This window comes from Anoplopoma fimbria, chromosome 11 (genome assembly GCF_027596085.1).
Source record: "Anoplopoma fimbria isolate UVic2021 breed Golden Eagle Sablefish chromosome 11, Afim_UVic_2022, whole genome shotgun sequence".
Lineage (NCBI taxonomy): Eukaryota > Metazoa > Chordata > Actinopteri > Perciformes > Anoplopomatidae > Anoplopoma > Anoplopoma fimbria.
Window position 1 is genome coordinate 12,415,861 of NC_072459.1, and position 71,443 is coordinate 12,487,303.

At 41.1% G+C, this 71,443-nt stretch overlaps 5 protein-coding genes across 5 annotated transcripts; 2 read left to right on the plus strand and 3 right to left on the minus strand.

Annotated features, from left to right (window-relative positions):
* The first annotated feature begins 7,433 nt into the window (after positions 1–7,433).
* On the plus strand, positions 7,434–21,092 carry arhgap44a (Rho GTPase activating protein 44a). Its single transcript, XM_054606904.1, is given in 21 exon segments — positions 7,434–7,545; positions 7,726–7,802; positions 7,933–8,047; positions 8,225–8,293; positions 8,490–8,571; positions 9,063–9,190; positions 9,605–9,716; positions 10,187–10,268; positions 10,437–10,517; positions 11,108–11,221; positions 11,302–11,393; positions 12,722–12,905; positions 13,855–13,872; positions 13,972–14,160; positions 15,316–15,384; positions 15,386–15,489; positions 15,492–15,825; positions 17,470–17,615; positions 17,710–18,111; positions 18,958–18,960; positions 19,879–21,092. Coding segments are annotated over 21 exon segments (2,664 nt in total). The 5' UTR covers positions 7,434–7,437; the 3' UTR covers positions 20,034–21,092.
* A 4,298-nt stretch (positions 21,093–25,390) lies between these two features.
* On the minus strand, positions 25,391–26,026 carry LOC129099168 (RING finger protein 222). Its single transcript, XM_054608349.1, has one exon. It carries the CDS (start codon positions 26,024–26,026, stop codon positions 25,391–25,393), a length of 636 nt encoding a protein of 211 aa, XP_054464324.1.
* A 1,426-nt stretch (positions 26,027–27,452) lies between these two features.
* ndel1b (nudE neurodevelopment protein 1-like 1b) lies at positions 27,453–35,622 on the plus strand. The gene is made up of 9 exons (XM_054607522.1): positions 27,453–27,589; positions 29,859–29,955; positions 31,776–31,929; positions 32,634–32,782; positions 32,924–33,060; positions 33,156–33,323; positions 33,415–33,506; positions 33,647–33,792; positions 33,927–35,622. Exons 2-9 carry the CDS (start codon positions 29,870–29,872, stop codon positions 34,015–34,017), a joined length of 1,023 nt encoding a protein of 340 aa, XP_054463497.1. The 5' UTR covers positions 27,453–27,589; positions 29,859–29,869; the 3' UTR covers positions 34,018–35,622.
* A 1,393-nt stretch (positions 35,623–37,015) lies between these two features.
* On the minus strand, positions 37,016–45,486 carry LOC129098469 (medium-chain acyl-CoA ligase ACSF2, mitochondrial-like). Its single transcript, XM_054607481.1, has 16 exons — positions 45,259–45,486; positions 42,384–42,579; positions 41,801–41,929; positions 41,540–41,593; positions 40,805–40,923; positions 40,502–40,664; positions 40,300–40,395; positions 40,068–40,219; positions 39,893–39,984; positions 39,706–39,782; positions 39,501–39,608; positions 39,267–39,418; positions 39,022–39,163; positions 38,087–38,197; positions 37,934–38,002; positions 37,016–37,847 (listed from the first exon to the last, which is right to left on the minus strand). The coding sequence occupies exons 1-16, from the start codon at positions 45,363–45,365 to the stop codon at positions 37,797–37,799; spliced, it is 1,818 nt and encodes a 605-aa protein (XP_054463456.1). The 5' UTR covers positions 45,366–45,486; the 3' UTR covers positions 37,016–37,796.
* Positions 45,487–57,309: 11,823 nt separating this feature from the next.
* Positions 57,310–64,084, minus strand: metrnla (meteorin like, glial cell differentiation regulator a). Its single transcript, XM_054607867.1, has 4 exons — positions 63,711–64,084; positions 61,597–61,985; positions 58,354–58,413; positions 57,310–58,202 (listed from the first exon to the last, which is right to left on the minus strand). Exons 1-4 carry the CDS (start codon positions 63,806–63,808, stop codon positions 57,889–57,891), a joined length of 861 nt encoding a protein of 286 aa, XP_054463842.1. The 5' UTR covers positions 63,809–64,084; the 3' UTR covers positions 57,310–57,888.
* Positions 64,085–71,443: the final 7,359 nt, after the last annotated feature.

The window sequence follows — 71,443 nt, forward strand, 5'->3', positions numbered from 1 at the left end:
TGGTATTGTTGTAATTAATAACTAAGATCTGCAGAGAAGAGCAACTCCCTATCATTCCCTTCAGAAATGCCAATAGACTCAAAACAGAAAGCACTAATCCACTAATAACAATATCCTGTATTGTTTACCTGTCATTCTCAGAGTTTATTATTTTTCATTCAAAATGTTGCTCTTTAATTAGAGAAGACGATTCTTCATCTTTCTTTTCAGTACAATGAATTTTAAATCCTTCATTAGCCTTGGTTGCCTAGAAACGCTCATTTGGTTTTAGCTGTTTCATCACATTGGCTTTGCCAACCCACATGTGACGTACAAAAATGGCGGAGAATATTTAATTTTTGGAACTAACAAAGAATGATGGCTTGTGAAATTATTTCATTTATGGTTCAACATTGATTTTTGTTTGCTCAATCTATTGATATTCGATGCTCTCTGCTGGACATTTGACATCATTTAGGTGCAGTTTGTGTGTGTATGTATGTATGTATGTATGTATGTATGTATGTGTGTGTGTGTGTGTGTGTGTGCATGCTCGGGCAGATGCCAAGTGTAAAAACACAGTTAAGTCATAGAGTGCTTCTTGTGGAGATTATTCACCATGAATAAAGTTATTAGAGATAACTCACTGCTTGTGTTTCCAGTGAAACGTTGCTGAATGCTGCAGGCTCTCTCTCTCTCTCTCTCTTTCTCTCATTCTCTCTCTCGTTCACTCCCTCTCTGGACATGTGTGTGCTTTGTGTGTGTGTATGTCTGTGCACGCTTGTGTGTGCACCCTACTCTCACAGTTATTCTTGCATACTTAACAGAACTGTGACCTAGTTTGCTGGACAACTACAATAAGTGGGTTTTTCTGTTTTGGTAACCTTGTGTCCCATCAGCCCTCCGCCTTGTCATTTGGGAGGAAACCGAGTGGGCCTCTAGAAGCGGTTGCTCGGCAAAAGTCTGGGAAAAGCAGTAAATGGAGAAATATTCAGAGAGCAGCATGAAAACTGCAGTGTTTGTGGCTGACTGTGGATCTCATGCCATGTCTCCAGGCTGTGTGGTGCCCTGCTGAGGCCCAGGGCCACCATTCTGCTCGACTACCCTCCCCACGCAGCACAGGACCTAGCATCTAGCACGGCTCCTGCAGGACCCAGAGTTAGCGCTTTTGTTAGCCATGCTAGCAGTGTGAGCAAACCAGAGAATGACCACTTTCTCTTTGTTCGGTCGAATCAGATGGACCCGTGGACGGAAAGGGTCATAGCCAACAGTTGGCTAGCTGCCAAGGCAACACGTTCAAGACTGGATGATATATTATTCACATTTTGATTATGTCAACATGGATTATTCATGCTTTAATAAACCATGCACAGTGCTGGGGGGCTGAGCATGAGGGGTTCCAACATTAAAATATCTCCAGATAGAAGTATTATTTATATAACATGTGTTTGTATGGAATGTGCAGCTGATGTTTGAACGGACAACTGGGTATTTGGTGCACACATTTTACTTCCAACTTTATGGAATTACAATAACTTGGAATGTCGAAGGTCCCTGGGAAAATATGCACAGTAAAATTACATTTGTCTTTGGCCAGCTGTGAATACAGAACCCCAGATGTTTCAAACCCTTCTACTTCTTATCAGCACTTTGTTAATGTCACCAAAGGTGAAGAAAGAGTTATTCAAATTCTGGCCCATAATCTGTCTGTGTGAATATTATCTCAACTAATTAATCTTCCTCCAGTTGTCCATGTTTTGCATTGCAGAGATTAACAGTTCCTCTTTTTTGCTGTTTCAAAGAAAGCACGATTTTGTCAGCTTTTGAAATAATTATCTACGTGTTGGTATGAAAAATTATTATAAATTTAAACATTTGACTTGAGCTAATTATTCTGTATATTTATAGACTCGTTGTGCGTGTGTGTGCACGTGTGTGTGTGCATGTGTGCATGTTTTTATTGAGTCATCAGCAGCTCCAGGTAAAGGAATGCCTGCAAAGTGGCAGATGGTTGGCATAACCCTGGCAAAGTCTTCCTCTCCCTCCATGTGCACACCGCCCACATGGCTGCCAACTCTCCCACGTGTTTACTTTCCTCCCAGGGCTCATTCTGCACATTATTTGCTGAGAGGAATTTCACTCCTCACCTCCAAAATCTTTACATCTGGTTGTAGAGCAACTCCAGTACCCCTTGTTCTGTATTCCAACCAATGCATTGTTATTTTGTCTCTGTGCCTTCACAGGCCCGTTATGTACGATACTGCTTTCCTAAGAAACCAGCTCAAAGAACAAGACGGTCTGCTTTCTTTGAAGACAGGCTCAAATAAAAGTCTGGGTCATAATGGTGACATTGTGGTCAGTGAGAACACGATGCCTACGTATAAACTTTCAATGTCTTGTTCTAAAGAGCAATTGCAATTGACTAGTTGTGTATTTTACCCACCCTTTCGGTGTACACTGTAAACATGAGTCAAGTCTTCAAGAAAAACACTCCCACTCTCACACAAACACTCACAGGAGACAAGCTGAAAGAGGGATAGGAGTAGCAAGCCCCCCCTTTTATGAAACATTAATATGCAGCTGTCAAATTGTTAGGAAGTTTGATTAGTTTTTTCAGAAGAGCTCCAGACAGCCAGGCCACAGAGTCGCACAGGTTGTCCACAGATCTCCGTCAAACATCGCTAACAGAGTAGCTTCTCCATATTCCTGTCTCTGCTGAAGCTCCTGCCCTATTCGTGCTGATGACCCTTATTTGGGTCCTTCAGCCTTCAGAGTCTCCCAAGGGACACCTCAACCAGCAAATGTGAGGACAAATAGACATTGACAACTCACAGCTGCATTGCAGACATCCAGGGTACACACTCAGCGTAGTATCCATGTGACAGGCTTGCCCGCAAGGTCTTTTATGGAACATGGAGTATTCAGAGATCTTTATAGGTTGTCGGAATGTCGCAGCAAAACTGAGCCAAATTTTGGTGCAATGCTCGGGTTATTTTGGTCCCCCTTTGTCATGTAATCAGCAATCTGCGATCACACTTATCCTTACAAATCATGCCAGAAACGTCTCCCTCCACAACATTCTCTATTTCACTCCAAGGCATGCACACACACACACACACACACACACACACACACACACACACACACACACACACACACACACACACACACACACACACACACACACACACACATTTCCTGTATTTTCCTTCCTACCTCAGTGAGCAGAGCAGTTTTCCAACAGCCTGATTGTGATCAGATCCATTGGTACATGGTTTGACCCAGTTCCCATGGTTCCATGCTCACAAGAGCTATGATTCTGATAACTGACATCATTAAAGCTCAGATTTCTGTTGCTGGCAACTACGTGTGGAATATGTATACACAACTACATTTCAACATTAAACAGACGCCATTTTTAGACTGATTTCCTTTTTTTCCCTTCAACACGATTGCACTGGGTTTGACAGAGTGATAAGGCATCGCACATGAAAAGAGCATTTTAGCTTTGTGCTACTGACGTGTATTTGTCTGGCTGATGAATCATAGAGCACAAACCAAGGCCTTTTCCATTGTTTTGGGCAACATTGAGATGAATTCAGATTTCATTTTTAAACAAATGAGACAAAAAAAGCTATTATCCACTGTTGGCATTAACATGTTTGGGGCACAATAGCAGGAAGGGGTCAGGCAGGCAGGAAGGGGAAGGGTTGAGAGAAAGTGTGCACCACTGGGTGGCTGCTGGGGGTCGGCAGGTCTGATTTTGACCAATTTTCAGGAGGTTGGCTCCCTTGTTAGTCTACAGCCCTTTTGAGCAGGAAGTACATGTTATCCTCCACTCTGATAAGGTAGTCCTGATAGGTCCTGAATTGTTGCTTTAGATATGCGCTTTGTTGGTGTCCAAGTGTGTTTAAAGGAATTCTGGAAAACAACCAAAATGTATGTAGGTATACTGACAATTTGCCTATTTCATGTTTTCTTGAAGGATTATAAAAGGAATATTGAGCACTGTTGGGAATCCTTGCACGAAAAGGACTAACGTCTTAAAATATAAGCTGTCTGAACTGAGCTGACACCATGTATTTATGATATCCAGTGGTCTGCTCTTTTCTGAGCTTATGGCTCATTCAGTACACCGGATGAGTAGTTTTATCTGCTGCAGCGGCAGTGCAGCTCTGCCCTTTCCTTCAGTCTTTGGCTAAGTCCCCAGTCTTCTGGATTCACAGTGGGACGTGATACTCCTCAGTGGGAACTGGCAAATCTGAATCAGTAGCCTTGTCAGGGGCTGTCCTGCTTATTTTGCTCACACTGGTGTAAAACGCTTCAGCAGGTTTACAGTATGAATAGTTTCCCTGATAATTAACGTGTTTTTCTAAAGGATATTTTTAAGATCATGATTGAAAGAGACAGCCACTCAAAACGCATGTACTCACGTGTACACTTACACATGCTCCAAAGGGACAGGTGCATGTGGCCCACCCAGTGGTGCTTTTTGGTGCACTGCCACATTGACATTTTTTGGCAACAGCACACCAATATTTGGATAGAGTGCCTCAAATGGGCTTATAAATAGCTTAATAAAGAGTTTTATAATGTAAGATGTCACATTTTCACATGTTATCCAGTTAGAGTTTCCTCCCATCTCTGTCACAGAGGAGGCCGGTCCATAGTGGCAGAGGAGGTTGCTCCACCTCTATTTTTAACAGGAAAGCGGGAGATCAAAATATAAGCAAGAATAATTGTTTTTTCAATAAACCAAATCTTAGTATCAATTAAAGTATTTTTTCTCACCTCTTTGGAAAATAAATCACTATTTAAATTCCGATTAAAATGCTTCAACAGCGACATCTGCAGGGCAGGCAAGAAAGTGGTGGTAGTTGGCAGAGGAGGACGGGCTCTTGCTGTCCTCCATTAGGGCGGGACCTCTTCAATACATTAAATATCAATTTAATGTATTTTACTTTTTTTCATGTTAATTAGTTATTGGCCAAAACGCCTAAGGAAGGACGTCCTTCCTGGGTAAGAACCAATCAACAGCCAGAATATAATATTGACATCGCGTTGGTCCAATAATAATTTCCCAATTTGATCGTTAACTGTTGCCACGAAACGGCTTTCAACTGAATATAAGTGAGTGTAATTAACTGGCAGTACAGCGACTGGATTCATACAGAATGTTAGGAAATAACATTTAAACGTTTCAAACACTAAGGAATTTAATTCTCCTACTTTTTCCAATTTACATTTCCTTTTTTAATCGAGCAGTCGCTAGCTAATGTTACCGTTCTAGCTACTCGTGTTAGCCAACGCAACAGTTAGCTTGTAGCGGCCGTCAAAAGACTGTTAGCTAGCTGTTAGAGGAGACCCACAACGGCAAGGGCACATTTCTCACATCAAAACATTCTGGCAAGACCTTTGCAGATCTGTCATTGATAATATCTTTAAAGACCTCACATTATTATGGGAAACTGTTATGTTTGCTTTGTTCAAAATGCCGAGGAAAGAAGACTTTTTATCATAAATTTGATAACAATTTGGCAAAATCTATTAATCATAAATTTAACAATTAAAAACTTGTTTTTGTTGTTTTCCTGATGTATGTTGAGCAAACTTCTTTCTCATTCAACTAACAAAAAGGCACTTAATATTTGTATGTTTTATGGTTTATTTGTGCTGTGTGATAAACCCCTGGCTCTGTTGTTATCATAGTGTTGTCTCTTTTCTTGTGTTTAATAACAAAAAATGATGAAAAAAATAGACATAAGTAGGCAACTAGTGTAAAATAGCATGACACTGCGGGTCGGTTTTCCTCCTGTCCTGACTTTGAGTCAAAAGGCGCAACTGGTTTGTCATATAACACTTCCTTTAACAGGCCTATGACGATATTAGGATAAGGATACTTCAGGATCCTGAGGAGCATGTTTTCTGCTCTCACGTTAAGAGTATGAAATCAATCTGTAATAGTCTCCATCACAGGCTGTTTGTTGCGTGATATATGTACAAGTTCCACCACTGTGACTTAAAATAAACATTTTGTTTCCTGACTTTAAAGTACACAGTGGATCAACTAGCAGAAACAGGCTGTTTAAAAATGCTAAGATGTATCCTTCCCTGGATACCCTTACCCTATACACTTTTATCTTTTCAGGGCAGAGAAAACAGAGGTGTTAAGCGATGACCTTCTACAGGTGAGTCCTGGTGTAAAAGTGTGTGTGTGTGTGTGTGTGTGTTGAAACAGGGAGGGCGATCACAACACCTGCGAACAGCTGCTTGATGAAATGATGGTATCTTAGCAGTTAGTGCTGTCACTGTTCATGTTGTGTTAAATTAACAGGTATAAATAATGTGTTTATGATGGCTGTGTTTGAGCATGATGGAGATCAGTGGCTGAAACGTTTTTATCTTGTGGCCCCTTAAAGCGAAGCAAGGTCTCATCTCAGGTTGCAATTGTCTGTATGTTTACAATTGTTTTTTAAATTGTAATTTTTAAGTACAATTGCCTTGAGGAGTAAAACTTTTACATACTGCCAATCTGTACCACAAAGACAGTAGCAGGTGCTGATTGATAATGCTGGATAAGAGATGGACGATGTGTTGTTATGTTCATGTTCACACTACAAACGACAAAAGCAACAAAATGGCCAAACGTGACGTGCTACATTGACAGCGAGTTGCTGCTGAATTGTTGCACTAGCGCTCTTTAAGGTAGTCATGGTGCCAAACTGGCTAGAGGCATGTTTTCAGATGTAACAGAATTAGGTGAAACAAAACCATATGATTGGTTGAGTCTTTAAAACGCTGAAAAAGTGTCAGGCGTCAGTTTGTAGCTTCACGTCCCCAGCTACCATTCAAAATGACACAGACACAACGCAGCATCAGGTTGCTGCGTTGTGCCTGTGGTATAACATGGGTGCATGTGTTGGCATGCCAAGAGGTTTCTGATATGTGTGTGTGTTCAGGTGGAGAAGCGTCTGGATCTGGTCAAGCAGGTGACACACAGCACTCACAAGAAGCTGACTGCCTGCCTGCAGGGTCAGCAGGGGGCTGATGTGGAGAAGAGATCTGTCAAGTCACCTTCTGTGAGTACCTGCATCCATCATTCTCTCAGACACTGAATACTGATGCAAACTGACAGGATCTGTGATGATGCAACATTACTCTTGGTCTTGTATGATTCTTGCAGAAGCTCTAGTAATGTTATTTCTCTCTACTATCAGAAAAAACTACCGCTCACAATCCTGGCACAATGTATGGTAGAAGGGGCGGCAGTGTTGGGGGATGACTCTCTCCTGGGGTAAGTCACTGAAGTCCACAGGGCTTTTCTCACACACTTTCCTGGAGTCAACTTTAATTATTCATTCAGCTATTGAATTATTCTCTGTCCTCATTATCCTTGTCTGCATTTTAATTGTATTTGATTGCTTCTGACTTTGTGTTTGTCTGTCAACAAACAGGAAGATGCTGAAGATGTGCGGGGAGACAGAAGAGAAGTTGGCCCAGGAGCTCATCCAGTTTGAGTTCCAGATAGAGAGAGATGTGGTGGAACCTCTCTATGTGCTCGCTGAGGTGAGCACCAATTAAGACAAAACAACTCTCATACATGACAGAATTACAGAGACACCCTCTCTCAATTTTATTTCCGATATTAAAAAACTACAAGGAGAATATGGTCCTCATTTACCTAAAATGCGCCGCAGTTCTATTCCCTGAGCTGACTTTAATCATGCACATCATTTTCTTTTGTAGGTGGACATTCCCAACATCCAAAAACAGAGGAAGCACTTAGCTAAACTTGTATTGGACATGGACTCCGCTAGAACAAGGTGACATCAACATTTAAAAGCCAGGCTGCAACCTTCTCTGGTTCATTTATTTTTTAAAGGTTTTAAATGTTTGTACAGGAAGTACGACATATCCAATGCAGTGGCCATTTGTTTTACCTCACACCCATAGATTTCATCAGTCATCAAAATCATCCAGTCACCCGAGCACGCTGCAGCCCGGCGCCAAGTCCGAGTCCCTCAGAGAAGAGATGGAGGAGGCAGCCAATCGGATGGAGATTTGTAGGGTGAGTCAACAATCGGAGCCACTCAGATATACTTCCCTCCTCCAGATCCTTTGCTCTCCATTTGATTTAAAGCCCTCCTGCATGTATCAAATATAAATTGACCAAATTGCCAGGATGATATTACAGTAGGACTGGATCATTTCTTATGGGAATGTTGCTCTCTACTTTCTGTTTCAGGATCAATTGTCAGCAGATATGTACAGTTTTGTGGCCAAAGAAATAGACTATGCAAATTACTTTCAGACAGTAAGTATATTTCTTTATCAAAGTTGCAATCCCAGTGGAAGCAATGATCTTTCTTTTTAATAAAGCAAATAAAATGTTTTTTTTCCATATTAGCACAGTTTACAATAAACATTGTAGATTATCTAATAACATGAACAGCATTACATGATACACACTCGTCTGGGATTGTTTGTTTTAATCTGTTCTCCTTCTATAGTTGATAGAAACGCAGGCAGAATATCACAGGAAGTCATTAGAGATTCTTCACAGTATCCTGCCCCAGATTAAAGCTCACCAAGGTCAGTCATGTGTGTGTGTGTGTGTGTGTGTGTGTGTGTGTGTGTGTGTGTGTGTGTGTGTGTGTGTGTGTGTGTGTGTGTGTGTGTGTGTGTGGAGAGATCTGCTCCAATTCTGCATCTGAAGCAATTTCAAGACGAGAAGGAAAGGAGTTAATAGCCCTGACATGTCACATAACGATCTCATTAGGCTATAATTATCCACCTCCATTTTTGTGTAACCAGCTAGTTAACAGGTGCTAAACCAAACAGTGGGCTTAAGGTCATGTGTTCCTATTAAAATACTAGAAATAGAGATGTGACATCGGGAAAACACTGAACATTTGTCTAATCTTGAAAGTGACATTAAATTGCAGTTTGGATTTAATTGATCAATGTTGCCTCCAAACTTAGTATTCAGTCATTTGGTGAAAGTGGTTCAGGAGAAGATGCTGTTTAGGTGCGTAGGTTTGTTTGTGTCTGAGTGCGACTCAAGCTGCTGTCTTGTGTTGCAGAGGCGTGGGTGGAGAAGCCGTCGTTTGGCAAAGCTCTGGAGGAACACCTGAATATTAGTGGGAGAGAGATTGCCTTCCCCATCGAAGCATGTGTCACAATGCTGTTAGAGTGTGGCATGCAGGAAGAGGTAGAGGGCACACACACACACACACAGACACATCACTTAGGAATTTTAGGTGTGAGATAATATGCTTATTTTTGTCATCTTCACTCACACTTGAGTCTATGCCGTGAAAGACACTCCTGGTGCTAAAACTTAATCCACTGATCCTTGTATTTAAAATAGAATATTAAAACCAATTACATATTTGTTTACCTAAACACACAAATATGCCATAAAATCATTTGTTTTTATTGTAATTAGATCAATTTAAATCTCACTGCATGTGAAAAAATGGTTGATAGTAATGTAATGATACATTAATGGACAAAAACATGTAAAGCCACCAGTTTCTCCTTTGTTAAAATCATCCACCAGTGTGAAGTGCACAATGATAGAGGCTATACATATATTAAGTGTTTACTGTATGCTGGGCTGCAGGGCCTCTTCAGAGTGGCTCCGTCAGCCTCCAAGCTGAAGAAGCTGAAAGCATCCCTGGACTGTGGAGTTTTGGATGTGCAGGAGTACTCCTCCGACCCGCACGCCATCGCAGGTGAACAACACCCACACGAATGCCTTGTTCAAAGCAATTTCCATAACAACAAGCCCTACACTGTCATTGTAAGTCAGTAAAAACTGTAAAATACATCTATGTCAAAGGGAATTATTTTAACTCAAGATCTACCAGTGTTTTATGATGTTAAAAGGCCATTTGATTTTGGACCTAGTAAGCGGAAAATGTTGTTCTTCATCAGGCGAGCATACTGCAGTCTTCATCAGCTCTGCTCTCAGTGCTCGTTTCCCCGAAGGCTTTCTCTTCTGATATTGCTGTGCATTTCACACATTAGCATAAAATCTGTGTTGGGCAATATGAATCTGGCAGCTGCAGCTAGCTGCAAGGGCCTGCTGGAGGGGAGTGGAAATATGGGGCATGGCCTCGCCAGTACTCTGAAGAGAGAAAACAACCCTCCTCTTCTTAAAGCAAACCATTTTTCACTCTGTCCCTGTTTTTCTCACCCAAAGGGGCTCTAAAATCATACCTCCGTGAGCTCCCCGAGCCACTGATGTCCACTGAACTTTATGATGAATGGATCCAGGCCTCAAAGTGAGTTGCTGATTTCTTCTTAAATGCATTTTCTTCAATTATGCCATTGGAAAAACAGAAAATAGTCCAGTCTTTATAAAGGGGGTCTTAACTGCCAAAATGAGTAATGGTGACATTTATCAAGAAATGAAGCAACAGTAAATCATGTTTTTTGTTTTACTTCTCCAGCGTTCAAGATATGGACAAGAGACTACAAGCATTAATGGCAGTGTGTGAAAAACTCCCTACAGACAACTTGAACAATTTCAGGTCAGTCGCTTTCTTCCATTTTCTGTCCTATCGTTTGTACATACCATGTTCTAATATGGCTCCACTGCTATAAAAACAAGAGGGGCACTCCACATTTCTTTATAATACGTGTGTCCCTCCAGTGATGTGGATCCACTTCAAAATTGAATCGGTTCCACCTTGGCCCATGCTTAATCTTTCCACCATGAAAACAGGGCCATTGTTTTGGGACAATCCTGCTGACAAACAAACCAAACCAAAAACATAACTTCTAAAAAGAACCTGCACCACCTACAGGCAAGAGAAATAACCGCAGCAGAGTTTGAAATGCTGATGCTTCTGAGATGTTGACCCCTGTCGGCAATAACTTTTTTTGATGTAATCAAGTGGAAAATATTAAAATTGAAGATGATATCAACAACTACTGCTGCTATTAGTTTACTTACTGCAGGTGGCACAGGTTGGAATGTGTACAGCTATAATGATAATGTAGGAACATTATGATAATTATTATGAATTAAGTAGAAGCCTTAATTCATAATAAGTCTAACATGTCTGACTAAAAGTAATAATCTAGGTATGAAATGTCCTCTTCTATTTAAATCCCACAGATATCTAATCAAATTCTTAGCCAAGCTAAGCGACTACCAAGACGAAAACAAGATGACACCTGGTAACATGGCGATTGTTCTCGGCCCTAACTTGCTTTGGACCCACACTGAACCGTATGTATTTTTATAACAAAACTACCTTACCTAAACCTTTAAGAATCCTATTGTAGTTCAATTCTTTCTTTTCTCTCCAGAAACATGACAGAGATGATGACCACCCTGTCCCTGCAGATTGTTGGCATCATTGAGCCGATTATTCAGCATGCTGACTGGTTCTTCCCTGGAGGTGGGGATCACATACTATCTATGTAATATTGTAGTCAGGCTGGGCGCCATATATATATATATATATATATATATATATATATATATATTCATTCATTCATTCATTCATTTTCCGTAACCTGCTTATCCAGTTAAGGGTCTCAGGGGTGCTGGAGCCGATCTCAGCTGTCAATGGGTGAAGGCAGGGTACACCCTGGACAGGTCGCCAGTCTGTCGCAGGGCTGACATATAGAGACAGACAACCATTCACACTCACATCCACACCTCCACCTACGGGCAATTTAGAGTCTTCAATGAACCTTAGCTGCATGTCTTTGGACTGTGGGAGGAAGCCGGAGAACCCGGAGAGAACGCACGCTGAGGCGACAGTACTAACCACTACACCACCGTGCAGCCCTATATATATATATATATATCTATATATATATATATATATATATATATATATATATATATATATATATATATATATATATATATATATATATATATATATATATATATTATATATATAGGGTATGACCCACGATTTTGCCAGTTCTGACCAAATCAATCCACCAAAGCAGTCTGGAAGTTAGACTCCTTTTCAGAACAATTAATGATAGTTATAGTGTACAGCAGTGTAGTTTAGTGTTATTTATATATACTTATACTAATATTCCTTCATGAAATATAAATATACTTACATATTTACTTTTGCTCAGCCTTATGTGCATACGATGATACCTTGTGAGCGTTCTCCTTCATGGTTGTCAGTTAATATAAACGTTAAAAGAAAAACAAACACATCAACCACACCAACACTTAAATACACCATAAAGCATAATACACACTATCTGTAACACAACAAAAACATACATGAAGCATAATAAACTGTTGTTGCTGTACACATCATGGTATCTGAGCACGATGTGTTTGAAGCTGCAGCATCATGCAACACCTACAGTAAGTTGGGGCAGCAGTTCATGCTGTGTTTGCTCTTTGCTCGCTGTAATGGACCACTTCCTGTCAGCACGTCTCAAGTACAGTGTGGAGTTAGTATAAGATGTAGACACGCAATTTTCTAGTTATATTCCTGTTCATATATTGTTCCTTTGTGGAGTAAAATGCAGTTAAGCTAGTTACTTTCTTCAATAAGCGTGAAATAATAAACCATTAAAATACTGTATTTGATACAAAGGAAAACTGATTTTACTGTAATTCCAGTATCTTTACAGAGGTAGATTCCAAACAGAGCAACACATACACACACAAACTCCCCTGTAACCATCAGCATGCAGTAAACCTTCATTAAACTGTATGATGATGGCGTGTCCGCTCCTCCCTCAGAGATTGAATTCAACTTGACAGGCAGCTACGGCAGCCCGATCCACACCAACCACAACTCCAACTACAGCTCCATGCCCTCACCCGACATGGACCAATCTGATCGCAAGCAGCCACACGACCAGAGCCGACGCCCACTGAGCGTCGCCACTGACAACATGATGCTGGAGTTTTACAAGAAGGATGGGTATGATGCCAAGTGCATCCTTCTGCTGCCCACATCTCACTCTCTCACTCTCTTATGTCTCTCTCGTACCACCCACGCCTCCTCTCAGTCATCTGATATTTAAGAATTATATTTGAGAGCATGCTCATTAAAACTCTGTTACCGTGGTGGAGTATTTACAAGTCCTGCAACCTAAAGTTTTGCTCTAGACCCTTCATAGACAACAGAGAGGTGAGCATTGTAACTTATATCTCACCTGTCAATAAGTCCAGCATATACAAGTCCTATTATCAGGATTCATCAGAAGAGAAGCCTCTCATTTGAATTCATGTGACTGAAATGCCTTGAGTGGCATCGTCTCTATGGCAACGGGTCTCTGATGAAAGGCTGTTGGTAACCTTTTTTTTTTCGGAGGAAATATTTCTCCAGTATTATCTTCCCATCCTCCCACATCCAGCTCCTCCTTCACAGTCTGGCTAGCACGTCACCTGGCCTGAGTCATTCATCCAGCTGGTGGAAAATCACCGGCAGAATTAGAACCGATGCCTTCACTAAAATACCCCTAATCAGACTAAGGAAGGGGCTGCCATATTATAAACATTGATCTAAATCTTCTGCATCCCATAATCAGCAACTATCAATATGGGGAGATAGAAAATAGCTTTTATCTGTTTAGAGTAATTAGCAGCTTACGATAAAGCGCCTGCTCTGTCAGCGTGTTTGTGCGTTTCCTCAGACCAAACAGGTTTAATTAGAAAAAAACACGTCTTTAATTAGCGCTCAGTAGATATGTGCAGGCTGATTATGTAACCTGACATCTTCTCACCTCTGGAATGCCACTTCTGCTCCCCACTGTTGATCACATCACCCCATCATATACAGTGTACTGAGTGGTTAAGTTTGGTGTTGTGAACCAAGTCTGCATCCTGACCTCATATCCCTTTTTCCTCTCTTCCCCCTACTAACGCAGCATTAGGAAGATACAAAGGTACCGTTTCATGCCCTTTTCCCCACTTCTTTCCTTACCACCCCCACTCACCTCTTTCTTTATCAACATAAATGATCCTGGATGTGTGTTTGTCTCCAGTATGGGCGTCCGGGTCATGGATACCTCCTGGGTGTCTCGTAAGGGTTCAGCCACACTGACGCGTAAGACCTCCTCCACGCCTCCAGGCATGCAGGGCCCCGGCTCTCCCGCAGACACTCTCATCCCAGAGCAACCCGGAGAATTCTCCACCTCCCCGTCCACGACACCGCCACCTGCAGAAAGGGTCTGGTAAGTCACAGTGGAGATGCTGTCCCCCTCTTCCTCACGCATCCTCTCCTGTTCAGTTTTGTTGTCATCACCATCATCATCATCATCATCATCAACTTTCTCAGCTCTGTGTGATCAAGATCTGTGGCTGTTTTAATCATACTTTAATTTCTGCAACTCCTCCGTGTTCTTTTTAGTGCATCTCCGTCAACACCTTCATGTCTTATTCTGTTATTACTGTGATTTCTCACATTCCACATTTCTTCAGTTTTCCCCGTTGATTGTCAGATTCATGTCATTATGGGAAACATTTTTAATTCTTAAACTTAATTTTAATTCTGAAAGGGATTTAGTCCAAGTACTGTTTGGAAGTTTTCTTTCTTTACATGGCAATAAGCTTCAATCTGCAAATCCTTTGCGAGCATGCTAATATTTCCAATATCCCATTGTTGTGGCTTGGCTTTCTTAGCTTTGGTCGTGAATTATTTCCTTTGCTTTTGACAAAACATTTTTTGGTATGATTATCAAAGTTAAACACATGAATAATCGCCTCATGGTCGCTGCCTCTGCCTGTGTGGCAGACAGCAGATAATATGGCTTCTGGCTTGGCTGCCTTTCCCCTCCTTTCCTGTGGCTCTTTCCGCCGATGAAAGGGTTTTGTGTCTGTTTCACACTGCCCTGGGCTGACTGCAGGACCTGCAATGCAAATAAGTCATAAACTGTAGGATACGGGCAGATAGGGTTACCATATGCAGCAGAGAGGAGATATTCAGTCATCAGCTCGGCTTGATAATATTGTAGACTGCAGACCGTCCCTTTGGCTCCAGAGACAGATCCTCACAGCTCCATGCAGTGTGCAGACACAAGGTGATCACAGAGGGAGTCCTACACACTGTATTCTTTTCCTTTGGCGACCGAACTTTCTTTTCCTTTGCTGTTTCTTTGTGCTTGTCTTTGTATTTGCACTAAGCTGACTGTGTGCTAAGCTTGGTGCCCACCGCCCACCCTAAAATGCAATTTTTTTTATATAATTTTTTTCTGCTTTTGGCTACGGACCAACTAACACACTAACACCCTAATCATCAAAACAGCTTATCCTATATCGCTCCAATGCGTCTCCCTGTTCAGTCACTAGAGCTGTTTTTTTTGTGCTGTCTATTCTCTTAATATCTACAGCTCTGACAACGTGTCGCCCAATCGGCCGGACACCTCTCATGCCCACGCACCCCCAGGGGAGGACCGGCCACCCCCCTTACCCCATCTCCTCGTGCCACACTGCCCCCCACCTCTTCTATCCCAAGCCCCCGCCCTGCGCTCGCCCTGTGGCTCCGGGTCCAGAGTCCCAGCCCCCGCCTCTCCCCCGCCCCCACTGCGCTGGTCTGGCTTTACTCCCCCAGCCCCACCCCCTTCCTCCTCTTCTTCCTCCTCCTCCTCGTCACTCGACATCAATTCGAACCCCAAACCCAGCTGTCTGCATTTCCCCAAGCACAGCCCGCCTGGCGACATGTCGCATGCTCCCCCACCAGACACTAATGCTTCCCCACTCTACATGAAAACCTCCTTGGTACTAGCCCGCCATGACCAGTCCCTTGGCAACCCCCCTAGCCTCCCTTCGTCCGCGCCCCCACCCCCGCCGTGGGCTGCCTGTCCATGTGCCCGAGAGAGAGGACCCCCCAGGCTGACTAGGTAAATACAACACACCCATGGCCACTATGGATGCATCACAGAGTGGCATCTGTATCTCTCCTCTCCTCTAGCTCGCTGGCTCATATTTTCTTTTTGCTTTCTTTTTTTTTTTACTCCCCCTTCAAATTACATACCTCAGATTCTGTAACATTCAGGTTGTCCAGGGATGCCTCTCATGGGGGTTGCCTAGCAACAAAGGATGTTACTGGCTTATATAGCACTCGGTTTCATGCTGGTAGTGAATAGATGATAAATACATGGACAATGCTGCATATGGCTATCAAAAAGCATATGAATGTATTTATTCTACAGCAGCAATTTTTTTTACTAACCGGCAGAAGGAAATCATTTTTAAGGAAGTAAAGATTTTAAGGTTAGTAATGTAGAATCGTGTTTGCAATTATGTCATGTTGAGCTACCATATAAAATATCTTCATACAGTTTACGCATCTTTCAGCTTGACCCAAAGTGCTGAGTTTGTATGGCGTGACTGTGACAGTTTCCTGACTAATATGTCTGTAGTGTTACAACCACGCTGGACAGTGTGAATCATTACAGCAAATGTTTGTCAGCGATTAGAACAAGCTCACTTGATAATGCTCCCTCTTGTGATTTGGTAGCTCCATGACTTCCCATTCAGTTGGATTTTTTTAGGGGAAAGACTTCTCAAAGGGACAGTTAATAAGATGTCATGTAATCAAAAATGTGAACACTGTACTGCAGTTTCGGGGCTCTTCGTGGGTGTTGGATCATAAGAGTTTTGCAACCATACTTTATATTTGCCGACATTAAATACAGATAAACTTACATCTTACAGTGAGAAGAAGCTTTCATGCTACTTGTTTAGATTTTGTTGTTGGATATGGATATGTACACCTTGTTTAGCTCAGTGGCCTTTTTGTCAGAAATCAAGTGTGAAAGGAGTCCAGTTGAGATCCCAGCTGGAATGTATTTGAGTCTCTCAACATTATTATTTTTTTCTAGATCATTATACACCCCTGTATCTATGAAGAAGAAAGGAATGAAAAGTTTAGATTTTTTTTTTTTTTATATATATATATATTTCTTTTTTCTTTTTTTCAGGATATAAATCAATTGATCTTTTGAGCTTTTTTTTTTAAAATTATTATATCTATATGGTTATAGCAGTTATGGTGAAAAACTGATCTGGTTTGTCAGGCAGTCTGATTGACATGCCGATGCCATCTAGCTTCGTTTTTGAGTAAAAAAAAAAAAAGAATCCCTGATACGTTGATTACATTTTCATCTACGAAAAAATATAAAATCTTTGCAAATGCAACACTTAATGCTCATCTTTTCATCTTCGTTGTAGATGTATGTACTTATGTGCTGATGTGCACCATTTGTGTCTAAAACTGTTAATTAGCAGGTGTTTTAAAAGATGTGAAACAATTTCCTCGCTAAACACTTACCTTGATGTAGCCCTACTGTGTTTTAGGAAACTTGGTAATATTGGTAACATTGTACGGATATATAGTGAAACTCTCATAAGTGATGATGATGATGATGATGATGATGGTGATGGTGGTGTTGGTTGTTTTTGGCATGGAGGTAATGTACATGAGATGCAAACCTATTGTGTCTGCTGCTGTTCACACACTAATGTCTTGCTGTCTTTTTCAGTTCATTGAAGAGTAAAGAGCTCTCTCCTGTAATTGGACACAAAGGCATCCAGGTGGCAGGTCCAACTGTCCCCCCCAGCTGTAGTCCTCAGAGCAGTACCCACTCCCTCCACTCCACAGAGCACAGTCCACACACCCTGCGCAAAGGTCAGCACATCTCTCAATCAGAGCTGGTTTTCTTCAATTTAAGTGAATGAATTTTCATTTTTAACACTAATGTAACTGTGTTGTATGTTTACAGGTTCCAAGAAGTTGGCCCCTGTGCCTCCCAAGGTCCCTTACAGCCAGTCCTGCGGGATGTCCGACCAGTCCACAGGTCAGCCGTCACCGGTCAGCCTGTCCCCCACACCTCCTAGCACCCCCTCCCCTTATGGACTGACCTGCCCTCCGGGTCAAGTGCCCCCATCCTCCCCTGGGCAGACCCCATTAGGGGCGCCCCACTCCATTTCGTCCCCACCCTCCCTGACCGGAACGCTCACCAAGTCGCGGCCCGCCCCTAAACCCAGGCAGAGACCCAGTCTGCCCCCTCCTCAGCCGCCCACAGCCCCCCTGGGGTTCACTGGCCCGCCCATGGCCCCAGTGCCCCAGCCCCTGGAGCAGGGCCTCCTGGATGGACTGTCTCCCGGGGAGAGCATGTCTACAGGTAAACATCAGCCCTTGGCAACAACCCCCCCTCCGCCACCACAGGTGGGGCTGCAGCGGCCCTCTCTCAGACTCGCTGTGGCTCTGTCCAATGGAGACGGTGGACGAGTGTAGGACTCTGTAGGACTTGTCACTGTAGATATAAAAGATACCGTCCCCCTTTATTGACTGTTTTCCCAAACGAATGTCTGAATGAATAAAAGTTGCCTTTTAGACACAGATGCCTGAGAATAATGTAAAAAGTAGCATTTTTGTGCTACCGTAGTGAGCAAAATCTCCTTGACCTATGTATTCATTGCTTGTGTTATGTGATGATGTTTCTGGGTAATGTGTGGAAACATCAGAGAAGCATAGCTCGTCCTGCTTGTATGGAAGTTGCCATTAGATTCATCATGTGCTCTCTGTTTATCTGTGTTACCCAGACCCCCACTCGGCAGAGGTAGGTCAGAGGCTTACACAGCAGTCCAGTCTCTCTCTCTCTCTCTCGCTGCGTAGCAGGCATGGAGACCTAGCCAGACAAACCCCACATTATAGCTACAGTATGATGTTCTGATGATGAGGTGTTCTGTCATTATATACCAATTATAATGTCACTTTGCAATATTTATCATGCTCTTGTCCCCCCCTTGCTACTATTGTGTACCTTGCAGCTGTGTGAGGCCAGGGATTCAGTGTGGGCTAAGTGTGAGGGGGACTTTTAGGGTAAGCCAGACCGTCCCCGCCCCCCCATGCGCTCCATCTCACCGCCTGGCCTCGTGCTGTGGCTGCCTCTGGGGTCTCCTGCAGCCTGCCTCAAACATACCTACCTGTAGCTCTCAATCAGAAAACGTTCCCTATTTCCTCTTAGCAGGTCGGCATTATTGATTCTCTGTATGGTGTTGCAGTTCAACCGATAATGCATGGCTTAAGGACTTCCCAGAGTGCACCACACTGCGCTTACATTGCAGACGCCGTCGCTTACAAAGGTCCATCTTAAAGCCCCCCTTCCTTTTCGTTCCCCGTTTCCCCGCCCAATGCCAGCAGACACCCCCCCCCTCTAACGCGCCTGCCACCGGTATCGGGGTGGGGGGGCGACAGGTAACCCTCCTCTCCCCCTTTGGCAGGTTCATCGCTTTTTATAACCTCTGCTCCCTTTTTACTACACTGCCACGCTCCATCTCATTCCTACACAGGAGTAGTCATCAGTCTCTGCTTTCAGTAAATGTAGCAGCACATTAGAGTATATTTAGAGCAAATACTGTATCCGGTCCTCATGAGATTTCCATCGTTACTTCAAGCCCACTTGGTGTCTTGGTGCCATTTTTCCACAGAGTTCCCCACACATCATGTTGCCTCTGTGTTGGTTTACCTGGCCATTGTTGTAAACGTGTACAGTAACGTGTCCTTGTGCAGTCATTTTGACCTGTTTTTTGTATTTTATCCGATAAAATATCTGTTGTTGTTGTCTCAAAAGACACAAAAAGCTGTGATATACCACACTAATCACTTGTTTAGGTGTAACTAGCAACACACTTTAAACATCCCTGTGTAGAATGTGAAGCACATATAATCTACTGATTACTTCAACCAGGACTGACGTCATATGCCACTTCCCTTGAGTTCAGACGATTAATATTATTTCTGCTCTCTTCCGTTTTTTACACCTCATTATCATCATCATATGCCCTCTTCTCCCCCTCCTCTTCCTCCTCCTCCTCCTCTTGCTCATCATCACCATTTCCACCATTCTGCTCACCATACTCACCTCTCCCACCATGCTCACCATTAGATATCTTCAATTATGAAATCCCCTCCATCAATGTCAATCTGGACAGCCTCATCGATGAGTTCAGCGGGGCCCCTTGCAGGAGGTCCGTGGCAGTGACAGACTCTCCAGAGGGGGACGCTGTGCCTGAGGAGGAGCCACAGAGCACCACTCTATGACCTATGACCCTAAGGCATCACAGCTTACCAGCACCCCTGTGGCTGTACATACTCTTAACTGTCGCCACCAAGGCCTGATGGAAACACCATTTGGCCTCACCAATGCCCACCTGAAACCAGAACTCGAACACATCTGCTACAGGCTGCAAAGAAACTAATCTCTTACAATTGCTCGCTAGTACATAAATGTGACTACAAAAAAAACACCAAAATGCCATAGTTGAGGAACAGTTGCCTTTGGGAGGAAAGACTGGAATATAGATGAGTATACCATTAAGATTTTTTTATTTATTTGTTGTTTTTTTGCTTTGCTTTGTTCATCTGTTTGATTGATGCAGTGGTCTGTATTTCTGTGAGTTTTCCTATTTATTTTTTTGCCTTATTAGAAAATGCAATCAAATTGCAATATGATATTCACAAGTTGTGCAACTTTTGCTAAGGGAAACTCAGAGCCTGACATAGTTAGGAGCAAAGCCCATCCTCAGGGTGAAACAGAGAGACTGAGAGTAGTCTTGCTATATTGCTCACAGGGTATTCAAGCTTTGTGCACTATAGGAAAATGCTGAGTCGTACAGACAGGTTTTGCATGCAGGGTGAAACATTTAATGCAGTTTACTTCTTATTGTCACTCCCAGTCTTTACTTCAGCGCTTCTATCACATATTACAACTGTAGTTCTTTATCTGACGTTTACCTTCACACAGGTAAGCTCACTTTAACTCACTTTAACTCACATACCAGCACAGTATGAGAAGAATGTTACTGTAAATTCAATTTTTTTGACAAAAGCACCACGATGTGTTTGCATGACAAGCCAATATGAACGGACTGGTTCAGATCAAGGGCCTCAGAATGGCAGTGTTTTATTTTGTGTGAGTGTTTCTGTTGTTGTTGTTATTGTTGTTGTCCTTGGAGTACATTAAGACCACCCATGTGCTGTTACTGCTTGATGAGAATGGATGGATGACTACACTGCCTTTAGGTTCGTATGATTCTCTCTCCTAACTTTGTTTCAAGTGCTTCAGGTTCAGTGACCTTTGACCCCCTAGTGTAAATACAAAGACTGTACAGAAATTGATGTATATAAATCTGAGAGGAAAAAGTATATGTAAAATGCATATCTTGAATATATATGATAATAATAATATATGTGCTGATATTTATCATGTGTAGAAAAATGTAATGATTAAAAATGTTCTGTTATTTTTGTCCCTGCACACAATGAACAGGTTTACTGTAGATTCATAGTGTTTTACTTTAACACCAAGTAACAATGGTGCTGCAGCAGAAATGCAGAAGGTTATTTCTGCTAGAAATCAATTGTGTTTTTTCTAATTCTGACTCCCGAGCTTTGACTTCAAACATGCTCGAGCACTAATGAGTTGCACACCACTGCCCTATCTTTCTTTTCTTCCTTTTTAATCAGTTATTTAATGGATTCCTGTGTAAATAATTTAATTGCTTTTAGCACACTCTGATCGTTAGATTAATTCATAATGAGGATAAATGTAGTCCTAAACCTATACTGTTGGACTTACTAAAAATATAAGCTCATTCAATTAGAAACATTAATGCGTAGTTCAATTTGGCACACCAACTGTATTACCTCCGAAATTTAAATGATTGTGTCCTTTGTTGTTATTCTCTCCGCAGACAATTAATCAGAGCTAGTTCAAGTTCATCAGATACCAGATGCTGCAGTGTCACTTTTTTTAATTCCATGAAAAATGTTTTAGGACTATAATTTTGTCAATTAAAGTGCAATTACAGTGTTAACTGATCCACCTCAATCCAAAAAGTGGTCAAAGTCACCCTTCCCAAACCTACAGAAAAGAAAGCCATTCTTTTTATTGCAAAGCAATTAATTTATTCTGTTTGTTTTATGTGTGAGTTTCTTCTGACAAAATGAATTCTAGATGAACCTTTCTCCAAAAGTGATCAATGGTATGCCTCTGTGTGTGTTCTCTATGAAGATTTTGGTGACGTTGATAATTATATTGATAGTCGTGGTGATTATATGACAACAATTGCAAGTGCCCTCACTCTGGTCGTTATTTTGGAACTATAGGCATAATTAATGTGTACTAGAGGTTTTATTTTCTGTGCTGGATCCATACATTTATAAGAGGAGGCAGGAGTATCTCTCTCTGTGTGCAGACTGAATGTGATTCACTCTTTTGAAACTATCTGATTTTGTAATAACTAACAGGCAAATGAGAGCTTGTGTTTGGATGAAGGTTTATTAGGGCCTGTTGGCATGTATTGTTATAAGTGCAGTGCAGTATTACTGTAATGCTTTTGTGCATCATAACTGGAAATTACAGCCTCCTAAAAGCATGCATTCATATTCATTCTAGGTTTGATTGTTATGCTTCTGTAAAGAATAAAACACCTGTACCCTCCCCCAAAACACAAGTCATAATTTCATCACATATCTAATTTCTGCCAGTAACTTTACAGCGATTTTCAAGAGCATGACCGAAGCCACCTTTTTCACCAAATGTTACACCACTCTTACATAGTTTTATCAAGCATTTTAGCTACTGTAGAACTCCATTTCCTAACTCACCTCACCACCAAGTTGGTCTAAAGTAAAGCTCAATTTGTTTACATTTTGTGGGGGGGTTTAAATGCAACAAAAAAAAAAAGAAAATCTGAAAAAGTGTCATGCATGCGCTTAGATAGTCTTTTGATAATCCACGTTTTGTGTCAATCACTGTCTTTTTAGGGATTGTAAGAAGGGTGAAGTGTGGAGATGGATTCTGGAAAATGTGGATCACAATAAATGGTCCTTTGTGGGGTTTTGAGCAATACGGTAGAGGAGTGGATGTTGCCTGTGGATGTACTGCCTCCTTCTGCTTTCACTACAAGTGCACAAAATAAACCTGCCGCTTGTCAAGCCCACCATGCCCACCCCTTCCTCCTCTGCTTAGCATATCAAGTGGAACACAGTGTGTACTGTGAAGCCTACCTGCAATCCTTATCAGAATGTCAGAAATAAATAAATATATATATATTAAACTCTACATTTTTAATAATCTTACCTGGTTCATGTGGGTTTTATTTCAGTGTTTTCTTCTGTAAAAATGTCTGTTTTCAATTGGACGGATGATGATGACAGAAGTAATAGTCAAGACGTACGGTGCAATTCTGAGGCGTGTGTACTTCTTCTGTACTGTCTTCTGTCACTTTTAATCTGCTAAACATAAGGATGAAGTGCTCCTTTATGGGTTGAGAAAATTATCCTACTTCTTAAACTCGAAAAAACGTGGAAGATGCATTGTCACAAAGCTGATAACAGGGCTGTTTATCTGAGCTCATGAACAGTTGACGTTTTAGAGACTTTAGAGTTCTCGCAGGACAGTGACACTATACATGAACATGAAGGATGATCTTATAGAATATGATGCATTGCTGTAGATAAAACCGCCCAACATTATATAAAGGAGCTCAAATTAGCACAAACTGAAACATCTACAGAAGTAAAATGCTAAATACACAATTCATTCGCGTATTAATCCAAAAAACATCCTTTGACTGCCCGATGAGTACTTATATTACTATTTTTCTGATAATACTTTTACTCTTTTGAATGCAGAACTTTAACTTATAATGGAGTATTTTCACAGTACTTTAATTTAAGTATAGGATCTGAATACTTCCACCATGTATTTCTCTAACAGCTAAAGTTACCAATTACTTTTCAGATTTAGATTTTATCTTAAAACAAACATATGATAAGTATATTTGAAACACAACATTAGTGATAAAAATACTTTTACTTTGATGCTAAATCCATTTTGATTATTAAGCTTACAGGATTGTTTTAATGCAGGACTTTTACTCATAATTGAGTACTTAAAGGATCGGAGTACTCCTTCCACCACCACCTGGTGATTAATCCTTCCATAGGAATGTATTCAACAGCATTAGCAGAAACCTAACAGCTGGTTCTTATAGAAATTTATTTTTGCCTTGAAATTGTAGTTTTTTTCCCCCATTTACAACTTTTACAGTTAATTTGGATCCATCCGCTGACATGCACGCCAATATAATCTAAAAATGTCTGATTAATCAAAATAAATAAATAATTATTGTCCTCCTCTCACTCACTGAGAAACTTGGTAAGACTGTAAAACAGAGGCCTCTTCAGGTGTGTAACCTGTAGGACTGGCCCAGCAGGATGGTTGACTGGGGTGCTACATAGGAGGAAACTGGGAGTGTACTAGTTTTTCAGGATGGTGACGATACTGACAACTCATGGATTGTGAACTATTTGGTCATGAACATTTAACATTAGACTTTTTCCAAGAAATTTAGTTTAATTAGTTTAACATGCGGTAATCTAATGCCACAGTCCAGCAGTGTATCTCCTTACAGCCAGGCGCAGATCATCCCTGCCTGCTCGTCTAACGCCTTCAGACTGCCATGGGCGCATCAATTATTTCTTACTGAAAGTTTTAAAGGTGGCTCTGTTTACACTGTCTTTATACACACTACAAGGAGAGCCACTCGAATGCTGCATAGGACCAGGGGTGACATTGTTCCCTCAAATGTAAGGAGTAGAGGAAGTCTGTCAACATGATACTCTGACTGTTGTCAAAGGTCTTTATTATAACACTTTGCTCCCTCAATAAACCAAGTTTGCTGCAAAAAATGTAACCCCCTTTTTTTTTATTTTGAGGACATATGCAGAAACTCAAAAATAATCATGGAGGTGGGATAGATGTTAGCTCTGAAGTATACATTTGTTTCTGCTGCTTGGAAACAGTGTGTCCAACAACAGGGTAACACAACAATGACTTGAGCTGCTTCAACAAGCAGGGTTATATGTTTTTTATAGCATTTATTTCAGCCAACCCCTATTTTGTCGAAATTATTATTTCAAAATGTCCACTCTTCATGGATTTAAAAAACGTTTGGATGTGCTTTGAAATTGTTACTATTTCCACCTTTAAGGCTTCTCATAAAACAGGTAGAACATGTCACAGACAGGAATGCAAGACAAAAGACTTAGCTGTCAAGGCTTTACCCTTTACTTTACTTCAGACGGTTGCTTGGCAATGCATATAAAGGACATGCATGCCTATAAACTCCTTGACTTTTCCTTAAAAATCAGAAAAAGGAAATGACCTTGATCCTGGAAATGATCTTAAAACCTTGTTGCAAACCAAAGTATTAACATATTAACAAAATTGTACATTTTCAGTGTATTGATAAATTACTGAAATGCATCGGATTACATTTTCAGTAAGACAACTTCATTGCATCGAGGGAAGATAACCGACATTACATTGTCTATAAAAGTTCATCTTTCCCTAATGGCACCTCATAATCCACACACCCAAAACCACTGGGCTATGCCAACAAAATCCAGGGTAAAGTTGCAGTCACTAGTGCCAGTATAGTAAATGCTGACAGTAAAATGAACAGGCATCGTGCAGTTGTGCAAATCCTGCGCCTTCGCCTGCGCCGAGGTTGAACCACAGTCATCACAACACCGATGGTATCGTCTTCGGCCATGGGTCGCCCCTGAGCGCTGATGATGAATATCTGAGATGCGTTATGGCTGGGGCTTATCAACCTCTGTCGACGGATTCGACCAGACATTCCCCTGAAGCAGCGAGCGATCCAGCGATCCTCCCCCGGTAAGTGATCCTCCCCCGGTAGAGAGTCTCCGGAGTCGCTCTGGAGCTGCCTCTGCGTTGGAGGGAGAGGTACCTCCAGGGTCTGCGCTTCACCTGGATCCTTGTCCGACGTGACGACCACGAGCGCTTCTTGTTGTTTCTTGATGAATGTAAGATGTCGGCAGATGGGGCAAACAATAGTGTCTCTGATGTTTCCATTGTTGTTGATGCTGACCAGCGTTTTGACCAGACAGTCGTGACAGAATACATGTCCGCAGCTCAGGGTCCTCTCTGTGCCCGACAGACACTCATAGCACACTGGACACTCTGGTGCGTCCTCCTGGCTATCTTCACTATGCAATGCCATTGAAGGGAAAACGAACCACTGCAGCAGTAGTGTTGGGAAATGATTGAGTTTTTTAAAAAGTGGATCACTGTGTAAATGTAGCGCATGACTTTCTTTATCTTTGGATGAGGGTGGAGGCGAGAGCTGCGCCTTGTCAAACAGGGCCAGCCACCTCTGACTGTCGGTGGCTGTCGGTGACTGTCGGTCACACTGATTGGGTCCCATGCGGCATTGTTGTCAGTTCATGTGGCCAAGCTGGTTCATGTTGTGTGTTCTGCACTATATGCTATACTGACATTCCTGAAATATTCGCAAAACTATAGCACATCTGACCTAAAGCCATCACTGTTCAACCTACATTTACAATTTAGTTATTAGCCTATACCCTAGATTTGCTCAAATAAATTGTTATCTTTTATCTTTATCCCATTACAATAACGACTTAATATAAGTTCTTAAAGATAAATGATATCAAAGTTGACTCAATTTAATTGTAACGTTTTATGTAATTCATTAACTGACTTCAATATAGTTGGTTGAACGTTTTTTTTTTATACAGTACCAGTCAAAAGTTTGGACACACCTTCACATTCAACTACTTTGAAGAATCTAAAATATAAAAGATATTCAGTTTGTTGAAAATGTGTTTGTTTACCACATAATTCCATATGTGTTCCTTCATAGTTTGGATGTCTTCAATATTAATCTACAATGTAGAAAAAAATAAATAAAAATAAAATAAAGAAAAACCATTGAATGAGAAGGTGTGTCCAAACTTTTGACTGGTACTGTATTTATATATATTTTTGCCTTTTCAAGTAGTCTATGGCCAGTCTAATGAGGTTAATGGATTATATTGTAAGCTTATGGATAGTATGCAGTTGTAACAGAAAGAAAATAGACAAAAAGGATAAAAATGTCTAATAATAATTACATTAATAATAAAAAAATAATTAAATTAAAAAAAATTAAAGAATTAAATTAAAAAAGAAAAAAAAATATATAAATAATAATAATATTATTATTATTATTTTAAATTTCAATTAAAATTTCAATTAAAATTTCAATTAAAAAAAAAAAAAGAATAATAATAATAGTAATAATAATAATTACACCAATGACCGTGATTACGCTGTCAGACTAACCATGCAGTTGTGCAAAGCAATTGGGAATTCAAGGGCACATATCACAGCTAATTATGTCCATAAACAATAGAAAGGGAAAATAATATGGAAGCCTGATTTGTCCGGTTCTTCCCTGTCCCTGTGTGCTGGTTTCTGGAAACCATACGCCACCTTGTGGTCATTGTCTACAGTCAACAACAACAAAAAAAAAGAGGCGCTGCTGATTCTAGTAGACGTATTTCTATAGCAGCCCTGCCCAGTTCTGACGTAGACGTGAACTACGTCAGAACGTACGTCTCTGTCGGGATGATACGTCGGTTCCGGGAGACGCGTTGGCAATTTCCTAAACATCATTCGAGGCGAGAGAGAGGTGTGTGTGTGTGTGTGTTGGATGTGACACCGGTCTGGAAGGCGACTCCCCGAAACAGAAGATAGCTGGACGCCGATTTGACATGAGCAGGTAACGAATCTCTCCTTCACAATAACCCGGTTTAATGTGTGTCATGTCTGAACTGTGTGTGTGTAATCTATCTGTCGTGATCAGCTGCTGCTGCTGTCTAATCAACAGCTCGGGCTCAGCTTTAATGCCCAGAGGTCTGATTATTGCTTCATATATTCAGTTTAACCTTTTGTGTATGTTTTTTAATTGTATGTTTTCTTTGATGAGCATGAAGCATAGCACACTGTTTGGCATTGTCTCTTTAACCACGCAGTAACAGCTGATGGGAGCGTTTATAAGCTCAAATGACAACCTTCTACTGGTCAGATACATTTGGACTGATGCATGTCCGTCTGTTCATTTTGAAGGATGCTTCTTTTTTCTTTTTTTTCTGAATATTATAGTTATTTGGGATACGTGACACTTGTGATTTTTGTAGTAAAGCCTCCTTTTCTTGTTTTTTGTTGATGATCAATACTATGACACACCCTGTAAAGCTGTAGCTCTGATTATTATTATTCACATTATAGCAAACCAACAGGACTACAAAGAGGTATTTGACTCACCCCTCTCATAGGCCCCATTATAAAAATGTGACTACATCAGTGTCAGCAGTTTAACTCTTAGTGAGCACCTGGTAATCTGCAACCAAAGAAGATGTGGAGACAAAAAGAAACTTTCTGTTCTCTACATACAACTGTCTGTAGTTTCCAGATGGCTCCACAGTGAACGGGGTGTCACCATCTCCACCAGCTGGCTATGAAGTCCTGCTGCCTGACATGGTATTGTTACGACGAGCAAATAAATCCAGGGGTCAAACTGACACTGATCCAGAGGATGCTGAAAGGAGAGATAACGGGAACTGTCATTTGTTCTGGCAGAGTCTCGGCTCTTGACCCGTTACGTGTTGTAACTGAACCCTTTTCGTCTCGTTTGAAGTGATGTATTGTGTTACCAGTAGTGCAACACTCTGTCCACATATTTTCTAAATATGTGAAATAGCTCTGGTAGCCCCTGTCATTTTTTTCAGTGGGTTATTGAATAGCCTTTTGATCTGATCACCATGGAAACAGTTTAATGTCCCTCATGCCTTTTTGAAGACCTGCAGTTTTCAACAGAAAGCAGCCAGATTCCATTCAGCATCATAACAAATAGAGATCTGCCATGTTTACTAGATTAGCTGGTCATTCTGTTTTCTGTACGTAAACAGAAGATATATTTTTGGTTTGTTACTCGGGGCCTTTCCCTCTCTATACCCTCACGGTGTTTCGGTCTCCAGTTTCCTTCGTGATTTCAAAAGTAGTGTACTTACACGTGAGCTGCCTGTAGCGGAGTAATTTGTCGATGACGCCATCTCCGAGGAATTTTTAAAGAAAAAGAACAGGCGGCCCTTCCTCTGGGTCTCCGTTCTTGTGAGTCTAGACCGTCTTGGCAAGGAAAACGACACACCCTCTTCCTAAACCCAAGACAGGCTAGTCCGGTCAAAAATAATAACCGCCATGAACTGTTGAGAGTTGTAAGCTTGACCTTCAGTCCAGCGGAGGGGTTTCCTGTCCTCTTGTTGTCTGACCCATCTGCAGGAAATCCTCATAATCTCTGTTTGTTGTATGAATATTCCTGAAGCCACAGCAATGGGGGCCGTATTTAACCCACGCAGAACATGCATCAAGGGTCTTTCCAGATGTGTTCCATCATTTCCTGAAACGTGCCTCGTTGGTCCACATAAATCACAGAGCTGGGCTACCACAGACAGCTTTGATCTATTCAGCCACACTTAATTCACATGGAATGCCTTCAATGAATTAGTAATGTTGGGTTGAGCTGCAATGTTAGAAATGTAATGACATTTAATAAAGGGGGCACACTTCTACTAAGCTTGTCACGATGGCCGTTCAGTCAGTTTATCAAAACCCAGCTTCTCATTAATCAGAGGATATAGTCAGTGATTCATGAGTAACTGAGGATGACATGACTCAGGAACGGCAGGATGACATGACATGGCCGACCTTGGCTTTGTTTGTCACTTTTGAGTAAAGAGAGATCTGTTATCTTCTCCATTGAGGAATGAGGGGAATGTTCTAATCTTGATTTTTGCCCGGTTGCACTGTGCATAACTCTACATGCCAAAGGAAACAAATGGCGAAAGTGTTGTACCATGTTATGGTCACCTACTCGTTTATTTTTTCACTACTCAATGCTTGTTCTTCTAGCCCTGCATCGATTTCATGTGTACTTTCACGGTAATTGAAACTGCTGTGAGGGTAATAAATATGTCTTTTTAACCCTTTAGGTTGCCCTGACATGGAAAAAGAGATGATTCCCAAATTTACGTCAAAGGATGAGGAAGTTGATTACTGGAAGTCCCAAGCCCTCAAATATAAGAAAAGGTAGGTAGTAGGATTTACTTCTAATATGAAAAGTGCTCATTCTTGTAAATGTGGTTATGTGAACATGTTTCATAATTGATTTTGGGTTCTGTCTTGCAATAAACGTTGAACCAAATAACAGATGGCAGCAATACCCTATAATGATATAAACAAACCCAGAAATCACTCAAAACTCCAAACAGCAGGAGGCCAACTCTGTTTAGAAAGTTGAAGTTGCTGACTTATACATAAAAGGCAGATGCGAATATGCTGAATATGTAGTTATTGCACACTTCTCTGTTTAAAGTTGCACAGAAATCCATGTTTAGCCATATAAGGCAAATGACCATCTGTGGTTTGCTTAGGAGGAAATTACAACATCATTCTTAAACGGAGATCACAGTCTACGTTCGCGTGGGCATTAGTGGTGCTTGTGAGTGTTTTGTAATCTTTGTGGAACTCAGTCTGTCTGTCTTTTCTACTTGTGGAGTCGGGGCCCCATTATTCCCACAAAGGAAGTGTAAACCTGCACAGAGGGGGTTAAAGTCCTCGTGGTTTTCTTAGAAATTCCTGACGTGGGTACACAGAGTGAAAACTTCAACCCATGGAAAAAATAACTCGGAGTATGTAGTGGCTTGTCTCACACATGTTTTTGTGTATATGTTTTTCTCAGGATCCTGTTTTCAGTAAACCCTTCACAGTGGGAGCATGTGGTATTTATTAGTTACCTATTTAAAAAGTTATCTCCCTGAGGTGGTATTTTTAAACTTTTCCATTTGGTTGTGACAAGGCTACTTTGGCCTCATACAGTTGACGATTCTAACTACAAGATTTAATAGTGTGAAATGCACGTGTATTTCCTGCATCCAAGCAGGAAATGCAATTTATTTATGTTGTAGCTCACACATACAGAATGCTGTTGCTCGTTTGAAAAGTGTGAGAGCCTGACTGTCAATCAGGAAAGTTATAGGGAGCCAGCGTGCTGATGAAGCAGCAACTGAGGCGTTGGTATGTGTGGAACGACCTCGGCACAACAACTGATTCATGGATTCCAGTGCTCTGTAGAGCCACTGGGAGGCCTTTATCCCAGCAAATGTCAGCTGATCTCAGAACAGTGTCAACCACGGTGTCATCATCAGTTTGCACACCCTTGATAGGCAGAAAAACTAGTGTTCATGTATATTACATTAATCCAGAGATTACCACCACGTTAATTTTCCCTTCCTATTCCACGCTGCAATGTTTACTTAAACGATCTACGCATTCAGACCTAGCCTACCTTATCTGTTATAGGGTGTGTTTTAGATACTCCACATGGGATCAGTCCTTACCAGCATGCACACACATCCTGGTTCTTAGTACATGTCCTCATCCTGTTTACGTGCTCTCGTTTTACTTTTCACCTCTGACCTTTGACCTGTCCCACAGCTGAGGACTCAAAACACCGTTCCTGTTTTTCTGAGCTACTTCTGAACCACCTACTGTCACAGTACAGCTGTCTCTTTAGAGCTGTATATTTAGAATGCTTAACCCCACAGCGCTGAGCCGTGCACCGTTTCCTGTTTTGCCGAGGCAGGGTGAAGGTTGAAAATCTACAGATATCTGACTGTGCTTTTCATGAAGGTTTATTTCTGGCCGTCGCAGATAAAGCTACTAGAACATGCCTGAGCCTGGCTCATCTTACGGGACAAAAGCCAGTCAGCTTTCTAGAGCTCCTGCGTACAGTGATTCAGCCAGTCAGCTATACAGAATTGAATGGTGGATAGTGGACAGAGTAGCTGGTGGATGACAATGATTGTTTATGCTTCCCTTCTCTCTGTCTGTGTGTCTGTGCCATCCAGTTGCTATGATGCCCAGGAGGAGCTGCAGGAGTTCCAGGAAGGGAGCCGGGAGCTGGAAGCTGAGTTGGAGGCCCAGCTCAGCCAGGCTGAACACCGCCTGCGAGATCTCCAAATTGAAAACGAGAGACTGAAGAACGAGGTGTCCAACCTCAAGGTGAATGGGCCTGGTGAATTAACTTGTAGTTTATTTGAGGACTTGGCTTGCTTTAACCGTGGGTCAGGACACGAATAACGTAATTTGGTGTCACTAAAGAGGTTATTTGAATTCTGCAGGATCCTGAGGACAACGTCTGATGTCTTATTTTTATGTTTACAGTTTATAAGACACGCTCTTAGGTAATCCTCCAGCACTACTTAATTGGATTGGAAGAAAATAGAAAACTGCAAGGACAAGTCTGGTTCTTAATCACTGCAGGCCTGAACAGGAGTCAGATTTATTCAGTGTGCTCCCGTCTGGTGAACATGCCCCGTCAAATGACTGTGTGTACTGTACATTCAGGAAATCACTGTAGCCACTGTTCACCAGACACTTATTGTGATTTTTCACATAGACAAACTAATGCTGAAAACAAACATGGTGAATGAACCAGAGAGAGACTGAATCAAGCTCTCCTTTCTCTATGGCTTTGGGACCATGATACAGACATGCTAACTGGAGCGTAAACAGGCTCTTTTTAAAAGTAAAGATAATGTGTTGAAGATCATTTTTACTAACGGTCTTATGATTATGTTGCTGATTGTAAAGTATATAAAAGGTACTTTTGTCTGGAGCAATAGGTCTGTTTGATGTCCTTGTTTCTCAGCACACACTCACTCCCAAAGCTCTTTTCTCTTCTCCACTCTATCCATCTCTATCAGGACAAGCTGGAGCATCAGTATGCCCAGAGTTATAAACAGATTTCCATGCTAGAGGATGACTTGGGCCAGACACGCAGCATCAAGGAGCAGCTCAACAAATACGTCCGAGAGCTTGAGCAGGCCAACGATGACCTGGAGAGAGCCAAAAGGTCAGACTGCCACAGTGCAATTTTGTCAATATGTGAATTGTTTAGGGTAGCGCTGAGGAGATGAGAATTCTAGCTGTACTTAGATTTTCTTGTTCATTCAGGTTTTAACAATTGTGCCCTTCAACCTCTACTTGTGTGCAGGGCAACAATTGTGTCTCTTGAGGACTTTGAGGGCCGTTTAAACCAGGCCATTGAGAGAAATGCCTTCCTGGAAAGTGAGCTGGACGAGAAGGAGTCTCTTCTAGTGTCTGTGCAGCGGCTGAAAGATGAAGCACGAGGTAGAGACAAGAATCCATTGTGCCCATTCAGGATATGTCATCTGTGAAATGGTCAATGGAGGAGTATTTCACAAGTTTGACTCTTTCTTCTGCAGACCTGAGACAGGAGCTGGCAGTACGGGAGCGGACTACAGACAGGATGTCAGCACCGAGCTCACCCACTTTAGACATCGACAAGATAGATTCTGCAGTACAGCCCTCTTTATCCCTCCCAGCCACACCCGTAGGAAAGAGCATAGAGCACCCCTTCATCAGCCCAAAAGGTCAGGAATAATTCAACTCCCTCTTTATTGCACATGTGAAATGGGAAATCCGCAGATATGTATTCTAATATCAGCTTGTGTCCTTTTGCAGCATTGACCAATGGCTGTGGCAACTCATCCCTCACTCCTTCTGCTAGAATATCGGCTCTTAATATTGTTGGTGATCTCCTGAGGAAAGTTGGGGTAGGAATTATTCCCTTTTATTTAAGACATAAGTACGTTCATTATCTGAATAGGTTGCAGAGCACAGAGGAACAGTGTTTCCTCCACCACAAGAGATGATGAAGCTAAATACAGATCGAACCTTTCTTTTTTCTGACTAGGCTTTGGAGTCCAAAATCGCCGCCTGTAGGAACTTTGCCAAAGACCAGGCAGCAAGAAAAAATTACTCTACAGAAAACGGCAAACTCATCAACAGCAATGCCACAAAGTTCTCTCATTCTCTACATACCACTTACTTTGACAAAACGTGAGTCTTTTTTTTTAGCAAGTTTTGTTCTTCTCCTAGCAGCTCAGTGTTTTATACCTGGTTTATGCACATTTGTTCTGCCCTGTATGCGTGTCTGTTTGCTAATATTTCAAATGTCCATGTGGCAACTGCAGGACTGTTAATGGATTGGACCCCAGCTCCCTGACCTCCATGGCGACATCCAGAGTTGTGTCTCCACCAGGCATGCTGCCTCTGAGTGTGTGAGGCGGTCCCACACCACATAAGCCTCTACTGAACCTCCTATTCACCCCACACAATGTGGGAACCGAGAGGACACTTGAAAGACCATTGCATTGTGTGCTAGGTGTATGTGTGTGTGTGTGTGCGCGTGCGTGTGTGTGTGCGCGTGTGTGTGTGTGTGTGTGTGTGTGCGCCCCTGTTTGGGATTGTGCTTTTCTGAATGTGATGTGTGGAGATGGAGGCTTGACGATACAATGGACTTGCCACCAGTTTGCAGCGCGAAATGCATCTGTGAGTAGGTGCACAGTCATGTGTGCATATGTTCCTACCACATACATGCATGTGCCTATAGCTGTACTGTACTGTACTTGTATGAATGCAAATGCGTTGCTCTTTAGATGTCAACTCCGAAGTGGCACCTTTATACCCTTGGTTCCATTGTTCACCTGAAGGCTACCATCCCTGACAAAAGGTCCTCAACAGGCCACAGCTTCATTTTTACCTTCTTTTCCTCCTGTATTTTCACTTATATTGCACAGTTAAACTCTTATCAATTTAGAATGTATTATATTTAAAAAGGGATGTGTTCATTTTAATTAATTTATCTCAGTATGCTTTAAAATGCAATATTTCCTATTTGCTCGCATGTGTGCATATGTAGTGTGGGGTTGGGGAGGTATAGTTGCACCCCATATCCATGACTGAAGTGAATGTTGATCGTTCAAAGCCATGTAGCCATAGCGCAGTCGTTCCTCTTGTTACTGGCTACTTGCTGTATTTGGAAGTAGTCTCCGTGTTAAAGGTTGGAAAAATCAGCTGGTTCTGTCCTCTGGGTTAAACCTGCACTTAAACAAAAAGCTCCTCACAGGTTTTGCTGCAGTCGTATGTTTTCCTCTTTGGACATCCATTGAAATTTCGAGGAAACAGTTTTGCCTTTTTTTAAATGTTTAATATATAGATTTTATAAACTATTGTGACAGGCTCATTTACCTCATTCTGATATGTAAATTATACACAATTGATTTGCAATATAGGTAGCTAAATTTGGCTTTATAAAACTCTCTCAAAAGGATACTCAAAACGAAGATGACTGAAGGATTATTTTTAAGACTGTATGTTAACTTTGGCTGGTGTTTGAATCTATGGTCCATTGTGGAATTTGTGTCATGCAACATATTTGCTGATTATTTGTTATTGTGTAAACTTCATGTTAATTTGACTTGATTCTTTGATTTTAACTGATATTGGCCATGCATTCACTTGTTTACATGCCAAAATTTTGTCTGAATCCATTTTGCCTACATATTTCTCAATTTCATAGATCTTTGTGTCACCATCTCAAAGCATAATTTGAAGCCTTTAGTATTATTTTTCTTTGATAATATGAGATGTCATTTTGGGTGCTCTATGAGCCTGTTACTAAAGTGCGTTCTACAGTCAGTGTATATAGCTTGTAATGATGGTAATTTTGCCTACCATATTTGTACATACTGACATTCGGCATTAAGGTCCTATTTATTTCAGATTCTGTATGGCATGTTCAGATAATGAATGGTTAAAGCCATTGTGTTATGATATCAAATTGTTCATCAAAATTGTTTAAGCAAATAAAGATTGAGATGACAACTATATATATATTGTGTAGTTTGTAATTAAGGTGATACAGCACAAGGTCCACTTATTGGATATTTTCCAAAGCTTTCACTCCCATGTTGTGGCTTTCAACAGAGGATGGAGTTTGCTCAGTCACTCAATGCAAAGGCAAAAAGTACTTGGTTGGTTGTGTTGGACTGGTGTTCACACGGTCTGTGGGAAATATGAAAAATTTCTCTTGGTTTGTCCAAATCTTGCATATCTTTGTAATTTATTTATGAACCTTGTGCAATTCTCAATTATTCAGTGTCGCTTTTCTCTTGCTCGTAGCATTTCTGGGCAGATTGCAATGCCAACTTTTAGATGCACTTCCACCTACCGTACCGAAGTATGTGGAACAGGATTTAGTTTACATTAGTATGTACTACACTTTCCAGTGTCAGTTTTAACTATAAATATACCTGTACATTCTATAAAAGTGCATTTTAGCGTGATGGTAAATCTTTTTTTTTTGTCACAAATTTGTATATAAATGGCCTCAATGGATGACATCTGCAAGGTAGGATATTTTACCTCAATATCTGCTGCAATGTGTTTGAATATTGAAAGCATTCGACATATTTTAAATTAGTGGCATCTTTTGCTTTGTTATTTACTTCTTGAAAGTTCATGTAATTATAGGATATGGTCTGTAATAGACATTCAGACATCATTCAGAGTGATTAAACTTACCAAGTGTACATTTTTACATTCGAATGTTTGCCTGTCTGTAGTTTCCCTTGTGTCTGTCCTCCAGAAAACTATGGAGGAGCTCAGCTGCCTTTGGGATGAGACTGATTATCTGAAAACTCGAAAACTAAGGAAGTCATAGTATAGAATGTCGAAAAAAAGTCATAGTATTTTATGTAAAAAAAAGTTAGTCATTGTATAGTATTCCATTAAAAGAAAAATGTCATATTATGGTATATCATGAAAAATGTCTCAGTATTATATACTATCATAATATAGTATGTCGAAAAGTCACAAAAAGGCATTATATAGTATGTGACAAAAGTTAAAAACAGTTCATAAAATACTTCATAGTATAGTATGATACAAAAACAGTTCATAAAATACGTCATAGTATAGTATGATACAAAAACAGTTCATTAAATACTTCATAGTATAGTATGCCATGTAAATGTCGAAAAGATGTCATAGTATAGGTCATGAGAAATGTCAGAAAAAGTCGTATAATATAAAAAAAAAGTGTCAATGATAGTGATAGTATATAATGTAACATATATATATTTTTTAAAGTAATTGTATAGTATGGCCAAAAGAAGTGTACAAAAATATGTCATAGAAGAGTATGACATGGAAATGTCTAAAAAAGTTATAGTATGGTATATTGTGACATACAATGTCATCGTATATTTATACATTTATAGATACACATATATAATACATGTATACTATACTAAGACATTTTTATGGCATCCTACATATAAACATATATCATTCTAATAAAATAAAAATAATTCTTACAAATATATATGAATAAATTCCATTTTGGTACTAACTTAACATATTTTCTTCACTGCACCACCTTAAATTTCTTTTTTTGAAGTGTCTGTGCCATCATGATTTTATTTTTATTTTATTTTTTAAATCTGCCTATGACAACCTTGTATTAAAAAGCCTATAGACTCCAGTTTGATGATAAATACATATTTTGATATTCATAATGCTTCGAGGTGTAGAGCAGATATCAGGGCACTATAAGAACACATTTGAACTAAATCCAAGCTATAGGTGAAAAAATTACATGAGATAAAGTAGCTGCTAAATGCTATTTATAATATTTTGGTCACAATCATCATCATCAAAATAATTAATAAACATGGTCAGTATTGGTTCTCTCTCGAGTAGGGGTATATGGAAAACTAAAGCTCTTCTGAGTATTTGCCTATGACCCCATGTGCGACTGTAGCATGTGTTATAATTTTAACTACTATTTCCAAGGTGAATAACTAAACTTTAAGCCCAAAGATGAGATAAGATCACTGTACTTTTATATTAACATTAAAACAACAAAGTAATGAGGAGTGAGATGTGAAGTAAAAATAAAAGAATTTCAAGTAATGACAATTCAGCAGCTCATCAGTTACGGACTTCCAGAGACTTTCCCAGCTGATGCATTCAAACACAGTCGATCAGGCTCCACAAAATTAAAGGCCTAATTTCTTTTCCATTTCCTCCTTCAATACGTTCTTCTTGACCTAAAAAAAACCAGACAGTAGTATCAACAGTCAATCATTGCAGCCATTGTGATGGTACAGTTGGTGTTAGAGCAGAAGTACCGTACCTTTCCAGAGACTGTCAGAGGGTAGCTGTCTACAAAGATCACATAGTGTGGGATCTTGAAGTGAGAAATCTAGCGGAATAAAACACAAACTGTAAAGCTTTGCTGGTTTTGAGTATTTTAAGCCGTTTCATTCATCACATGACCTACGCTCACCTGGCCTTTGCAGAAAGCTCTTAACTCCTCTGCACTGGAGGTCTGGCCCTCCCGCAGCCTGATGCAGGCACACACCTGCTCACCCAACCTCTCATCTTTCACTCCAACAACCTGGGAAAAAGACAGAGAAATAGAACAACCGGAGAGTAGATTTAATACCTAGGCTCATTAGTGTAACATGAAAATATTGTCATGAACTGCACAATACAAAGAATGACTACAATTGTCTTCACATTCAGCGAGAAAAAAAGTAAGACTTCAAGGTGTATCTTTGCTGTCGCCTGCTTGGATTGTTATCAAGTCTAACCACCACATATATTGTACTTCTATTTTGCTATATTACACAGACAATACTAAGTATTATTACTTAATGAGAGTATATATTAATTTGGTGTACCCTGTTTACCTATATACCATACTCGCTGCTATTAATCAAACAGTTTACCTCTTAACCTTTCAAAAGTTAATTATTTTTATTTGAATTGCTCTTTATAATTCATTCATGTATATTATATCATTATATACTAGTTGTATAAACCTCTTATTTTATATTTTTACTTCTCTATTTTTTCGTTCTTATTTCTGTCTTTGTGCTGCTGTAACACCTGAATTTACTTTCTGGGGATCAATAAATGTTTATCTTGTCTTATCTGATCTTAAAGATAGGGGGCCCGCTGACCCCACACATCGCCACATCTACATATATGATGAAAACTCCCATATTGAAATACACATGAAAAACTCTGATATAAATTCAGACATTTATCCACATTGCATCACACTCCAAAAGTTACCCGAGCTGTGGAAGTCTACACCTACAATTGGCAACACATTCAGAGAGAAAAAAAGTATGACTTCAAGGAGTATCTTTGCTGTCAACCGCTTTGAGACAATGAATCGGACTTCTGCTGCCCTCTACTGGTGCTGAGTCTTACCTGCACCTCCTGTACTTTGGGATGCGTAAAGAAAAATTGCTCTATCTCAGCAGGGTAGATGTTCTCCCCTCCTCGGATGATCAGGTCCTTTATGCGTCCTTCAATTCGGCAGTATCCCAAACTGTTCAGACTGGCCGTGTCACTGTGTAGAAGAAAAAAAATAACTTTACCATCAACCCGTTCCAGTTACAGATCTCTGTAATTTCTCTTTTAGACAAACATTCAGTATAGACGTAGTATCTTACCCAGTCCTGTACCAGCCGTCTTGGGAGATAGCCTCTCTAGTCTTTTCAGGATCGTTCCAGTATCCATGCATCACACAGCTGCCTCTGATCATCAGCTCTCCTGAGGCCCCCAGAGGGACAATCTCCCCAGTATTAGGGTCCACCACTTTAGCCTATAGTAAAGACACAGGCATAACTCACAGTGTTGTTGGGGCGATATGTAGGTAAAGGTTTTTGCAAAAAAATAAGGCATACCTCAGTGTGGCTCATGATACATCCAACAGTATTTGTCTTCAGCTCCACGTTGTCTTGTGGGAATCCCAAAAATGTAAGGGGGCTGTTCTCAGTGGTTCCATAAGCTATCTATTAAAACATAATGTACACATGTTCTTATATGCTACACCCCAAGAGTTTTATTCAACATTTTTATAAAAAAGGTTTAGGATATGTAATCGCTCACCATTATCTCTTTCACGTTCATGTCTGTTATCATTTTTTTCAAAATCTCAGGAGGGCACGGGGAACCTGCCATGATGCCTTAAAAACAGAAGCATATAAACAAGGATGACTCAAATGCTTGCTAAACATCACACCCAGTTCAATACAAAATATTCATCATGTTTGTATTCATCAAAGTTTGTAATTACCAGCTTCAATTGATGACAAATCATACTTGTGTGAATCCTGTTGGACGAGCATGTCGGTGAACATAGTGGGAGTGCCATAGACCAAATTACACCTTGGGTGGAAACACAAGAGTCAATTTAAGTGCATAATGTTGTATATTTGTAAGTAATTTGGGTGATGAGCAGCGTGCCATACTTTTCACTCTGAATGGCCTCTAGGTTGGCTTGGCTGTTGTAGCCAGAGGAAGGGAAGACCAGTGTGACACCATGCACAGCCATATTCATCCCTGCCAGCACAGATCCAAAGCAGTGGTACAGTGGTACGGGAACACACACTCGCACCTTAGGCTGAAAAGAAAATTAAAATTAGGTTACTTAAAATTAACGGTCTGTGTTTTCTGGAAATCAAGAGAAAAATATGGACTTACTCTCCATCCGTAACCCATACGGAGGCCACCAAAGTAGGCATTGTTTACAATATTGTGGTGGGAAAGACAGGCTCCCTTTGGACTCCCTGTAGTCCCCTGAAACAAATAAACATGAATTGATCTGAATCATAGTTACATCATATTGTCAGTCAAAGTTGTATAATACATGCGCCAGTGTGAAAGATGTAATATTGAAGGTTACTGATGTGAACTGGATGTTGATGGGGTCATCGAAGGACAGCTTGTTCTGCAGATCCATCAGCTGTTTGTGGTGCCGACTCTCCCCTGCTTGCATCACATCATCAACATGGAGCATCCCCGGCTGTCTGCTATCCGTCACAATCACCATACGCAAGTCTGGCAACCTGGCAGACCCAAGACAGATTATTCATATGACGTCTACAAAACCATTATTATAGATTGTGAAATATTTGCATCCTCAAACTCCCATAATGACAATAGAGGAAAAACATGCATCTGGCATTTGACATTGGTTCTGTCAAACCTGGAGCTTTGGATCATGCCCTCGGGCTTCATGTCGATCTCTGGGCAGAGCTCCCGCAGCATCTCACAAAAATGTTGGGTTTTGAAGCGGGTTGGGCAGACCACAGCTTTACACTGGACCTGCATATGACAAATCAGTTCTGTTCAATGTATGTTCTTACATAGTCATGAGTTAGGATTACTATTAATACGAAAATGGAAAATTGTAAGAGGTAGAAGTACTCAGATCTTATAAATGTAGCATTACCACAGTGTGGAAATACTTTGTTACAAGTAAAAGCTCTGCATTTGAACTATAACTTAAGTAAAAGTACAAAAGTATTGGGACCTAAATAAACTTAAAGTACAAAAGGTTCTCATGCTGTATAGCCCATCCTAAAATAATGTATATCATATTAGTGAAATATAATTACTGATGCTTTAAAATGCAGATTACTTTAATGTTGCAGCTGGTAAATGTGGGGCTTTTAAAAATATATATTTCTGGGTAGCTTGTGAATTTCACCAAGAGATCAAAAAATACTTATCTTAAATCATAATAACACATCATGTTATATTAGTTGATTATTTTGTATTATTAATATAACTCTAGAAAGTTTCAAGAAACTTTTGTCTGAGTACGGGAGGAAAACCTCAGTTCTCTTTTATTCCTTTATGCACATTATGCCCCAGGTTCTGACACAACCTCTGGTGGTTATGTAAGTAGGCTAATGCCCTGTAACACAACTCGTCGTACCTGCTTTAGAGTAAACTCCACTTCCTTCAACTGATAGGCCGGGTTCAATGACACCTGTACGTGTAAAAACAGTTTAAAGTTAAGTGGATGTATACAGACCCACAACAGTCATTTTCCAAAGGGCTTTAAAATACATACCGTATCGTCCACATATTATATGTATTCTTGACAGCAGAGTGTTTGGTAACAAAGAGCAGCTGTCTAACCACAAGGCAACACAGCAAATGTAATTTTAACAATATAAATTATTCTCAAACTGACCAGTATAATTCCAGCTTTGGCTGATGCAAACTGGAAGAGGATCCACTCATAAACGTTTGGTCCCCAAACTCCAAGTCTGTCCCCTCGCTTCAGGCCCAGAGCAAGCAGACCTGCAGCTGCCTTGTCAACCTGCAGCAATGAATGTCACAAAAAAGATATAGTCGCTTTACACTAGCGTTCTTTGTGGATGTGTTGGCGCTTGATAGAAATGGTTTCCTGTGATTTATAGAAGCTACGTGATGACCTAAAAAAGAGAAACAATTCAAATAGTAAAACTACATGTTATGGGTGCTGCTTTAGATTCAACGACAAAGTAGACTTAGTTCTAAGGAGGCACATTTTGTGTCTCAGGGCAACACGTGATTTCAGTAGGTTTCAAAAGGTCAAGCAAAAATTCTATTAACCTAAAAAGCTAACACAGATATAAAAAAGAGGTACTAGCTATTTAGCAATGATTTGACATGTTGATCTGACTTATTAGCTCGAAAAATTGTCTCGTTATTGGAACAGGAAACTCATTTGTATAACATGAATAGCATTAAAGTGTTGATACATGCATGAAGGCACAAAGAAGGGGACACACATCTTGCTGAAACTCTGCAAAGTTTTTCCGAATGCCTTCCTGCAGGAAGACCACAGCTTCACGGTCAGGCCAGCGCTGAACTATGGAGTCCAGGGTCTGGCCTATAGTCTGGGGGAGCAGAGAGATGGAGGAGGTGCCGTGCACATAGCTGCTGGTCAGAGACGGCGTATGAGGAGGACTGTCCACATGGAGGGATCTGGAATACAAAGATTTAGGAAAAAGCACGGGGGTCAAATATGCTACATGATCTATGATTTGAACCTTAAAAATTAACCGCAGATAAGAAGTGCAAAAGTTCCAGCAAGTGATACATGAGATACAAAGTTTAAAGTAAACTAGTACAATTAAATTAAGTAAAATTAAACGATAAAAACACAGCAAAACAAAAATGTAATACGTCTGCATTACTGGTGTAATGCAGACGTATTACCTAGTTTTCATCAAGATTTCTGAATTGACTCTTAGTTATGAGAGACAGAGAGTTAAGGTTAGAGCTTATATTCGCTCTCTTTTTCTGTGCTACAAAGACATTAATCTCAGTGTTATCCCTATTTAGGTGGAGAAAGTTTTGCTTCGTCTAGTCGTTGATTTGTTTGATGCCGTTACACAAAGATTAAACAGGTCCGTAGTCACCTGTTGTATAAGAGGATTGTAAATGTGCGTGTCATCTTTATAATTATTATAAGTTACTTTGCATAATGTTTGCATAATTTGGTCCAAAGGAAACACAAGAGAGGTCCCAAGATGGACCCTTGTGGAACCCTGCAGGTCAAGGCCATGTACTCGGACACACAGTTACCAATGGAGACAAAGTACTGTCTTTCATAAAGCTAGGATTAGAACCACTTATAGGAATTTCCATAGAGTTCCACCCGTTCTAGAATCTTTGCAAGAGAAATATACGGTCCAAGGTATCAAAAGCGGCACTAAGACTTAAAATACTACAACAATGACTTTGCTGAGTTGTTGTTAAGGCAAATGTCTTTCCAGTCTCAGTGTTATGTTGGGGCTGAAAACCTGTTAGAAAGTTATCGAAGCAACTGTTGGTTAAAAAAATACTTTTATTATCAACTAAAAAGTTGTTGGTGAACAATGACTTCTATGTCTTTACCTAAAAAAGGTACGTTTGATATAGGCCAACTGTTAGTACAGTAGCATCAAGAATGTTCTTCTTTAAAAGCGGCCGAATGACTGCAGTTTTCCAAGCATATGTAAAAAATGCCACATTGGAGAGAGTTTTTAACTATGTCGTTCTTTCATCAGGCTGCTCAAAACTGTTTTAAGGAAGCTAGTGGGTAAAACATCAAGGCAACAGGTAGATGAATGTGTCTAATGTGTCTGCATTAATGGGATTGAATTGTATCATGCCTACCAAATTAGTTTTGGAATTAATTTCAAGTGCAGGCTGTAAATATGTCATTTCTCTTTATAGTGTTAAAGGTGTGACTGGAGGATGATTTATGCCATTTCCGCTGAGCCTTCCGGCCAAGCCTTTTTAGGGACCTTTAAGAATGAAAGTTCCTCCATGAAGCGCAATGGCATCTATTGCATTTGAATTTTTTTTATTGAACATATTTGGTAGATCATCAACTTGATTTGAAGCTGGGGCAGTTTCAAATTTTATGGTTTCCTGGTATTCTCATTATATACCTTGTTTTTTTTTTTTTACAGTTTTAGATCCAATGTTGATTTTGGTGTAATAGGCGGATCAAAGAATACATCTAAATGACCTGATATCTGGCATTAGATATATTAACCCCCTTAGTAACAACAAATCCAGATACAAGATTGTGTCCTTTATAATGGGTCGGATCTTTCACATATCTCTTTTCCCTAAAAAAAAAAAGGCACAAGCAGCGCCTTCTTTTTTGATGTCTGAAACTCAAATAATAAGTTTGGTTGGGTTGATTCAATAAGGATGGCTTTCCCAGTTCTGGCGTCCAACGTTAAAAACGTTAAAAACAAAAACAAGCTTGTAAGAAATCATAAAGTCACTGATTAAAATGTATTTGCTACACAGGGAACATTAAATAGGACTATAGTGTTAGGTCTAACGGAGGGAGCAGGGTATAAGATACTTGGCTTCCAGGGATGTGAATAAGATTTGTAAGATTTGAAGACTTTACTGTGACCCGTTGATTTAATCACTGCTAAATAGTTGAGATTATTGTCGTTATCTCCCTGTAGTAGACAACCCTAACCACAAAGGGGAGCTAGTGTGGTTTGAATGGGAGGGAGGTGTTGAAATGCGTTGACGGGTGCACCTTGTCCTGAGGGAGACTTTGGTGTAAAATGAATTGTCGGTTGGGGAGCAGGATCCCAGCTGAATGCCATCACAAAAGTAGAAAAAAAAAAGAAATGTGTGCACAAAAGTTAGATTGCGGGAAGCACAGTTTAAATGCTTGCAAGTGTAGAAGTTGACACTGCAGCTAAAGCGAGCCATGCAACTGTCGAGAGGGGGAGGGGAGCAGAAACTAAAATATCTGTTTACTTTGGACCATGAAAAGGTCGAGAAGTTTGGTGAAGCCATGTTTAAGTAAGAATGCAATCGGACCAATCAAATAGGACTCAGTCACTCTTGACGTGGCCCAAGAAAAAATGAATACATTTTATTGTATGTATATTCTTTACTGGAATATCAGTAATCCCTTCTTTGATTACGCAAGATCATGGTTTCTTTTTATTATTTTAATTTTTTTGTTTAATCATGAATTAAAAAAGCTTCAGCCTGCTGGGTCACTATGACCGCTCAATGATCAGGTGCGATCATGGCTATTTGCAATGCATCATTAATGGAACACTTAAGTATAAACTTTTTTTTGGAGAGACACCATGTTGCAATGTGACTGCTGCATGAGCATGAGCATAAACTTACCGACTCCACTGGAGAAAACTTGTGCTGCATATTTTCCACGACTTGCTGTGTTTGTGTCCTTCCACATATCTGAGACTGTGAGCACAGGACCTTAGCAGTGCGGACATTTGTCTAGAATTGCACGATCCGTTTCAACTGGAGCTAAATACTGTTTAGTAAAAAAAATACTAGGTCTTGACAAGCCCCGTCTTACTTGCCTGTCACTACACAAGTTGGGTTGTATCACTGTGTGTGTATGTAAATCTTTAACTTCCGTCAACCTTGTTGGCTGAGAGCCCATTGGTGACTTCAAGCCCATTTCAGCATTAAATGTAAAGAAAAAAACACAATGTAAATAATTAAACAACAGAGTCTACCAAGGACCTATGAATAGAAAGTTCATATAAAGTGAGACACCATCCATTCTGCCACATTAATGATGTGACCAACTAAATATTTATAATGCCTGCAAATAAAAAAGCAAAAGACAAGGAGCTGCTAACCAACATGAGCCATCAGGAGGGATAGAGGCTGGAATTACACTTGCTCTATAGAAGCATATTGATGAAGTTAATAAATCTTCTTTTTTCAATGGAACAAATATGTTTGTTGTATATTTTAATAAAAACTACAGTTTGAACCTGCTTGAATGAGTTGTAATTCTGTTTACAATGTCATTTCTGTTTTACCACCCCATATGGTACTTAAGTCAAACTGGTTTTAATGTTTTCATAAAAATAAAACATTATATGATTTGCAAATATTAACATAGTGAACAAAATGTTAGTCTGGAAAGCTTCACATGATTGAGCTTGCAGTGCCACCTACAGGCCATGGGTTACTTTTTCTTGTACATTAACAGGGAAAAGAACACCCCTTATCATAATTATCGTTTTTTCACTCAAACTAAATTAAAGGTGCAGAGTACGAGATTAGAAACATTTCGATTGGCTCTAAACATGGAAACTGCTGAGCTGTGGGACCGTAGAGTGATAACAGAGATACCGTGCTGACAGAGCGCACTGTGTTTACCTGAGGGCGAACCGGAGGGTGGGGGCTGCGTTTCCAGGGCGACGCTGTTGCGACGCTCGCAGCGTTTACGGTAATGAGCGCAGTGCAGAGCGGCGGCCTTGGGCGATAAAGTGGGGCACAAACATCCACTATTTTTGTCTTTCTTTCTTTTTCTTATGCAGCATAATGGGTCTATAATCTGAATTTCGTTTGGCAGCAATGACAAGTTAAAAAATATCATGTATGAAGTTGCTCTCCCACTGTGCAACTTCATTCCCTGCTCAGGTAGACATTAATTATTATTATTATATTCCTTTATTGATCCCCATGGGGGAAATTCAAGTGTTGCAGCAGCTCAACTACACAGACACAGACAATAAATACACATACTATACAACTACACAGACACAGACAATAAATACACATACACAGACAATAAATACACATACTATACAACTACACAGACAATAAATACACATACTATACAACTACACAGACAATAAATACACATACTATACAACTACACAGACACAGACAATAAATACACATACTATACAACTACACAGACAATAAATACACATACTATACAACTACACAGACACAGACGATAAATACACATACTATACAACTACACAGACAATAAATACACATACTATACAACTACACAGACACAGACAATAAATACACATACTATACAACAAAATAAAGATAGATTAATGCCACTATATACAGTATTTAAAATACAAATAGTTGTTTGCTGCTATAATAATGCTCTGTATGTCATATAATGCACCTTTTAAAAGGCCTAATCTCTTCTCCATTTCCTCCTTTAATATGTGCTTCTTGGCCTAGAAATATAGACAGTAGTCATTTCAGTCTCATTATACTGATTAACAGTAAATCATCGCAGGTATTGTGATAGTTCAGTTGGTGTTGGAGCAGAAGTACCGTACCTTTAACTACTCTTTCTGAGGCGAATAATGAAACTTCAAGCCCAAAAATGATATAAGCTCACTGTACTTTAATATCAACATTATAATAACAAAGTAATGAGGAGTGAGACGTGAAGTAAAATAAGAAGAATTTCAAGAAATGACAATTCAGCATCTTATCAGTTACAGAGTCCCAGTTCAGCTCTCGGTAAAGAAAGTATAAACTCAACACTGCTCATTTCTGACTTTTCCCAAACACTGTCAAGTGTCGAATTAAAAGGCCTAGTTTCTTCTCCATCTCCTACTTTAATATGTTCTTCTTGATCTAGAAAAACAAACAGTAGCCGTTTCAGTCTCATAATACTGATCAACAGTCAATCATTGCAGCCATTGTGATGGTACAGTTGGTGTTAGAGCAGAAGTACCGTACCTTTCCAGAGACTGTCAGAGGGTAGCTGTCTACAAAGATCACATAGTGTGGGATCTTGAAGTGAGAAATCTAGCGGAATAAAACACAAACTGTACATCCTTGCTGATTTTGAGAATGTGGAGCAGTTTCATTTATCACATGACCTACGCTCACCTGGCCTTTGCAGAAGGCTCTTAACTCCTCTGCACTGGAGGTCTGGCCCTCCCGCAACCTGCTCACCCAACCTCTCATCTTTCACTCCAACAACCTGGGAAAAAGACAGAGAAATAGAACAACCGGAGAGTAGATTTAACACCTCAGCTCATTAGCATAACCTGAAATATATCTCATGAAATGCACAATACAAAGAATGTCTACAATTGCCGTCACATTTGGAGAGAAAAAAAGTATGACTTCAAGGTGAGACTTTGCAGAGGGACAATCTCCCCAGTATTAGGGTCCATCACTTTAGCCTATAGTAAAGACACAGGCATAGCTCACAGTGTTGTTATGGCAATATGTAGCTAGGTACAGGTTTTTGCAGAAAAATAAGGCATACCTCAGTTTGGTTCATGATACAGCCAACAGTATTTGTCTCCAGCTCCTGATCATCAGTGATGTTATTGAGAAGAGGAGCCTGCTTAGAGCTCAAAGAATATTAAAGACAAAACCCATCCCAGCCACAGCCTGATCACCTCGCTGCTGCCTGGAAAGAGATCCAGAAGTGTCAGTTGCGGTATCACCAGACTTCAGAACAGTTTCTTTCCTCTGGCTGCGAGACTCATTCATCCTCCACATATGATATATTTATTATGCGTTTTGTTGTGTTTTAAAAATCTTAAATTGCCATAGAAACCCATTGTTGAACTGTAAATGTATCTACTCTGACCATATTTGTATAGTCTTCAACTGTTGAAGACCTGTACAGTATGTTTATAAAAGTCTTGTTTCATTTTAAAGGAGAAAAATGACCGAAATGTTGTTGTTTATTTTCACTCTAAGAACTGTATGAGTGGAGAAAAAGAAATTAGTGATTTTTGAAAGTAAATCCTGAAGATATGTTCCAACCGTCTTCATTTTGTGATCAGTAAAATGAGTCAGAGGTTGTCCGTGTTCACAGGCCCTTTATAAACAACCTCATAGACCCCTCACAGGCAAACAACTATTATTTTATTACTGAATTTCCTCCGAGGCGTCATGAGCTGAACTTGATCTGTTGGACCATGTTTTCTTTCTAAATTTGGTATTAAATATCCCCCGACACTCACTGAAAATCAAACCCTTGTGAATACACTGATGAGTTTTTAAGTACACACTCGGCCAAATCACTCTCAGCAGAAAGCAGAGTAAAGTTTCCTTCCCTTGTGGGGTGCCCTGTTTTCTGCATCAGCAGTTCAGGAGTACTCCAGGTGGGCACACTCTTATTGTGTTGAATACATCCACTGATACATTAGACAGATTCAAGCCACCCATGGGTGTGGGGACGACATGTCTGCAATACAAATGATCATAGCTCCAGCCTTTTTATTATGGCGTGTCCGACTTGTTCATTCTTTGTTATGACTACAGCATAAATCTGCATTTCACCACGGCTGGAAATATGAGCGTTCTCTCTGGGATTCTTTTTACATAAAGCCTACTTTCTGTGCTCTCACTACACTGTTATTATGGGTTTGGTTTGTGGGTTAATACTATACATAACTCGGCCTATTGGTGCAGACATGATGGTTATAAATGGAGGGATGTACTCTGGACTCGACATTGTAATTGTCCCAGGATTAATTATAAACAGCAGTTGAAAGAGACTTTCTTCCTGCAGAGGGCACCATCTGTCTCATTAAGGGAGATCTGTGTGTAGAAAAAAAAAGTATTTACACTGAACAGTATTAAAGGGAAAGGGTTCCTTTTTTTCTTTTAAAGCAAAGGTCATGTTTCTGATCACAAACTCATATGTATTACCCAGATGGATGAAGTAAAATAAGTAATAGGTAATATTTCCCTATACATAATAATCCCTTTTTCATACCTGCAAAACAAATTACTTCCTATAACACAGTCTTACTGTAGGAAAACAACTTAATGGAGCTCAACAATTGAGCCTGTATGGTAAACCAGTATTGCACTTCCAAAACATTGGGTGACTTGCTTGAAACCGCTTTAAATAATAAGTAGTGGTTCAAACTCCAAAATACACTCACATCCCCAGTTAAACATAAAAAACTATAGTTTCCAAGCCCAAACCTAGATGACTCTGGTGAAATAATCCAGGTTATCGCTTTAGATTTGGTCATCCAGAGCCACTGGAGATTTATACAACTGTCTCCACAGGCTGAGAAGTAGTCCTCAAGTCAATTGACTTTGATGGGCAACATTGTGCTCATTTAATAATTTTCATACAAATGCAGTTTCAACGAGTACACTAGCTACATAGTTCAAGAACATTGACCTGATTTTTTGCAGCATGATGTGAAAGAACGTGTAAGACGTGCTGGAATTGTAGCAGAAGGAGTCGAGGCGTATGAAATATTTAAGACTTCTTACAGCAGCCTCACATTTTTTTACATCAAGAATTCAACTGTCAGCACACTGAGAGGCTCCTGTGTCCTCAATGCTACACTCTATCTCTCTGATTCCCCACTCAGACATGTTATGCATTCCACAGTAGAGTGGTGATAATCCTCCCAAAATCTACACATTATGTCATACCAGTGAGCACTTCTCTCTTCAGCTTGGGTAGACTAGAATCTACTGTGGTGCATCATGAGCACACAGCTCCACAACAGCTTTCTCAAGAAATATCTGCAAGTGGAGCAAAGAAGCGAAAAAGGCTGCAAGTCAACAGGGATGTAATTAATATTCTTTATGTTTAAGTGATTTCCCATGATTGCAGTTTCATTTATCAAATCAGCACTTTGCAGTTGTGGATTACATCCTTAATGTTAATTAATCAGGATGACCTTTGACCCTTTGGAGTGCCAGCAGGTCCCAGGCAACATAACTGGGTCCTGAACTCTGATTAAGGGTCACTGACTGTCAGCTGTGCAAAGCTACTACGTGAAACAGTTACATGAATGTGCACGCAAGTGTGTGTGTGTGTGTGTGTGTGTGTGTGTGTGTGTGTGTGTGTGTGTGTGTGTGTGTGTGTGTGTGTGTGTGTGTGTGTGTGTGTGCGTGCGTGTGTTTGTGTGTGTATGACCCCCTACAGCTCTACTTTCCCTACGCTCAGCCATTCTTTTCCCAGCTGACCGTTCAGCTGTTGCCAACACTTGTCCACTTGATAACTGTTGCCATAACTCAACACTCAGCATGATGGTTTATGCAGTAATGATTTTAATGTAACCCCTGTGTGACACATAACCCGGTAATTCAACACAGAGATAAATTAAAGTGTTTTTTTTATAATTTAACCAAGCATTTGCACAAGTAAAATTCTGATAATCTGAGTTTGACACACTGGGATGTGTGCTGAACTGTGCTATATGTGAGTTGGTGTGCGACAGGCCCTAAATTCCTCTGATGCTATCCTGAATTAGGCAGCGCTTCTGTTGGGTCCAGTTTAACATGCTCATAATGTTGAAGAAGCACACTTGAAATATTTAACATTTTTTATTGATTTTCTTTTGGCAATAACCCTAAAATTAACATAATTCTGTTAATTTTAAGATTTTAAGAATTTACACCAATCTCTGACGATACAGTATGTAGTTGTATTTACTTCAAATTAAATGTATTGAATACAAGAGATTTGAACTCTCTACCACTAACATATTCCTTCACTGGTGCATGAATTTTTGTTGTAGTATGAATAGTTGTGCCTTTGGTGCATATGCTCTCCTGGGTGATTATGGGTCAATTTTGGCCATTAAAGAAAATTATAACTTGTCTAACTTTTATCTGATTTATTGAAAGTAAGATAAAAGTTTATATTATATATATACATTTTATTTGCACCATGGTGGTTGCTGGCTCATGGCTTTAAATTGTGTTTATGCATGAAACTATTCACAATAAAAACAGAAATAATCTAAAAACTAAAAAGCAGCATGATGCATTTATTCCTTCATTTGCCAGTCCTCCTCCCTCATGAATCGATCTGTCATCCTCCATCCCAAACCAAACAGCTCACATCCGCTTCTGTGTGAAAATCTAAGTGTTGGCTTCCTACCTATCCATCACACAAGCTATTATGCTCCTCATTTAGACATCCATCAAACGTCACATGTTCCATTACACAATCCATCACGCTCTGCACTTGTCCAGATGATCTTTGTCAACCCCCCCAATTGCCCAAAGATGTGGGTTTCCTACATAGGCTAGAGGGCACGCCCCCGTCTCCTCCAGATTCTAATGGCTGAATTTAGACAGGAACCATTTTTTTTATTTTCTCTCCCAAAAGCCACAACCCAGGCCAGAGGTCAGAGGGGGTCAGCCTGGTTGCCAAGGAGGATTCCACTGGCAGAGCAAAGCCACTGGTGCTCATTGGACTGTGCAAACAGCAGATCTGCTGAGTCTGACAGGCCTGAGAGCAGAGGAGCCCGGGCACATTGCATTATCACAATCAGACAAGAAGCAAGGGTTAATGAGTGAAAGGTTGTATAGAGTACGCAACAACACGCTCATTCAAAGCCAAGATTAAGTCAAGAGAGCTCTAGTGACAGGACAAGCTTTTGTTATTGTGATCAGGGAAGGTTTCTGTAATGGTCCATCCACAATCCATTGTATCACTTTGAGCTGTTTATGCTAGAAAATAAGTTCATAGAATGTGTTGTCTGATCGCATCGGAAGGCAAAAGTGTTTAAAGCTGCTGCGAGCAGCCGCAATACAGGGAGGGGTGAAGAGCTGGCCATAGAATGACAGATCGTCCGTTTAAGGAAGTTATAGAACAAATCCGACGTTGGAAAGGTCTGGGGGGAGGGGGTATCTGAAGCTATTCAAAAGTCTGACAAGCAGTTTGATTAGTGTCTTTACTATGGTGATAGTGATAGACACGAGAAACAACAAGGGATCAAACTGAATTGTGAGAATATAACATACAATACTTGATCCTTAAAAAAATACATGACTTCATAGTTCAAGGTTAAATACCAAAATCAAAATTGTGGGATTTTTAAAACTAAAAATCAGTTCCATTGCGCTGCCGACATCTCATCTCTTTGCAACAGACCTCTAATAACCATGACATGGTGACATCATGAGAAAGTTGTCCCCCCGTTGACAAGGCCGACTGTTGCCATGGGGCTTCTGGAAATGGCACCGCGGATCCCAGTAAATGAAGGCTGTTGGGGGCGGGGACGTGAAGGCAAGTAAATAAAAGTGCCATTTGCAGTGTGTTTGCTTGATGTCCTCGGAGCCAAATTCTGCTCCGTTATTAGGCCGCCGTGCATTGGGGGGCTCCCAGGAACTCCTTTGCAGCAGGACCCCCCACTCTGGAAGACATTGGCGTGTTTGCCGAGCGAACAGGGAACCCCAACGCGGCCTCTGGGAGCCATGTGAGCTGACAGCGGCCGCGCACATTCACTCATTTAGAAAAGACGACGATGAGGGACAAAAGGAAGAAGGAGACAGTCTTGTAGGAGCAGACTGCTGAAGCAAATCACCATTCACAAAAAGAAATAATTAGTCATAATACAGACATCAGCCAAGAAAGAGGAATTTACATGATAAAGCTTTGCAGTGTGGAGCTTTCTATCACATGCATGGGTAGTAGTTTAATCAACAGACTATTGCTACTGTATGTTTGTGAATGGATCTGGTCCCATGAGTCTCTGCCAAAATTCAGCAACAGTGACTTCAAAACCATCCAATGAAGACGGTGCCTGGTCTTCTTCATGCACACAACCAGTTCACTCAGTCGGAAGACATAATTCCCAGATCCCCTTTGATACCTGATATTTAGACATGTAGGCCCGTGCTGTGACCCCGCAATCACTTTTTACTAGTGACACCCAACACCAGAGTTCTTAATCCTGCCATACTGCTTCGGTGGGAGAGGCGGGGCTAAGGAGGCGACTGCGAGGCATTTCATGACTGGGAAACTCATGACCCACTGGGGATTAATGAGCATTCTGTGAGGGGCCTTACTGGCTTTCTGACCCTCACTTTCTGATATGTTCTACTCTATCTGTCTTATACTGGAAATTACATACATGGATTTATACTTTTGTATTTAGTGTATTACTAAATAAAGTGTGTACTTATTCAAATGATTTTAGCTACTCATATACAGGAAGGACTATTTTAGTAAGACATGTCTTCTGTCAGTCAGTCTACCATTTTGATCCAGACTAAAATATCTCAGACTTTTGCATGGATTGGCTTTTAATGTGGTAGAGCTTTTCAACATAACTAGGGGATAAATGTTAATAGCTATGGCTCAAAATCTGAATTTGCCCAATACTTTGGTTGATTATCAGATAGGCCTTCTTGCAAAACTGCTGTTCCCTTCAACCCCAGCTGGACTCTGTGTTAGTGCTCATTAAAATGTTTGCAGGCTTACAGGTTTAATTGAGATGTCAACATGTTAAATATTACCTCCAAAGAAAAACAGCTGCAAGTTAGCATCATCTGTGAGCATGTTAGCATGCTAATGTTAGCTTTTAGCTTTAAGTATGGTTGTGCCTAAACCTACTGCTAATAAGCTGTAGACTCTTGGTATTATTGTTTTCTTGGTTGATAAAAGGAGAGCGTATCTATTTTCCCAGGGTCCGGTGTTTCCCGAGCTTAATATGGCAAATCATCAAGACCTTTCAAAGGGTTTTATGTTCTCAACTATGTTTGTTTCTCTAGGTCAAATGTTGAAATCACTTATCTACAGCTTATATTTTAATTATGTTTTATTGCTTGAAACCTTTCTTTAGTACTAATATGTCCACCGTGGATAGGAATTTTACCATTCTAACTTTGATGGAAACATTCAACTCACTTCCTTTGTTTGCAATTTGAACTGTGAAGAAAGTATTTTCTAGTCTCTTACAATGTTAGTTTATATCAAGAACACCCTAGGAACATTGAACTCTGGGAACATAGAGATGACCCCTATAAAAGTGGCTGTCTTTTTTCTCTTTGTGTAACTGGACTTAATTAACCAGGGAAATTTAAATAAATCAGAAATCATCCAGCAATTTTTGTCTCCCATGGTCTCCCTAACATCTGACGAACAAACGAGGGTCGAGGGTACCCTGCTAAAACGAAGAGATTAGTTAAAACAAATAACATCATAAGAAAATAAGTAATAATGCACATGATTATTGTGATGAAAAAGTAAGATTTTAACCCTGAAATGTGAGCATGTGAGGGTGTCAGGGCCGCATTGTGTCAGATCGGAGGTGTTCGGACTGCAGCTGCAAAGTCAGTCGTGGCTCAGTGTGGGTGGCGGCTATTTCGCTGCTGGGGCGGTGTGTTTATGTGTGCTGGGGTTAGGGCCACGCGCACAGTGCAGGCATACACACCAACACACACACAAAAAAAACACAGAGACTCTATTGATTCCAGCTAATCAAGGCAGCGGCACTGAGGAAAACTGTGCACGCGTGTGTGAAGTCAACACATTCCCCAAATTCCAGCACTTCCCAAAGACGGCATAAAATATTAGCCACTACACTGAGCTTGCTGGCCTCTTCTCACTTCTGGGGACCTCCTGCCGTTGAACTTGACTGCTCTTCTTTCTGCTAAGTCACTGTGCACTTTGCCATTGGCTGTAGCTTTCAACAGAGCTTTTTTTTCTTCCTCTTTTTTTAATTCCACCCACGAGATGACCACGCAGTGACTTCTGGCTGAATCACACTAACGGCACAAAAGGCTCCTCATATTCACGTCTGGTTTAAACTGGTCCTTCTTAACTATGACAAAGAAATCTGACCTCGCCCATAAAGTCGCTAACAACTGCGTGTGCATTTATAACAGATTAGTCAGATTAATTGAACCAGCTACACCCAGTGACACTATAGCCAAATCATTTAGAAGAAAATCTAATGGAATTATAGAAACATTCTCTAAAATCTTTTTTTAATATTATCATTTTATCTTTTACCCTAGACCTGCTTATCAAATAAGTTAAACCCAGAAAGAGAGTAGCATTATTGCCAATAGGTAGTACACATCAGAAAACAGTGAAAAATTAACATCATAGTTTTCAAAGGACAAAGCATCACGTCATTCAAATTTGAGAAGCTGGATGTCGATTTTGCTTGAAGATTATTATTATTTTATAATCATTAATATTACTCATTATTTTGGCAATTGATTATCAGAATATTATTGATTGATCAATTAACCACTCCAGCGGAAATATTATGAGAGCTAGAAGATAAATGCTGCAGCTGACGCACTGGATTACAGAGCACATTAACACTTTGGTCAGTAAAGTAGATATTGATTATGTTGCAGTGAAAACACATGAATACTTTGAGTATCTGCTACCAGCAGCTGCTGGTAACAGAAGAAGGAGAAAGGGAGGTCTGACAACCAGGACAGGACCAGCAAAGAACACACCAGCCAAGTTATGCCCAATGACCCTCCACTCCCTCTTCCTCCTCCTCCTCCTCCTCTGCTCCTGGTCTTAAAGCCAGAGCAAGAAGGTTCACAGTAAGGCATCGTAACCATAGAAACTCTGTTTGCATTTCCCAGTGAGCGATTCAGGGACCGCTGGCTTTCAGCTGGAATTCAGACATTCAATTCAATGTATAGGGCTGTCTGGAAAAGCAATTGTCTATGTGGGGCAACTTATTGAAAGACATTCTAGGTGCATTTCCGTTTTAAGTGAAAAGGCAGACAAAAAGGGCCTTAACCATGAACTGGATGTCTTCTCAACTGGCCTGGCTCGCAGGTTTGCATCTGGTCTGGCAGCACAGCTAAGAGCTCCAATAACCTCCTCTGCTCCTGATTTGTTCCTCATGTTTGATTTGAAGTGATGAAAATGTAAAGCCTTCATTTAAACAGGGAGCCGGAGCAGGACTGCACATGCCAATCAAAATTTGGATTGTGGTTGGAGAGTGCTGCTTTCTGCTGCGTGCCCAGTAACAGTGCTGTATTCAGGTCTGTCTTCAGTCCTCTCTCATACCGGGCTGCTGCGCTGGAACAAAGAGGCCTTTCACATTGACCTTGACACACGGCCACCCCCATCACCACAGGAACCAACGCAGAGGAATCCACTCCAACTCTCTGATATCAATCTCTGTACCCCTGGCAGACGGTCCCAGCTCAAGGCTGAGGTGAATCCTGGAAAGGAGGCTAATGCACATCATATGAGTGAGGCTTTATTCCAATAGAGAATATAGGGGAAGAAAAATAACCGTTAGCACCAATGAAAATATTTTCTGATCTGAAATTACCCCCCATGTCCATCTGCGGCCAAATGTAAAATACTTACGATTAGAGCTACAACTATTTCATTGTGGGTAGTCTGCCAATTATTTTCCTAATGAATCGATTGTTTGGACTGAAAAGTCCAAAAAAGTAAGTATCACACATACATACAGCCTAGGTCTTCAAATATAGTTATGTCCAGCCAACAGCCAAAAAAAATGAAGGTTACTATGATACAAAACAGAGAAAAGCATTTTTCTTGTTCAAAAAAAGGCTTAATTCAATTAATCAAACTAAATATTTGCTGATAAGTTTTCTGTTGATTTATAGTATTTACCCGATGCAGATTTAATCAATTATTCATTTTATATGTAAACACCAAAGACATTAACACTCATCCAGGGAATAAAAGCTTTTATTCTCAATGGCAAAAAAGTTTTTGCTTTTTTTTTTTGGTTTGTTTTTCTACAATTGTACAGCCTGAAAAAAACCACATGAATTCAGGCATTAAAATTGCGAATCATTTTTTTAAACAAAATAAAAATAACAGGCTTTCACTTTATACATTTCTTTCATAAGTAATAACTTCAAAACTGTACATCAAGCTTTTTTTTTTCTTTTTTTTTTTACAAAGCACGCAGAGCGTCAAAATATACAATGTTCATTCACATTTTATACAAATAAAGACCAAATGGGGGTTTGCTACATTTAAATCCTGGGAGTTACTCGTCCGCGAAGAAAAGCAGTCCGAACACATTCCACGTTTGCATCACGTTTGACTTTGAGAGCCAAGTCCGTCCAGCATGCTGCTTGGCAACATTCAGGAGCTACAGTCTTTGTCTCCACAGAATCACAAGACAGCAGGAGAGGAGAGAGAATCTGCCACTGGGCCAGTCTGTCAGCCTCTTCCTCTCCTTAGTATGAACTCTAGGGTCAGCTCTCCTCCCCACCCAGTGAGGACTTAGTCTTAGTTCAAAGCGAGGGCAGGTAACACACTTAGTCCGTGTCCACATGACAGGGGTTGGTCCCCTGCTGCTCCGCCTCGCCATACAACCGCAGGAAGTCTTTGTAGCGCGGGGCGCATCCCATCCAGGCCTCCCCAAACCGCACTGTCCCGGTGAAGAGGAACTCACCCTCCCCAGACCTCACCCCACACTGCAGGGGCATCTTGATCTGGCCAGTCCACCTCCGTACCCTCACACCCCCGGATAAAAAGACCTGGGTTTTCTGTCTGTAGAGGCGGCTGAGCTCCACAGTGACAGACGAGTGCTCCTCCTCCAACTCCACCTTCTTAATGCTACCCAGAGCCACTGAAAACACCAAGTAGAAAGACAAGATTCAGGTTCTGGTACTGGCCATGTTTCATGCTACACAGGTTTTTGGTTTTTTTACTGGACATGTATGCACACCATACAGCAGCAGGACGCCTATATACATCTCCCAAAATGAGTTTTGCCTTACCGAAGTCATTGGTGCAGACGGCTAGAAGCATCTCAGCGTCGCTGCAGGGCTGACAGGGTGCTGAATAAAAACAGAAAGGGAAGACGGGTGAGTTTGGTAGAGCACCACAAACAGGAACAGGAAACGTCCACAATGTTTTTGGCACTCAGAGTCTTGCTGCATGATAAAAATCTTCAACAGGCCCACAACGTTCCAGTTAAGTTCCACTTAGACAAACACACAACTGTGGGCCAGCCATGTAGGATAATGTCACACACACACACACACACACACACACACACACACACACACACACACACACACACACACACACACACACACACACACACACACACACACACACACACACACACACACACACACACACACACTCCCCAGAGATGATTATTTATATACAAAGATGGCAGAAAAGGATTCAGCTGTCATGAGCTTCTTGTCTTTAGAGGTGGCCATGCTGCCGGTGGTAAAAAAAAACAACAAGTTTATCAACAAAAATGCTGAGTGTTTAAAACTCATGGGGGCTGTTCGGTCAGCTTCCCCGCCACACAAGAGCCCATGAAGCTCCATGACAAACAAGGACCAGATGAAAAGGGTGAGGAGAGCACAGACACAAGGAAAAAGGCTTCATCTCTGACCTGAGCAATGTTAGCACTTCAGCAGGCCTGCTGGGACTGAAACAGTGAGCCCTCTCTCAACAATAAACCTTTTTCTTTTTTTTTTTCTTTAAAAAAAACCTTAAAAGTGAAATCACTTCAGAGAGGAGGCAGATAGGAAGGTTTGAAACCACCCACATTAACATATCTTATCTTGAACAATAAAAGGCAAGCCAGGATAAGACCTGCTCTCATAACTTAAGGGCAAATAATTGGGTCTAAAAAAGTGAAATAGGCAGTACTTTAGAAGCCTACAGGCTACATTTTACCTTTGGCTGGAGGCTGTAGAGCAGCAAAAACAGACTGCCCGCCTCCAGAGTGTTTTATGGCAGGAGAAAGGGCCCTAAATTAGAGCAATCAAGTCAATGATTAGTTGACTCAGGTGGTCCTGCGGCTGGCCTTAGCAGAACGCCTTTATTAGCCCTAGATCTGCCGTGGTTTTCCTTTGAGGCAGATTGGCACACAGGGGCAGGTGGGGGGGGAGGAGGAGGAGGAGTGGGGGTCGAGGGAGGGGGTGTCGAGTCAGCAATGAGCTGAGGGGTGGGGCAGAAGTGGGTGTTATTGAAAAGCTGCTAACTCAGGTGGATCTTTTTGGTGCCCTGGAGACCACCCCAGTTTACCTTAGTCTTGTGACTTTTGAAAAAAATGAATGTGTATATGAATGATGCATTCTGGAGAAAAATATGAGGACCAATACTCTGAATTAAGTCCCTAACCAGAGATGTGCTCCCTCCGTCATCTTTAGCAGCTGGAGCTTATTTTTAGCTGGCTGGTCTGAAGCTGAGCGTTTCGGGGTGAGGGGTGAGCATGTCTTGGGTCAGCTTGTGTAGCAACGCGAGGCGCTGCTGCATCACCAGAGGGATCAGAGGTCAAACGGCCACAAGCTCGGACGGCTTAAGAACAGCTGGAAAGCCGGGAGACTTCAGAGCGGCCGACCTCGCCCAGAGCCCAGAGCAGAGAGCGAAAGACCCCTTTGAAGTGAGTCTGCGTGCTGCCATAGCATTAGGATAGAGCAGCCCAAAAGCCGAGGCCTAAACCCAGGCATGTTTTTTTTCTTCCCTCCAAAGCAAAGCAGAGCCGAGCAAGGCTCACATGTCAGACATGAAACAGAACCACAGGAATGGACCGAGAGCAGAGTCAGCATCTCGCTTTCTATGGCCCGTGGACATGCAGCGCCACTCTGATCAGCACCACTTCACAGGAGCAGAGAGGGATGAGGGATGGGATGAGCGGTAAAGAGGAGGGGGTGGAGGGCGGAGGGTGGAGGGGCACCATCTAGTGTCCCTGCAACATCTGGGCCATGATGCATTCCTCTGTAAATGGAGCACAACTCGCCGATGCCAGTCAGAACAGACGAAAACCACTTCAAACAGTCGGGAGAGGGAAGATATATGAAGGGGAGAGGAATGAAAAAGGAAAACTACGAGAATGATAAACAGACAAGAAAGAAATGAAGGAAGTAGGAAATAGTCAGGAAGAAAAGGAATAATTTAAGTGAGCTGAAAGGGAGGCAGAGGGAGTGACAGCAAGAAAAGAAGGGGTGGGAGGGGGGAATAAGCTTTTATGCTCCTAGAAGGTCCTCCAAACATCTGGTTGGAGACACATTCCAAGCTTGACGGTGAGCAACTCAATCCCAGCACAGCGTGTCACAGAGAAGAGGAAAGATGGAAGAGACAGAAAAAAAAAAGAAGATGAGAAGAGGCGAGGCAGCAATCAATCCACCGGCCCAGGCTTCAGATGACACGAGACCGCTGTCTTTGTGAATCATCCCAGTGCTATCTCAGGCCACATCACACAACCAGATTATACTGCAGAGCGGAGCAGAGCACCCTAATGTGGCCAAACCAACTCCACGCTCACTGCTCTCTACATTTAACCCTCTCTCGCCCTCGTTCTCTCTCCCTGCTGTGCCAGATAATGACGCAGGATGTGGAGATGTGAACCCAGAGAGCCGTAAAAACAGATGTTGGCCTGATACTGCTCATATTTTGCTTTAGTTGGGGGGGGAAGAAAAAACACAGTTGCTCGCACTGTTGCGCGGCTTGAAACTGTGCAGGTTTCGCAGGTACTCAGCGTGAAAATAGAAGGTTATTTTTCCAGTGGAGGCCCCCCGTTTGGCTGTGCCTCTCCACACACACAAAGAAAACAATTACAGCTAAAATCAAATCAAGCATGGGCGGCTGTGAAACAAGCTGAAATATGAACGTTAAAACCTTAAAAAAGGTCCCTAAAGACTTTGATGTCTTGTTAATCACAGCAGTGATTTTGACAATAAATATATTATCCCAATAATAACCAAAATGTGCAGACAATGCTAGCAGAGCAATTGACTTTGGCTTCAGTAATAGCAGTTTGCTGGATCAAATGTTTAGTTTCCTACCATTAGGGTCCAACTGAATAAAAGTTTCCACCAGTAGATGGCTGCATTTAGTGAACAGCACGGGGACAAAGCACAAAGGAACCCAGACTTTGAGGGAATTAATGAAAAGCAAGTCTGCAGACCTTGAAAATGGCTGGATGAAATACACATATCCACAGGTTTACCACCAACATTGAGCAGTGAAAGCATCATAATAGGGATGTCTCTTACCTCCCACTAAGCGTGCCTCCGGCCCCAGCCTGTCGCTGACCAGCTCGTACTGGAAGGCCGTGATCCTCCGGCTGATGTCCGTGTGCGTGACGGCCTCGATGAAGAGAGCCCCCTCCTGGATACTGAAGCACTGCACCTTGCCCTGAGCTTGGTCCTGATCCCGCAGCAGTAACCGCAGCTTGCCGTTACGGTCCAGGTAGACGTTGGTGCCGCTGGATTCTGCTGAGGGTTTGATGCAGACGGAGAGGCGGGCGGCGGCGGGGGAGACCGTGTTGGGTCGGAGGTTGACGATGATCGCCCCCGTGGGATAGAGCCACTCCAGGGAGCCCTGGGAGCAACGCAAATACACCTGCTCCACATCCCTGGCGTGGCCTTCGTGAGTCAGACCACTGGAAGAAGAAGAAAAAGGGGGAAAATGTCAGCAGACATCAACAACTCAAATCTCAAAGTGGTGGGCAATGTCAACAATTTCTAAAATAGTGTACAATCACAGCAACCAAAGAATGTGAAAGCTTTCTTTGTGGAGATGTGTTTATCAAACTCAATTTTCATAAAAGGGAATAATCAGAAAATGATTTTCTGGTTATTTATAGCCCGAGTTATCTGATCAAGGTGAAGAACCCCTGGCAGGCTGGAAGGACATTAGACCACATTCCTCCTGAGGCATTATGGTCGTCCGTGCGCAAGACTGGCTGCGTGACCAGTCACGAGCCGGAGCAGCCACATCGACCTCAGCTCCAACACACACTCCCCTCCCCCCCCCCCATACCGCATTGTTCCTCCCAGAGCTTTGGCAAAACGCACCACTGGCATGCTGCCTTTGGGAAGAGTTTGGAGGCAGAAATGGATGAATGGAGGGACACAGGGGCTTCTGGGCAGACAACGGCAGCAACAGTAGCCGGGCCTGCTGCATGCAAGTGCAAATGCAGGTCACGCACCGAACCCTCCCCTTGCTTTCAAGCCACCAAAGAGACTGGAAGAGACTTGTCCGGGCAGCACTTCGGACTCTGGCGCCAGCGTGACCGAATGACTCCCTCCAGAACTTAATGCCTGGTCAGGGTTTGAAAACTCCAGTCAGTCAGTCTGTCAGTCGTTCTGTGGCAAAGCCAGAGGCAGGAAGCCATCAGCAGTCCACCAGCAGGAGCATGCCAAGCTAGTGGTTTGACTCTGGGGGAGAAACGCCCAGTTTCCTGAAAATGAGATGCTGAAATTCTAATTTGCCACAGATCTGAAGTAACCCACGGCACATGCTGAGCATATGCAGCTGAAGCCCCATAACCAGGCTCTCCTCAGCACGCCTCTAATTAAGTACTCTCTAACTTCATCACTTCTGCATGCAATTAAAGGAGATTGGGCAAGAGTAACACTAATGAACAACAGATCACCGGTTAAGGGCTCAAAGTGCTGCATATCGCCTACCCATCCTGACTGGAGGATGAAAAACGAAACCACATTATTTGAGGCGCAGCCTTTTCAAGGGCAAAACAGATTTCAGCAGATGTTTGATGGGAGGTTGAATTTTCCAGTATATGCTGCCTGAGGTTTTTGGAAATTGGTTATAAACCAAGATACTTAAAAGATCTTGGGAGATCTGAGCATGTAATCCAGGGACTATTTCAGTACTGAGAGAAGAAAAAAAGCATGAACTCCAACATAAGTAAGATTTCAAAAATGTATAATTCAGCAAAAAAATGTAGACTTCCAAGTTCATAATAGAAAGTGTTTTTTTTTTTTTAAAAAAAATAAAAATATATAAATATATATATATATATATATATATATCTGGGAGTCATATCTTGTCCTGATTAAATAACGTCGTCATAGTCATTCATAAATTCCGCAGCACCCAGACCGAAACTCACGCGTCTGTAAAACACTTTTAATTCCCTTTCACGTCATATAGTTAATTTCCTTTTTGAACATAGAGGAGACATTTGTTCTATAGTTTATATTTCTATTCAGTAATCATGAAGTACGAATGCCTGATTTCACATCATCGCGGTCTCAGTTTCGGTCACAGTCATTCCAGCTCATTCACTTTCTTTATTACAACAATGTCTTTCCACAACATTTTGCATTTAATAAAACAGGACGGTAAAAAAAAAAAACCTCACCTGCCCTTCCAGCTGCACTGGTCGCTTGAATATTGGCAGAAAGAAATCCGACAGAGCAGGAGAAGAGGCAGCAGGGAGGCCGGCGTCGGGCTGAGCATGTTTATCTCGCAGCTCACTTCGCCTCTTCTTGAGCGAAACCACGAAGAAGTCCACCGCCGTGTCTGCAGCTACATGGCGCGTCCATGTGGCCCCGGTCCCGCTCGGTGCTGTTTCCCCCACTCGGGGTATCTGCTCTGACTCCTCGGGAGGGTTCTGAAGGAGTTACGGAGGTTGTGATCCAAACTCGGTCCAGTGCTGACAGGAAAAGTGCGGAGCGAGCTCAACTTCGACTGGAGCCCTGATTGCTCTCTACGTCACAGCCCATTCGCAGTAGTTTAATCACATATGATGCCTTCAGGGTGCTTCGCTGAGGCTCCGATCTCCCAGCTTCGCAGTATAAAAGGATACTTGTGTAACATTGAAGTGGGTTTAGTGTTTTTATTTTAAAAACACCATTGAGTTACTCTGTTAAGAATGGTAGCAAAAAAAACGGTGTTATTTTTGTTATTTTATGAAGTAATTCCTGAAACATAAATATGTGACAATCTTTATAGTTGTAGATTAAAAATAAAATATGCCATACAGATTTGAACCTAATTATCAACAGAGTATAAGAAAAAAACATACAAATGATCATTAAAAACTTTTTCTTATGAGAAGTGCAACACAAGTTGACTATCAAAAAATTGTAAGTAATCTCTTAAATTGGATTATTTTTTGTTTGTAATCACAACAGTTATTTACATATCAACTGCGTCAACTGTTAACTGTCTATTTGAGATACAAACAGCTTTTTCCTTATTCCAGAAGATTCACTTTTTTGTTGTGAATATTAAGTGTAGCCTATAATCATTTTGTGAGTACTAAAAGTATGTAAATGAAAAAATGTTTACTTCTTTTTTGAGATGTGTCCAGAAAATGTATCCGATAACAAGCGGGGAAAGTTCCGACAGCACTTGAAGTAAGCATAAAAGTCAAGTATTTTGTAGGCAAGGGAAAACAACAGCCCTGCATGCGCGCCTTTTTAAATTTAGACGAAACTAAATTATTATTATTAATTTCATTTTAAGTAGGCCAATCAGCATTATTCCTAAATTGATAGTGGCTACATGGCTACAAGTTGACCCCGTAATAAAAAAATATCTGGGATTTTGCAGATAAGTCCTTCAAGAGCCTTTTCACCCAATCATGTCTATTTATAAGGAAGTGTAGTCAGGCTAAATGGTGGGAGACGACAGGGAATAAAAGTGAGATCATCTGTTAACAAATGCCTTCAGCAGAGAGGTGATTGAATACAACTTTCCTGAACCAGTCAACGTGGATTGAATGTTTTTACTATCATGATTACAGCTGGTTTCCTGTGAAATTAAGGATCTGGTTAAATCTTTCATGAACATTGTAAGTTTTTAGCAATTGTTCAGTATTTTGATTTTTAAAGGCTGAAAAATGGTGAGTATTTGTGTGTTATAGGGAATACATAAGCAGTTACCCTGACAACCACCATAGATTTGTTAAGTTTTTGATTCACATATGTATATGTAAAAAAATGTTAATGATGGTTCTATGACTAAAGTCAGCAGCTCTGAGATTTAAATTTATTCTGCAACTCATTCATATGATCTAGAAAACCACACCATGCATCCCAGACAGCTCCCCAATCAAGGAGTCATTTCAGAATATCAAATAAGGATAATAATCATTACTTGTTCTCTGACAATTGATCAATGACTTTATTACACAAAGTTTGAGGACAAAACTCTCAAGCTTTATTGTTCAGCTCTGTATCCAAGTTCAACAAGAGCTGCAGGGACTTGTAGAGCGGCGGGGTCCGTTAACCACTGGGTGCATCTGTAAACATAAATTACTCATCACACAAGTCGTGGATCCTTGGTTTTCCTTTTGAAACAAGATGTTTTATTTGTGTATGGAGTTTGGCATGGGAAAGAAACCTGTCTGACGAGGAAAACCAGAGCAGTTTGTAACTGCTACTTTTCCTCTCTGGTTTCTTAGGACTTGGCTGTGGCAGGGTGGTGATCGACGTCTCTGAATGACCCGACATGTAGGGTACGTGTCCCAGCCTGGGCCGCATGCCACAAAGGAGCCCCACAAACTTCAGGTGCATAGGGCAGAAAGGTTTTTAATTCAACAATAGATTATCTCTCTTCACTAAAACTGCTCAACTTCTACGCCATCTTCCAGACTTCAAATTGAGCAACGTTGAGGGGTCATTTGTGTGATTTAGTCAATGTATCAGTTCGTCTGGTTTCTGTAGTCATTGTGTTGCACGCTGTCTGGCATAATACCTCTCGATCAGGTGAAAGAACCACAAGGCGTGTCCCAACATGATGTCTTAGGAGCCGTCACAATGACATATGCACTGCTACACCAAAGCAACCTGTAAGAGTTTCTCAATAATTTTATCAAAATGACCCAATGTTTGCTCTCTCCTTATATTCTAAGATTAAAGGGGAATAAAAAGTTGTATAAAGCTATTTGTGGCTCCAGAGCGAGCTAGGAGAAATACATTCTGATAAATTGCCTCAAGTGATGTAACTTGACTCAGCTGAAGACCACAAGTTTGAAAATAAAACAAATTCTGCAGTGAGCTTGAGGCAAAGTGGCTCTGGGTTACAAATGTCGCCAACTGCATAAGACACCTGAATCTCTGACAGAACTGTTGGATGTCGAGTTGTATTGTGGGTATTGTATTCATTCTGTTGTCCAACAGTGTTAAAGAAGTTCTAAAAGTGTAGTGTATATAAATAATAACAATGAATCATTTAAACAGCCAGTTTACATTAAACGACTTTACTTAACTGTATTGTTCTGTATAATGCGTGCAACAATTATTTCACTTTTTACCATCTTTAGTGAAGTATTTCAGCATTTAGTATGCTCACTGACTTTTTTGATGGACTTCAATGTCACAACAACAAATGTTTTGAAAATCTATTAATCATTTAAGTCAATGCCAAACATTGAGATTTGCTTTTTAACGTTGTAAAAGGAATATTTTGTCTTTTGAAATGTCTGCCAGACAAAACAAGCCATTTGAAAACATCACCTTGGGCCCTTGGGATTGTGATTTTAACAATCTTTTGATATTTTATAGACTAAACAGTTAATCTACAGATGTAATTAAGAATTACTCCGTCATGAAAATAATAATATGTTGTTGCAGCCAAACTCAAATCCTTGTTAAAATTACTATACATTATACAACACATACTTAATCTCCTCCAGCTCTGAAATAAATCTCTCCCAAGGAGAGGGTGTTTGCCCTTTTCTTGTTATTCCAGTTGCTTCATCACTTGCTGTCAGTGTTTGTTATTTTCTCTCGCACTGCAGCTTAAAGGAAGCAGGTTTAGCTCTCTCTCTCTCTCAACCTCCACCTGTCAGAAGTTTCACTGGTGGTGGGAAGCGGGGACGGGAAAAAAACAAAATCGATGACAGACAGCAGGAGATTGAGACAGTTAATCAAACAGTGTGCTTACGTTTTAGATTGAAACTTGGCAGAGAAACCATCACATTCAACAGATAAGGAGTGAGGTTCAGATTTAATTAGAGGATTAGGTTGTAAATATGTGTTGTGTAGCCTGGGATAGTAAAGTTTATTGGGAGTTAGGGAGGGGGAGGCCGCTGAAGTTTGAGGGGGAGGGGTAGGATTGTTATTTTTGTCGGGCTTGTTGTCCCAAACTCTTGCTGAGTGTGACTCACTTTTATCCCCGAAGCTAGCCTCCAGGTGAAAAAGCAGTCATAAAGTAGATTGGGCTGCTGACAGGATGTGATCTTTACGTGTGTTTGCATATGTGTGTGTCCTCACTGTCTCCTCTTCTTTTAACTCTTGTTTTTTTTTCTTTCATCGTTTCACTGTGGGAAAACAAGAAACCAAGCTTTTCAATAATTAAACAAAATAACTATTGTTTTTTGTAAAACAGCAGAGAGTGACCAAACCCTACTGTTTGCACTTTCACCTCTGGGTTCAATAAGATCAAGTTCATTCATCCATTTGGCTGAGATCTTTGGTGTTGGTGGCTGAAAGCTTGTCTGGAGTTGATTTCTAACAAACTTCTCCTCTGAACCAGTTTGATGAACACCTAAAACGTTGCTCTGTTACAGAGCTAGTCTCAACCTGCTTCTTTTAAGTCTACTATCTTGGACAGATAGACCGTGAAGTCACACAAGCATGTCCGATATCTTGTGGTATGCAAAGGCAGAGGCTGATATCATCGAGAGGCCGTCTGCCTGTCATCATCCCTCTCTGGCTGCTTTCCAGACTGTCAGACATGCAGCTGAGCTCCAACCTGCATGAACATTTCTCTCAGTAAACAGGAGCTCGCCGTATCTGAAGACAGACATGGTGCTTGTCTCCTCCAACACCTTGCGTTACTTTTTCTTGCTTTAATAACATGGGAATGAACACACATTCAAGCTCTCAATCATCAGCCCTGGCCAGTAGCTTTATTGCTAATGATGAAGTCCATACATCAATTGGGTGTGGAAAATATGTGGGATGAAGTGACGTATTTGAAGTATGCAGCAATTGGCGCATCTCACTCAAAATTCCCCGAAGTTTTTGCAAGCCAGAGAAGACAAAGCCTGTCTATTGTTTTAGCCCAGTAATGGTGATGTATAGCTTACGTGAGGGTGGGAGGAGAAAAAAAACAACATGTTGAAATAGGGAGAAAAAAGACGCCTAAGAGGAGAAAGACAGAAAACGTCATGAAAGTGCTCCTTGTGGTGTTACTATATTGCAAGCAATGTGAGAGGGGGGCAGAGGAGATTAGATGTTGCCAAGGCCTCAAAACAGCGACATTCTAAAGTCCATGCTGAATTAGCCCCTGATGCCTTCAAGCTGTTTCCAACACCACACTATCAGCTCCTTCATATCCCTCACTCAGCAGCAGAAACCTGAGGAACTACAGCGCCGAGTGCTCATAGGAGGAATTTGGGTCAGAGCTCATTTTGACAGGGATAGGTGGGCAACTCTTGTGAAAGCCACATAACAAAAGTGAACCCTAATGCGCTCTGATTTCTAATTTCACACAGATCAGATGTGGATTAGTCATGTCAACGTGGCTCTGAGGCTCCAGGATTCACCAATCAAACGCAACTTTGTAAGGGAGGAGGAAGACAGGGACCAGCACTGAAGGTAAAATGTGGCTTGCTAAGGAAAAAGCAGTTCTGTTTCTTTACAGTGCCCTTTTCACCGGGACGACTTCCGCTCTCCAGATTAGCCTCGCTGATCTGAATCTCATGGCTTCCTGTGGAGAAAGAGCTTACGTCCCTCGTTTTTTTTTCACAGACCCTGTGACATGAGAGCATCCTTGATGGGTACACTCATTCTTTGATTCGCTCGATCAGTCCAGGATGCTGTACACAAAAAGCCTCAGCCATTAGGCTCCCTGATGCTGGGTGACAGCCATGATAGACCCAGAGACTGTGGGGGGAGAAAAGAAGCAGGAGCGCCTTCTTTTGTTCAGGCCCAAGTTGGCTCACACAGGGAGCTCCCTCTATCCACCCAAAGTCTCTGGCATAATTCCTGTGCAACGCTTTGGCTCTCTCTCTTGAACACTGCAGGAGAACATTTTTAACATCTGACTATCCAAATAATATTGATTTCTCGAAGGCTGTGCCGATCTCTGTGTATCTCTGAAACAAAGCAAAACAGATTTTTCTTTTAGAGTTTCAACATTGCAGGAGAAGTCGTCTGTCTTCAATCAGAGATGCAGTGATCTGCCAGTGAAGATGAGGCTTTGCTAGACTCCCTGGACATTTTGAACTGTTCATAGAAGTTGTGTTTTTGGTCATTATACTTTGAGGATGAGATCTTTCAGGAGATATCTCCTGGCTTTTGCCCCATGTGGTTTTGAGGGTTGAAAAGGGAACAAAAACCCCTTACCTATACACACACATGAAGCCCTAAAGCCTTAAAGCCTTATATTTTAAAAGTGTTATTCACAAGATGGGAAGCATTTCTATTGCCTCTCAACAGCTCTCAACATGGCGATGGCTGAGCCGGCGTCTCACAGCTAACGGTGCTTAAAGCACTAACAGTTCAAACAACAGCAAAATTGCTGTAAGAACTGGTTGTAGTAGCATTATCTGCTGTGACCGCCATATGAGAGCAGTGCACTAACATGCACTAACATGCACTAAAAGCACGCGCAATGAGTGTGTGTGTGTTTTATTCTTATTCTTTTTTTACCACTTACCCTATAAATAGAAGACTTTCAGGACATAATAACTAGTAGATAATTACTTGGCAAGAATATATGGTTAAAATCAACTCCACCTTCACCAGCATTAACATCAAAACGCTGCCTCCAACAGTGTGTTATGTACTTTTATTATTTATTTTTGATACTTCAATCACATTCACCTCATACCCTTTCTGCACTTACTTAGGTAAAGATTGGATGAAGGATGTTTACTTGTAATGGACTATTTTCACATTGTGGTTTATATTTTTTCCTCAAGACCTGAGTTTTTCTTCCACCGATGCCCAGCTGACTCGGCAAACAAGCATATTAATTCACATTACAAGCTCATGTGTATACACAGGGAGAGAACAAGAAAAGGAAATGCTGGAGAGGAGAACAGTTGGCCTATTGTGTCCATCCACATGCGATGTTGTATATCAGCACATGGTTTGCCTGGAGAAACAACCAACAAACCATTAAGAGCATAACAATCATTAAACTAAGCACGATGGCTCTTTATGGAAATTCTGACCCAATGGTCTGGTTCTTGGAGCGCTGATACAGAGGGGTCTTTAAGATCCTCTGGCACCCGTCTGAATGCATTTCATTCTGCCTGTAATGAGAGCTGGATTTCAGGAACCCAGAGGTCTGGTGTGGTCTGCTCTGAAGGCGATACTCGCCTCATCTGTTGATTCACAAGCTGGTGACAGCCATGGTTGCAGGTGACAGGAAGTGGCAGGTTGATGGGAAAGGTAAGGTTCAGAGAAAACCATATAAGGGTCAATGAGGAAGACAAATAGTTCATGTCTGGGGTTAATCACAGACACAAACACTCACTCCCGAGGTTTTCAGACACTGAAATCGGGAATTTTTTGAAACATGCATCTTATTGTTTTACATGTTCTGCTCCAGTGCAGTTAGGTTTGGTTTGTATAAGCCTATTAAGATTCTGCAAGTGGCCATCCAACTATTGAATAGCTCACTGTAAAGCATGTCAAATTTTGGCTCTTTCTGTTGAATATTGTCTCCAAGATAAGCCTGTTGCACAATATAATGTTTATAATGATGCTTAATCTACTTCATCTTAAATGTGCATGATACAATTGCAGTTAGACAAACACCAAAAACATACCAGAATGTCAGAGCTGTTACTTCTTCCCATGCCTTCTATGAAGTCTGTTCTCTGTTACCTAAAATGATGGTTTGTCATCTTTGAGCAGACTTAATGTGTAGGAGATTAAATTAGGGTTCAAGTGCCTAATTTAATTTACTCTTCCTGAATAGTGGCGCAGATGTTCCATTACTAGCTCACGGCTGCAAAGCTGAACCTTTTCAGGCATATTTTAAAGGAATTGCCACTGACCAAACTAATCAGAGTGAAAAGGTAATGCACACTGAGCAGATTTACTGTGGAACATTTGTTCAAGCTTTTGATTTTAAAACTTTACTACAGCTTTTCTAGCAGGGAGTGCGCCGCTTGTCTCGGGTATA

What these genes read in the sequence shown, in the direction of transcription:
- LOC129099168 (XM_054608349.1), bottom strand. Translation starts at nt 26,026, where the DNA reads ATGGCATTGCATAGTGAAGATAGCCAGGAGGACGCACCAGAGTGTCCA.
- ndel1b (XM_054607522.1), top strand. Translation starts at nt 29,870, where the DNA reads ATGGAAAAAGAGATGATTCCCAAATTTACGTCAAAGGATGAGGAAGTT. An exon ending in GACCTGGAGAGAGCCAAAAG is followed by an intron (nt 32,783 to 32,923) that starts GTCAGACTGCCA and finishes ACTTGTGTGCAG; the next exon opens with GGCAACAATTGTGTCTCTTG. An exon ending in ATCTCCTGAGGAAAGTTGGG is followed by an intron (nt 33,507 to 33,646) that starts GTAGGAATTATT and finishes TTTTCTGACTAG; the next exon opens with GCTTTGGAGTCCAAAATCGC.
- LOC129098469 (XM_054607481.1), bottom strand. Translation starts at nt 45,365, where the DNA reads ATGTCCGCACTGCTAAGGTCCTGTGCTCACAGTCTCAGATATGTGGAA. An exon ending in GAGGCCATTCAGAGTGAAAA is followed by an intron (nt 39,985 to 40,067) that starts GTATGGCACGCT and finishes TTTCCACCCAAG; the next exon opens with GTGTAATTTGGTCTATGGCA. An exon ending in TTTGTCATCAATTGAAGCTG is followed by an intron (nt 39,783 to 39,892) that starts GTAATTACAAAC and finishes TCTGTTTTTAAG; the next exon opens with GCATCATGGCAGGTTCCCCG.
- metrnla (XM_054607867.1), bottom strand. Translation starts at nt 63,808, where the DNA reads ATGCTCAGCCCGACGCCGGCCTCCCTGCTGCCTCTTCTCCTGCTCTGT. An exon ending in GGAGGCACGCTTAGTGGGAG is followed by an intron (nt 58,414 to 61,596) that starts GTAAGAGACATC and finishes GTTTTTATTCAG; the next exon opens with CACCCTGTCAGCCCTGCAGC. An exon ending in CGTCTGCACCAATGACTTCG is followed by an intron (nt 58,203 to 58,353) that starts GTAAGGCAAAAC and finishes TGGTGTTTTCAG; the next exon opens with TGGCTCTGGGTAGCATTAAG.